General features: G+C 37.6%; 2 protein-coding genes across 2 annotated transcripts; both read right to left on the bottom strand.

The window, feature by feature from the left end:
- Positions 1-4,914: 4,914 nt before the first annotated feature.
- On the bottom strand, positions 4,915-35,169 carry LOC132132664 (endothelial cell-selective adhesion molecule-like). Its single transcript, XM_059545128.1, has 7 exons — positions 34,740-35,169; positions 10,702-10,844; positions 6,406-6,607; positions 6,086-6,241; positions 5,808-5,930; positions 5,599-5,728; positions 4,915-5,523 (listed from the first exon to the last, which is right to left on the bottom strand). The coding sequence occupies exons 1-7, from the start codon at positions 34,807-34,809 to the stop codon at positions 5,067-5,069; spliced, it is 1,281 nt and encodes a 426-aa protein (XP_059401111.1). The 5' UTR covers positions 34,810-35,169; the 3' UTR covers positions 4,915-5,066.
- A 3,938-nt stretch (positions 35,170-39,107) lies between these two features.
- Positions 39,108-43,536, bottom strand: LOC132132774 (myb/SANT-like DNA-binding domain-containing protein 2). Its single transcript, XM_059545298.1, has 4 exons — positions 43,009-43,536; positions 41,554-41,809; positions 40,602-40,665; positions 39,108-40,516 (listed from the first exon to the last, which is right to left on the bottom strand). Exons 1-4 carry the CDS (start codon positions 43,504-43,506, stop codon positions 39,652-39,654), a joined length of 1,683 nt encoding a protein of 560 aa, XP_059401281.1. The 5' UTR covers positions 43,507-43,536; the 3' UTR covers positions 39,108-39,651.
- Positions 43,537-62,365: the final 18,829 nt, after the last annotated feature.

Below are 62,365 nucleotides of genomic sequence, written 5' to 3'. Positions count from 1 at the left end.
CAAACATATGTGTTTGGTTGTGTGGGCCGCGAGTTGAAAAAGGTTGGGAACCACGGTGTTAAACATCATACAAAATATATGAATGATGACAAAAATATATGTGATGCTAAATTTCGGACTCTGCATTATATTACAACTATATTTCCTCGTAAATGAACATACTGCATTTTTACAGCCAGTTTCTTTTAATAAAAAATATGAATACAAAGTGTTTTCATGTCTATACAACAAATTACCTATAGAGAACAGTTTGAGGTTGTCCAGTCAGTAGATGACAAAAAGACTGACATGGGTATAGCCAATAAAACATTTTCCAATGAAATAAAGTAAAATAGATTGTGTTTGAAAAACAGTCAATAGCACTGTTGAATACATACAATACAACATACTTAAAAAAATACAGCAGTTGTTTATAAAGCATTTTTGAAAAAGGTGGTAAAAAAATACAACATGATTTGGAATACTTACAGATTGAGATTTATTTTATGGTCTGGTATACATAAAGTGGCCATCAACTGCCATTTGCAACCCATTTTACTTCTGTAATATGACACATTTCTGAGTAAAACCAGTGACGTGCATTAAGAAAATAAATCCATTTTGAGTTCATGTTTCCATGGTGCATTTCTTTCCTTGGTAACTTGATCTTTTACTCTTATGACCTACATCTGCAGCCTGTCTGCCTGTCATATTTCTTAAGAAACCATTCGTTTTGTTAGGAATTTGTCAGCTCTAACTGTAGTAGCATTAGCAGTACTCTGGAACAATGCTGATAGGAATGACAAGGAAAACTATTTTGCCCCACATCAACAATCATTGAACAGGAACTATTTGTTTTTGTGTATCCAGTGTTTCAGAAAAATCTTGAACTTATTTGCTGTGAAATTATGACCACACACCTTGAATGAGAAATAAATACCTTATTTACAGTAAGGTAAAGGAATGTTTATAATTATAGTTTACATGTTTAATACAACATATTTCAAATATCATCATTATTTGGTACAAAAACACCATATAAATTAAGCTACTGCCAAATTCACTTCTAAATTGAAAAGCTACCACACATCTCTAAGAGATAACAACACAGATTTCTAAATATTTAGCCAAAAAACATTTAAAGGCAAATATAGCAACTTGATGCCAGATTTTAATTCATGTCCTTGACATTCCCCTTAACAGATGCTTCTATGAAAACGTATGCGGTCCCCCTTCATTTTAACATAAGACTGGGTTGCAGCCATTCAAACAAAATATCTTACTTCCACATTGCAAAATAATGCCTGGAACACACCAAGCCGACGGTCGGCCGTCGGGCAGTTTTTGTTCCGCACCGTCGGCTGAAATTGGTCCTCGTCGGCTTTTCTTCTGCCGATTCGACATGTTGAATCGGCGTCGGGGTAGTGGGTGAAAGAGGGAACTCTGATTGGCTGTTCAGCTTAGTGAACGAGTCAGTGGACGAGAATAATAGCAAAACCGCGAGCAAAGTAAAAACGGTACAGATAGAGCCTGTTCTAATGATATGTCATCTTACCTGATTGTTCCTTGGCGAATATTTCAATATTAACACGAGAGGAGTGGAATAAAGAAAGTGTTTAGCAGGATTAATATTCAAAATAGTAAGCACGCGCTGCTTTGTTTACGGTCTGTATAACTTCAGCCGGCAGCGTCAGTTTCCCTTTATGAATGACAAATATAGACGAATATATCTGCAGAAATAGACAGTTGTCTCATTTACACGCAGGCGCAGAACGCGCATTCTACCTAACAGTCGGCAGTAGTTCTCTCGTGTGTTCAAGTGCAGCATTTTACCCCGACGCGAGGCGACAACACAGTTGGCTTTCATCAGCGCTAGTTCATCGGCGTCGGCTTGGTGTGTTCCAGGCTTAAGGTTGACTGATCGGACGTGCATTAGACATATGTAAACATTTATTCATGAGGAGTAGTGTGGAATAGACCTTTCATTTGTTTTGTTTTTTTTTTTATCAAGGAAAGTTAGCATCTTTAGATTGCAAAAGAACAATCAGTAAAGCAGTAACAACAAAAAAGAACAAATAAAATTAAGTGAAAAAAGTGAATAGCTCCAGCTCAGTGTCTTTTTGTCAACCATGTAACAAGTTCCACTTTAGAGAGATAAGGGGCTTTTCTGTAATACTTTGAATTGTAAATACTATAAAACAAACTGAGCATCTTTACATATATTTGCTAAAAAAATCATATTATATATAAACACATCCATACACATATATATATATACAGTCAGGTCCATAAATATTGGGACATCGACACAATTCTAATCTTTTTGGCTCTATACACCACCACAATGGATTTGAAATGAAACGAACAAGATGTGCTTTAACTGCAGACTTTCAGCTTTAATTTGAGGGTATTTACATCCAAATCAGGTGAACGGTGTAGGAATTACAACAGTTTGTATATGTGCCTCCCACTTTTTAAGGGACCAAAAGTAATGGGACAGATTAACAATCATAAAATCAAACTTTCACTTTTTAATACTTGATTGCAAATCCTTTGCAGTCAATTACAGCCTGAAGTCTGGAACGCATAGACATCACCAGACGTTGGGTTTCATCCCTGGTGATGCTCTGCCAGGCCTCTACTGCAACTGTCTTCAGTTCCTGCTTGTTCTTGGGGCATTTTCCCTTCAGTTTTGTCTTCAGCAAGTGAAATGCATGCTCAATCGGATTCAGGTCAGGTGATTGACTTGGCCATTGCATAACATTCCACTTCTTTCCCTTAAAAAACTCTTTGGTTGCTTTCACAGTATGCTTCGGGTCATTGTCCATCTGCACCGTGAAGCACCGTCCAATGAGTTCTGAAGCATTTGGCTGAATATGAGCAGATAATATTGCCCGAAACACTTCAGAATTCATCCTGCTGCTTTTGTCAGCAGTCACATCATCAATAAATACAAGAGAACCAGTTCCATTGGCAGCCATGCATGCCCACGCCATGACACTACCACCGCCATGCTTCACTGATGAGGTGGTATGCTTTGTATCATGAGCAGTTCCTTTCCTTCTCCATACTCTTCTCTTCCAATCACTCTGGTACAAGTTGATCTTTATCTCATCTGTCCATATGATGTTGTTCCAGAACTGTGAAGGCTTTTTTAGATGTTGTTTGGCAAACTATAATTTGGCTTTCTGCTAGGGAAGTCGTGGCCTAATGGTTAGAGAGTCGGACTCCCAATCGAAAGGTTGTGAGTTCGAGTCCCGGGCCGGCAGGAATTGTGGGTGGGGGGAGTGCATGTACAGTTCTCTCTCCACCCTCAATACCACGACTTAGGTGCCCTTGAGCAAGGCATCGAACCCCCAACTGCTCCCCGGGCGCCGCAGCATAAATGGCTGCCCACTGCTCCGGGTGTGTGCTCACAGTGTGTGTGTGTGTGTGTGTGTTCACTGCTCTGTGTGTGTGTGCATTTCGGATGGGTTAAATGCAGAGCACAAATTCTGAGTATGGGTCACCATACTTGGCTGAATGTCACTTCACTTCACTTTTTTTTTTTTTTTTTGAGCCTCACCAATGGTTTACATCTTGTGGTGAACCCTCTGTATTCACTCTGGTGAAGTCTTCTCTTGATTGTTGACTTTGACACACATACACCTACCTCCTGGAGAGTGTTCTTGATCTGGCCAAACTGTTGTGTAGGGTGTTTTCTTCACCAGGGAAAGAATTATTCAGTCATCCACCGCAGTTGTTTTCCGTGGTCTTCCAGGTATTTTGGTGTTGCTGAGCTCACCTGTGCGTTCTTTCTTTATAAGAATGTTCCAAACAGTTGATTTGGCCACACCTAATGTTTTAGCTATCTCTCTGATGGGTTTGTTTTGTTTTTTCAGCCTAATGATGGCTTGCTTCACTGCTAGTGACAGCTCTTTGGATCTCATATTGACAGTTGACAGCAACAGATTCCAAATGCAAATAGCACATTTGAAATGAACTCTGGACCTTTTATCTGCTCCTTGTAAATGGGATAATGAGGGAATAACACACACCTGGCCATGGAACAGCTGAGCAGCCAATTGTCCCATTACTTTTGGTCCCTTAAAAAGTGGGAGGCACATATACAAACTGTTGTAATTCCTACACCGTTCACCTGACTTGGATGTAAATACCCTCAAATTAAAGCTGAAAGTCTGCAGTTAAAGCACATCTTGTTCGTTTCATTTCAAATCCATTGTGGTGGTGTATAGAGCCAAAAATATTAGAATTGTGTCGATGTCCCAATATTTATGGACCTGACTGATATATATATATATATATATATATACAGTACAGACCAAAAGTTTGGACACACCTTCTCATTCAAAGATTTTTCTTTATTTTCATGACTATGAAAATTGTAGAGTCACACTGAAGGCATCAAGGGCTATTTGACCAAGAAGCAGAGTGATGGGGTGCTGCGCCAGATGACCTAGCCTCCACAGTCACCGGACCTGAACCCAATCGAGATGGTTTAGGGGTGAGCTGGACCGCAGACAGAAGGCAAAAGGGCCAACAAGTGCTAAGCATCTCTGGGATTTCCTTCAAGACTGTTGGAAGACCATTTCAGGTGACTACCTCTTGAAGCTCATCAAGAGAATGCCAAGAGTGTGCAAAGCAGTAATCAAAGCAAAAGGTGGCTACTTTGAAGAACCTAGAAAATGACATATTTTCAGTTGTTTCACACTTTTTTGTTATGTATATAATTCCATATATAATTATATACAATTATATACCATAAATATAATACAATTTTCATAGTCATGAAAATAAAGAAAACTCTTTGAATGAGAAGGTGTGTCCAAACTTTTGGTCTGTACTGTATATATAAATATATATATATATATATATATATATATATATATATATATATATATATATATATATATATATATATATATATATAAATAAAAAATGGAAAAATACATCATACGGTTTCCATACAGAGGCAATATGCTTATCGGTTCCATTCCATCCTTCCCAATGTGCTTCAGTTCGTGGGACCGCAGACGTGATGTCCTATTCTCTCTGTCCCTTCAGGGGTTGAGCAGAAATGTTTGGTTCTACACCAGAGAGCCAGCCTGGTTTTGCGCCGGCACCATAATGGGTACCCCTCCCATGCGGGAGATGTTGGCAGTAGTTACGGTGGTGGGCAGCATGGGCGGACGTGGAATCTGAGGCTGGGCGGAAGCTGGCCGTGGCATTGAGGAGTGCTGGGAGCCTCCACTGGTGCTGGGGGGTCTCGAAGGTCCACGAGGCAGGGTCTGGTTGGTGTTGTAGCCAGGCAATGTGCGCTCCAGTGTGGCGTCTGCTGGAGGCTGCGAGCGGTAGCCGCTTATGCTGCCCCCCGTGGCCGTGAGGATGGACGCGGTGTCAGAGTGAGGGTAATGGTGGTGGTTCTGAATGTCTCGTGGGTAAGAGCCGGTGTGAATGGAGGACAGGGTGCCGTTTTTAGAGATGATGTCAGATCCAGTGCCACTCTTGGCCCATGAGATGCGTTTGGGAGCCTGAGCATCCTCTCTGTAATACACAAAAAAACAATGTCTTCACAAGTTAGAAATCACTAAATCAATCAACAAATCTCAATGATCTTACTTGATTTCATTGGCCAAGTCCTCCTCTGTGTCTTTCCGTCTTGTCCACATGAAGACGAAGAAAAGAACGATCAGGATGAGAGCCACAATACAACCAACCGTAACACCAGCGATCATCCCTGCATAAGTCGCTGTACGAAAAGAACAGGAAAAGTTAATCTATGACCTTTAATTAACAACATTATGTTATCTTCAGATGACTTAAATTACATGTGATGACTTCCAGGTTGATATAGCACGTCTCCACTCCTGCAGAGTTGGATGCTGTGCACTTGTATTTGCCCGACATATTACTGCTCAGGTTGTTCAGTTTTAAAGTTCCAGCTGTTTCATCTACAACAACAACAGTAAAGTTAGATTTTCATGTTTACAAAAATAATATAGCCATTTTTGGAGAAACATGTTAATGCTAATGAGACACAAGATGCTAACAGAAAGGATAATTAAACATATTCTTGTGTCTTACTTGGATACAAAGATAGACTCACTTTGTGCGGGAGGAAAGAAGATCTCTGAGGTGGGGCTGGTCTTGGTCCACTTGTATCCTGGTGTCGGTTTACCATCTTTAGAGTTACAAGCCAGAGTGATGTTCCCTTTAAGAACAGGCTTTCCTTTAACTTGACAAACTGGCACTGAAGGAGGGACTGAAAGAGACAGGATGGGTCACTTGATGTTAAATCTGCATTTAAAGAGTGTTTCTGGAAAGGAATAATGTCCTGTGTCAGAGAACAAGCATCTGACATGTACACAGGCATGTGTGTTTTAGGACTATGCATGCGTGCATCACAGTGTGGCAGCAAGTACACACCTTTAACATTAAGGGTGAGCTCTCCAGTGAATCCTGGGCCTGCTGGTATGATGACCTGGCACATGTACTTCCCCGAGTCTGATGCTCTGGTGTTGTCAATGTACAGGGACAGGTTGGTGTTTGGCATTTTATGACTAAAACTTACTCTACCTGCAAACTGGGAAGTGCTATTACTAATGCTTCCATCTGCATATGAAATGACCTAAAGAAAGACAAAGAAGAGGGTGGCAGGCATCAAAATTACAAAAGAGGTATGAGCTGTTGAGAACAATTCAGGAGATTTAAAGTGAAACATGTTTCACAAAATACAGGTATATTTATTCATTACATTTTATTCACACACACACACAGTCTGGTGCACTATTTTTGCGGGGACTCTCCAAAGACGTAAAGGTTTTTATACATTACAAACTGTATTTTCTATTGTCCTAAACCTACCTTTCATAGAAAACTTTCTGAATTTTTACAATCTAAAAAAAGTCAGTCTATTGTTCGTTATCTGGCTCGGTTCAGTGTTCATCTTCAATTCTCTCTTCACAGCAGTTCAGTCAGTGTACTGTCTGAGTGCATGCATTACTCCCGGATATTGGTTTGTTTGAACTCAGAGGGAGTGTCAGCCACGTTAAAAAAGTTAACGGCTTAAGTCATTTGTGGATTAATGCGTATTGGAGAGGCGAACCGTTTAAAACGATTCAGTTCGATTTGGTGAACTGGTTCAAAAAGATCCGGTTACATCGAATGATTCGTTCGCGAACCGTATATCACAAACTGCTTTGTTTTGAACTCTCACACAACAGACACGGAAGAGAAGACAATGCTGAATAAAGTCGTAGTTTTTGCTATTTTTGAATCAAAATGTATTTTCAATGCTTCAAAAAATTCTAACTGACCCTCTAATGTCACATGGACTACTTTGATGATGTTTTTCTTACCTTTCTGGACATGGACAGTATACCGTACACACAGTTTGAATGGAGGGACTGAGAGCTCTCGGACTAAATCTAAAATTTCTCAGAGGACAGGTCTAAAGGATTCTTATCAGCCTATCCTTCAGTTTGCGGAGTTAATCTCAACTGAAAAAAATGCAATCTGCTGGTAATATGGTTTCTTACAGAGTAATGAGATGCCATGTAATGCAAAATGAAAGACAACTGCTGCCAAGAGTGGACATTTTAATCACAGTATTACTAGCTCTTAAGGTAAGGTGGTCTGAGTTTGCAGACAATATGAGATATGTAGAAATAACCCACATGATTTCTTGTACTTTCAATATGGTTAACACAAAAGACAAAGTGATCCTGTGATTGCAATATTTTGATATGATCATCCATCATACATGATTTAACTGAATTAAAACAGAAACAAAATATCTACATAAAACATGATGCCATTCATAATCCAAATCATAACATGCACAGATGGTGTAAAATTTTCTGGCATCCTATCCATAATACCACACCATTTCAAAATCTAATTTGGGCTGACATAACATTATAAGATTTCATTATAAATCTATGCTTAATCCCTTCACTGTACAGGGAATGTGTTCTGATGATTATTTGAGTGTGTGTGATAATGAGGAGTGGGATTTCGTCTGTGTGTACTCTTGACCTCTAGAACTCAAACCGAGGTGATCAGGGATTGACCATTATATTACATCAGCTGCATGTCATGTTATGTTCTGAGAAAAATCTCTCATTATGATCATTATAATGACTTTTAGAAAACTATGAAATCAAATTGAAACAGCCAATATATGCACCTGACCCAAGATAATGCACTCATTACATTATTCAGCAACCTAGTTTATGAACTATATTACTTTTAAAGTCTTTATAGTTATGTGATTATTAGTATTCAAATTCATGTCTCTCATTTATTCCAACAAAAAGTGCTTAAGATATCCCTTAATATTAATATGAATTATTAAGGGATTACAATTATTGCTTACCTTAATTTTTTATTAGTAACTAAAAGCACTAAACAGTATGTGGGCAAAATAGTAAGTTTTACTATGACAAGCCTAAATTATGCTATTATTATCATTACTACTACTACTATAGTCTATCTATGTACATCTGACTACTCATTGCCTCCGTATACTGTACACAGGGTGGGCTGAAAACTTTTAAACAGGATGAAGATGTCCACATTTTTCTTATTTTGTTGAAAATTTATTTTTTCCATTTAGTAAAGCCCTTTGGAAGCAACAGAACTAACATGTTTCCCGGAAGACAAATTAAGTACAATTTACCTTGATCTTCAAATTTAAAAAGTTTAACTGTTTAAATGCATTTTGTTTGATCTCGCTTATTTTGTTACAATTTTTCACAGATTCTGCAAGGAGTTCCCAAACTTTCGCATGCCACTTGTGTGTGCGCGTATATACATATGTGCAAATGTCTTAGGAATTATGAGCCTGTCATATTTAAATAGCAATAATAATTACCACATCTGCATTTTAATCCATGTATCATTCTTTCTTTTCATATTCAATTAAGAAAACAAATTTGGAAAATCGAAAAAAGGACTTGTTATTTCCTTATTCGTTTACGAATACATTGTTTGTTTTTAAAATAATGACTGCTTTTTTCTATTTTCGATTACATGCTCATATTGAAAATGGGAAATACGAAAAACCCATTTTCAATTTGAGCATGTAGGATCTACATGTAGAATTTGAGGATCCTTCTATTCAACAAAAAATACTGTAAATATTTAAATAATGATAATCAGCAAATTAGCATATTAGAATGAGTTCTGAAGTATGTGACACTGCAGACTGGAGTAATGATGCTGGAAATACACCTTTGATCACAGGAATATTAACATTTACATTTATGCATTTGGCAGATGCTTTTATCCAAAAAAACAAACAAACAATCAAACAAACAAACAAACAAAAACCTTACAGTGCATTCAGGCTAACATTTTGATATTTTTTTGCCTAACATGTGTTTCCTGGGATTTTAACCCACAACCTTTTGCGCTGCAAACTCAATGCTCTACCACAGGAACACTGTAATAAATCGTAATGATCACGAGAAAACATCTTTTGTTATGTCGAGATCACGAGAAAACAAGAAAAAAAAAATGCATGGCCGCTTAGAACTTCCATAGTAATAGAGTCCGCATCACCTGCCTTAAGATGTTTTACTCTTTGCACTCCAATTGAAGCACATAAACGAAAAGACAGTGCAAATCTACACATATTTACCTATTTGCCACCTAATCTTATTCTTATCTTATAATAAATCACTTGGATCAAGATCTTTCAGTCTGTTTACGCTGCAAATAATGCACGTGACAAAACAGTAAATGCTGCTACTTCTAGCTGTCTGCTCTAGATGAGACTTCACTTTACACCAATGATCTAGATGCAGCAGTCACAAAACATGCCGCAGCCAAGGTGAATTCATGTTAATATTCATGTGCATGCATTGGTGACTGTCCACAGTGAGAGATCTTGAGACTTACGCAACGCTTTTTATGCCACAGGATGCTTGCTCCATAACTGATTAAAACTGTTAAATTATGAAATAATATAAAATAAGGTGGGAAATGAGTTAATAAATATAGATTGGCACTGCTTTTTTTCCCAATACAATTTCCAATACATCTTCCAATACAAACACGCCCCCTAGTATTGTCCTGCCTCTCACATTGATTGACAGCTTTCCGTGTAGACGTCGGAAATTCAAAAAGGATTTGCGATTCCATTTGAGCTTTGGCGGATAACATGCATGACGCAGAGAGAGTGAAAATGCAGATGTGGTAATTAATATTGCTATTTAAATATGAAAGGCTCATAACTTGTAAGACATGGGAAATACAGTTGCAAATGGACTTTGATTTTTCATTTGAAATGTGGCAGTCACTGTGCTTTTGCGAAAGAGTAAATGAAAACGTTAATGCAAGGTTTGCAATTGCATTTGGATTATGTCACCCTTTATGCACCCACATGTGGAAAATGCAATTGAAAATACAATTTGCAATTGCTTTTGAAAAAAGTCCTGAATATTCTTCCATACACACAATTTAAAAGTCATTATTTAAAAATAATGGTTTAACTTTTTTGCAGTTCACTTAATTATTTCTACAGTGTGACAAATAAATATGTGTTAAGTATAAATATTCAATGCTGTCTTTCAATTAATAAAAATAAACATTTTTTTACAAGTTGATAAAATTAATAAAATCACATAATACTGATGGAGTATAGCATGTCACTCTGCAGGACACTGCTGTCTCTGTCAACAAAAACAAAGAGAAACAACATATAGAAAAGAGAGTCACCATTTCTGTGATGCCGGGCATGTAGCTCCAGATCACTGTACTTTTCTTAATCTCTGCACCAGTGTAAGAAGCCTGCAGCACTACCCTCTTCCCTTGGATTACTTCTACATTTTTCTGAGGCAGCTGAAGTTGGGCCAGGTCACCTGGAAAGATAAAGAGAGAAAGTGAAAATAATTTAATAATATAACCATTCAACCCAGCTGACAGCCTACATGTCCAAGTGCACTCATTTGAAACCCCAATAAAATCTAGAAACATTCAGGAGTGACATACACTCTCCAAAGTGGAGGTAAACAAGCTGAATCCAGCTGTCCTGGTTGTCTGTCTGATCCTCCAGCTCGGCCAGGAAGGTTCAGCTAGACACCCGGAGAAAAGAGCCTCATAAGAGAGAATCTGCTTCTTAAATGCTCATCACATATGATTTCAGATGAAAGTCCGTAGGGAGAAAAACTGGGTGAAGCTACTGCCGAGCATCTTGTTTCAGGCTTAGCAGAAGGTATGTGGAGGAGAGGGACATTCACAGGCCCACTGCAATGAGTCTCAATGACATGTGTATGCTGAATTCCCTTCCCTTAAGTGTAAACCCACTAATCCTCAACTAGAATCCTAGAACCTTTCTGACATTTTCTTCTGCTTTATGTTTGTCAAGGACCAGAGGTCATGCCAAATATAGAAGGAAAGTTATTACTACTTCTACTTCTTTCTATAAATTGAAATCTTACATATACGTTTAATAAAAGGACTATATATATATAAACTTTGACCCCAAACCTTTAAATGATAGCAAATATTAAATATTCTTGATGAGTATTCATGTCTTTCAAACTAGCATTCAACTTACTTACTTGTTTATTCTAGTGTATCCCATCAACTAGATTTGTAAATTAAACAAATAATCACCAGCCTTCTAACATGAACACTAGCATTTTAAATCAATTTACAGAGTTCATTCACAATAACACAAACTTCTAGAACACTTTCCATAATCTGTGTTATAGGGTACATATACAAAGCATGTAAAGCCCCAAGCAGCTTAGAAGTAAAGCTTAAAGACAGAGAGAAAAAAAATATTGTATATATTGTATATATAAACTGTATGACTGCCTACATACCAGCAGAGGGAAGCAAATGCCATGCAATAAAGTCATTATAAATAAGAACATAAAGGAACACCAAATAATATGATGTTTTGAGCACTTCATTCCTTCATTCAGGGCTTATGATATTTATTGCCTCATGCAACCAGTCTATGTTTTCAGTGCATCTATAATCACAGTGTTTATCAGCATCGACCAAAGCAGAGCTTCTCAATCTTTAGGTAAATTACCCAGCATTCCCAAGTCTTCTCCCCATCTCTTGATTGCTCTACTAAAGCCTCAATAAGAGATGAAACTAGTAGCTGTGACTCAGTAAGGAATCTGCGTTAGAGTCAGCCTCATTAATCAGAGCACTTTTGGGAGTGTTTTTCTCTCGCGAACACGGAGTCTCTCAGATCCACATGAGGATCTTAGCAGTCTATAAATTCTCCTATTAAACTCACTGATTTGGAGAGCAATTAACCTCAAACAAACATGAAGCTATGTACATGCCACAGGAGGAAAATAAATGTGCTGTGGATGTGATGTTAGAGTTTAGTGCACTAACCAGTGACGAATTCAAGTGACTATTGAGGATCAAATGCTTATTTCACTCACTGAAATGCAAACAAATTTCTAACCTTTACATACAGTAATGTGTTTTTTTTTTATTTTTTGGTTGATATTCTAATCTCTATCAGTTAAAATAAATCTATTATAAAAATTACAGACCCTCCATTTCTTTGCAAGTAGGCAAACTTACAAATTCAGCAGGGGATCAAATAAATATTTTCCCCACTGTAGTTGTTTATAATCATTTAACAATGATAAATGATTGTTCCAGGAAATATTTAAAGGGATTTTTCTGTATTACTGTGAGAATGACAGAGGGACAAAAGCGAAGAGCCCATTTCCTGACTCTTCAAGCATAATACCATCACATCATCTTCTGATTTAACCATAATGATATTTCAGTACTGTCCCAATACCATCAGCCTAATGAGCCTGCAAATGATTTCTGGCATTGTAGTCCTCCAAACAAACAAATGTTTTCGCTGATGCAACTGTGCCTTTGTTTGTTCAGTTGTGAACCCCAGAAAGTTTGAAGGAAAGCTCTGAGGACAGGTTTGGGCAATGAGAAGAACATACAGAGAGAACAGCTTTCACTACGTGAAAGTCATTTATTGAATACAGACTCTGTAAGACTAATGAGAAGAAGCAGCAGTGTTATAAATCTGAAGGAATGATGTGAGCAGGTCTGATCTGAATAATATATTCTACAGAGTGGCATGAAGTCAGAAAAGAGATGGAAAGATCATCAGTTAGAGCCATATTGATTAAAAATATCATTTAAATATCATTTAATAAAAAATAATATTTTTAATAAATCCTGTTCTTTTGAACTTTCTTTTTGAATCCTAAAATAAATAAAAATCACAAAATATTAAGCAGCAAAACTGTTTTCACCATTAATAATAATAAAAATGTTGATTGAGAACCAAATCAGCATATAAGAGTGATTTCTGAAGGACCATGTGACACTGAAAGCTGGAGTAATGCCTGCTGAAAATTCAGCTTTGCCATCACAGGAATAAATTACATTTTAAATTCTAAAAATAAAAAGAACATTTTAAATTGTAATAATATTTCACAATATTGCTTTTACTGCTTTTTTTCATCAAATAAACGAAGCCTTGATAAGCATAAAACAAAACTCATTAAACACAAACACTCAAAAATATATACATTTTTTAAATTATACCGCTCTTAAACATTTGAACAGTTAACTACATAAATCAACAAATACATAAAAAAATGTATTCCTAATCTAACAACTCACTTTGATTATATAAAGACAGAAAACATCACAATTCTAATCTTGCACTCTGAGACCCTTAAGCATATAATAGGACTGCATGCGATTTATCCCCTATATGCAAGTGCTATTAATTATTTTTATTTTTTTGCAGCGCACCGGTTTTTATATCAGTTGAGTATTAAGTTTCCATGTGGAATTTCTGGGATAACGGCATTCTTCTAAAGTGCTGCGCTAAAATAAATCAAGACTCTTGCCAATCATGCTGTGCACAGCTGAAGCAAAACAATGGGTTTAATGTCCTTCATTGTCACAGATATTAACCTTTAAGTGAAGAAGAAATTAAAAAACAAGCCTATTTTCCTTTCTTAATAAATGTTCTTGGTAATATCGTGAAAGATTCAGTGAGAAACAATGCAAACTGACTGTTCTTTGAGGGTGACAGGACCAATCCCTCTCAATTTTAAATCCCACCCCTCCAACAACCTGCTTTTCACAATCCTGCTCTATATTATTGTCTCACAGAACATCCTATTTCACTCTAAAGCATGTCACATTATGAACATTTTTATAATCATGTTGACTTTAATGTAACTTTCTCGAGGGATTCATGGATAAGATTTCCGAAGACATGAACATGGCAGTTCGAGCACTATGTGAACTCGCTCCCATGCACATGCTTATATGCATGACTGAGACATAGATGATGAAGCTTTTAATTGCAGGAAGAGCACTATTTATTTTTTGGGGGGTTGGCTTTAGGCTCTGATAAAGAGTTTAGGAAAGGCCTTTGATGTATCTGACAGTTTGCGTGGATGCCGAGCATTGGGCGGAGGCCAGAACTTCCTGTCCTAAATCTATCTACACTGCAAAGTTACTGTTAAAGCATTCCTGCTGTGGGCCTTCAGTCAGATCTGAGACAGAAGGCCTTTTCAAGACGAGCTAACACCCAAAATAATTACAGATGCTCTGGCAAAATAAGTCAACTGAAAATGACAAATCTAATCTAGACTATAAAGCCTTGATCAGATCAACCCGAGAACTGATGGCCGGGAGGAGACGCACACAAGTGCACTGCAGATCGGAGAGACTGACTGATGGTTTTCTTCATGTCAATGATAAAACCTTTATGAAGTGGTTTCATTATGAACACACTCGATGTGGTAGGGAGGATTTTATTTGTGTGCCTTCAGGGAAAATTACTATCTGAGGGACAGAATTTTAATATGCTAAGAAAAGGTTACCTGCTAAAACCCACCCACATTAAAAAACTCTACTTTTTAATAATAAAAAAAGAAATATAGACATAATATATTATAATGATCTCAGTGTTACAATTACAAGATATAATAAATAACAAACTATTATTGGTCTGGAGAATGGAAAAACATCTAGAATGGTATTACTGTATGTTTAAATATTAACTTGCATTTAATTTTTCTCCGACCTAGGACACTCTTTCATTGTCACTGGACATGAAACCCATTAAGCCTTTTACTTGGGTAGACCAATTTTTGTATATTTTCATTTTTTTGTTTGTTTTAAAAACCACAACTACAAAAGTTATATTTTTAAGAACTTGTGTAGTAAATGTGTAGATTTTTTAGAGACTTCTAGAAGCTTAAACATCTTCACGCGTGTATAGAGAAACCAGCCAAGTTTGCCCTCTGTCACCTCTTCTAAAAAACTCCTTATCTGACAAGAAATCCCTTATTCCCTTGTCTCTTTTTGACTTCTATCTCTCTCTCTACTGCCATTTCTCTTTCCAATCTCCTCTTCTCCTCTCTATTATCTCTCAGTAATTACAGACTTTGTTCGAGAGCGGATAGAGAGCATCAGTTTTATCAAACTGTGACTCTGTTTGGTTCATCTGAGAAATATTTGTAAGTCATTAGTTTAACTGCAGAAGTAAGATTGCGTGTCATAGGAGAGGGCTATCAGGGTGGATGTGATGATGAAAAGAGTGATAAGAGTCTCTGTGATGGATTTTAGTACAGCTGAGCACTTCAAGGTTAATTGAAACAGTAATGAGGACGCAGAGAGAAATCTGATTCATGTGGATGGTGAAAAATGGACAGAAATAAAATGGACACCATATTAAGACAACTGAAAAAATGCTTTCTACAAAGTCAAAATAGGTGAGAAATGGAGTGAGCAGAAAAAAAACCTGACAGGAACATGTCATATTTAAGCCACATTGCATAAGTCACATTTTTAGGTCACTTTTTATACATATATTAAAATAATATATTTATAAAACAATCTTTATTAAAAGATTATATAAATGTTACTTTTCTTTCTTTAATAGGGTGCAATGCGAACTGTATGTTTTCATTGGATTCACAAAATAAAAAGAAAAAAAAAAGAACATGCTATTCTGCAACCGGTTATGCTTGTTCTTTAAATTATGCCTGTTGCATTTTGGGTGAGAAACACTGGGCTAACATGAACATATAAGGGCAACGGTGGAAGTGAAGACAGAGTCTAAATCCAGTGTACTCCTGTTTCCTTCTTTCCTGTTTCCTTTGCATTGTGTTAAACAGGGATTCAGGAAAGAGAGCTGGGCCAGATAAGACAAAGACTGGGACACACTCCAACAACACAAAGAATGCAGGGTGACACACACACAAACACGCACCTGCATCACCATCTAAGATCCTAAATATCTTCAATATGAGCCCTTGTCGCTCCTGCATCAAAGGCTGCACTCTGGACGCTCCTCAGGCCCAGATCAGATCGCTTCAACATAGCTGAGAGTCAAATCTATACAATATTGAGACGGGACAGGTGCCCATCTTACATAAGTAAAATTCAGAAAATTATGCATTTGATAACTAAGCTGGATGCCGAGGATAAATTTCCAAAAACTAATTACCCATCTAGGAAGACAATGTAATTACCATAGAGCTCCAGACATCTAAATCTTATGGAAAACAGTGCAGATAAATCAATGAGACCAAAGCCTTATCTCTAGCTCTGCAGAGCTATTGTAACAGGAAAGAGATCCGGCTCAGTCTAGGATGAATGCAGTTTATCAGTTTGAGTAGCAGTATGGACTTTTCGATTAAGATGTGCATTTCAACGAGGTTCTTATATACATCAGAAGCTTGACCACAACAGTAGATAAAGCTTCTCTGGTAGGCTGAGTGAGGCACTGATCTTAATTTGACGTGAGAACCAATAAAACAAATGTTTGTTGAGCTGAATAAAGATTATCTCGGTCCAAATACCATCAGAAAGAAAAACATACAGCTTTCTTTATTCTGCCCTTTCTGTCATTTACATCATAACATAAAAACAAAGTAGCAACAGCAGTATTATGTAGTGGAAAATATCCGTTCTGAGCCAAAAACATTTGCAATAAAATTAGCAACACCATCAGAAAGGCCAAGCATCAAAAGGGACTGGATTACATTACATTCTCAGAAGACTTAACGTTCCCACACAGTGTCACTTCAGTTTAGCGATGCGGTCACAAAAACACATAGAAATCTGCCAGTGTTTCCCACACCTAGACTTTACCCAAGGTATATTAACGGCCGCTCAAGTATTTTTGAAGAAACATTTTCCTTTTATTACTTTTATCCTCTTATACTAGTGGAAAATCTCCCCTTGCCCTACACGCTTCATATATCTGCTCATTCTGTGTGCACAAGAACTGTTTACTTCCACTGGCTTTCCCTTGTGCACTGCAGAGATGCGGTGGATATTTCAGACAGTGCGCTTGCTTCAGACATATTTGCGACTAAAAGTAGATGTGTGCGAACTATAAAATGTATTTAGGAGCATGGGTGCGAATAAAGCTAAATCCCTCCGGGTGAGTTTTCTTAAATTTAATGTCATAAAAAGTGTTCAATACATGAAGTGGTAAAACAAACGTAAAAACATAAATCGTGATACAGCCTATTGATTATTAAACTTCAAAAAGCTATGACTTAATAAAATAAAAATAAAAAGTGCAACAGCGCTTCAGACTGCTTCAATGCAATTCTCATAGCGTACATCTATGCCAAGCGATTGATTATGACAATAATTTATTATGACCTTTATATAATAGGTTTTAGAAGGTTGTAAGAATGCATATTTTATCCCCCCTCTAAAGGATCAGCCTGCGATAGTATAGGCATTTCAAAATGAGAGTCCCGGCGTATTTAAGGCTTGTTTATAATTAAAAGTCACATGTTACTTTTTTTTTCTGGGCATTACTGATATTTGGTTACACAATAAATTGGATTTCATTAAATTGCCATTTATTTCATACTAAACTATTGCATTTCTGACTGGGAAAGTCAAAGAACATTATTTGACATATTATTCAATATATAGATTTTACTAGTATTAGTCAAATCTGTGTCTCATTCACTGAGAGAGAAACTATTTGACAAAGCAAGGAGAAGATACCATTTAAATGCTGTACTTTTGCATAATTACAATACAGTGCATAATAGGAGTATGTGATTAAATGCAATAGAAGCCTATATAATTAAAATGAATTTCAATTAATAAAAGTATTGTTAAAAAAAAAAATGTAGTAGACCATTTCTTGCTGTGGGTAATAGGAGGATTTTCCACCCGGCTTCCACCACCGCAAGTATATTTCAAACCTGCACTGTCTGCTACTGCAATTCCACAGTTAAACCTGTATTAAAACACACAAAGCCATAACTGAGTAAAGTTTATGATAGGGGAAGCTTGAAGGCCAAAAGAATGGGTATGAACATCAACAGCAGATCATGATGTTGTATTTGGCCGTAATTAATCATCTCTGTTTTGCATTTTTGCTTCTGAGGAGCTCTGATTAACCTGAGGATCAATGGAAACAAACAGAAGCAGAGAGGATGTGGATCCTGTGGCACATCTTGACACACAGATACACATGCATGCACATCCTGGGGCCGGTCACGTTTCCTTCTGCTGAGGTCACGCCTGTTATCAAACTCTCAAGCTGTGTATATAACAACATATTCCCAGCGTGAATGCTGGTGTCTGTGGAGGCCTCTTGAATACAGAGAAAAAAAAACAGCCAAGGAGAAGAGAGAAAATCCATTTCATCTGAAAACAAAGAGTTATGAAAACACAGTCCCAGAAAAAACTATGACGACCGGTTTATGGAAAAATACCAATTTACAGAACGTCACCACCCTTGACAAAACTCCTGCAGGGAACAATTTCAGCCACAGAAGATAAAACTCCCATAAGTCCTAGCAAAAAAAAACAATCACAACAGATAGCACTGTTTTTTATCAAAAGAAAAGGGATTTAATGTCTATGGACCAGCAAATACACTTACAGTATAACATGAACAAGCTGGATGGATTAAAAAAAAAAATATATATATACATTTAACTGATATACATATTAGTAATTTTCTATTATCCATAATTATCTATTATCCATAATTAATGTCAGTAAGCTAATAATAATTGTCTTGTTATGCCTGACAACTGATAAATGTCGTTAGATGGCAAAACTAATCTTTTTTAATAAGGAAAAGTGCATTGAATGAATCATTGAATGAATGAATGAAAAAAAATAAACAGTGAAATATGATACCTGTATGTATGTTTTCTGAAATACAGCAGCAAACAAAGCATGCCAAAATATGTCCATCTTGCAAAAGTAAAATGAAGAAAAAAGACTCTCTAAGCCAGTGATTCCCAACATTTTTCAACTCGCGGCCCACACAATCAAACACATATGTTTGCGCGGCCCATTGCAAAAAAATTAACTGACCCCGCTATTGTTGGGTTAATAACTTAGCACACAGAAGCTAGATTGTTAACTGTACGGTTAATTGAGAGTTCATGAATTACAGTTCATTTATTGAATGAACTAGGGCTGTGCGATATGGACAAAAAAAAAAAAAACTATCGCGATTTCTTTGATCAATTTAGCGATTTCGATCTTAAAAACAATTTTGACACACACATATATGCTTTACAGTCATAAATGCATTCAGGATGAATTTGAAACATATTTCCAAAAGAAAACCAATTAGTGCTTTATGAAAAACTTTTAATGTCTCTAGAACAGACATAAGTCAAAATAATCACTATAGTAAATATGTAAAATAATTTCTAGACTTATGGCAAAAAAATATATAAATAAATAAATCCCGTGTCTAGGGACTTTTTTGCATTTTTTGCCATGTTCATAGCTCATTAATTGTAGCGGTGCTTCAGGTGTTGAAATAGATTTGTTATACATTATACTGTACAGGTTCAGAGCTCGGCAGCGGGTAGACAGTCAGCGGAGCAAGCAGTCAGGAGGGAACATGTTGACAACCATTTATGGATGTTTGAATTTGTTGTTCTGTAGCATATGCAGCAAAAATATAAATTGGTGGTTTATTCTTAAATCAATCAGCGAGCTTGAATAGCGGAAGCATAGTTACAGTTTAATATTTTTTCGAGCTCGAGCAGCTGTAGCGAGTAGCGACAACAACTTCTCATAAGCAATGCAGGTGTTTTGTAGTTGGATGTAAAAGTGAACATAAGAGTCTTCATTTCCTCCCGACATCAGAGCCACAAAGGACACAGTGTATTAGTTTTGTTTCCGATGGTAATGCACCATGAAAACACCTAAATTTATGTCAGCGCACATCATTTGTGACCCTGGACCACAAAACCACAAAAAGCTAAATTGAGATTTATACATCATCTGAATAATTGATCTTTCCATTGATATTTGGTGTATTAGGACAATATATGGCTGAGAAACAACTATTTGAAAATCTGGAATCTGAGGGTGCAAAAAAATCTAAATATTGAGAAAATCGCCTTTAAAGTTGTCTAAAGAGTAAGAGTATTCATAGAACAGGTATTTCAACAATGTGCATTGTACTAGAAATAATACTATATACTTAATTTAATGCTTCACATACAGTAGTCTTTTTTGGTTATCAAAACCGTAGTTTAAATCAGGAAATACTAACAGAGCACACTGTTATTTTGACAACATGGCTAAATATTGACATCTTGTTTGTGAACAATGAGACAAGGACTTGTCTCTGATGGGACTGATACTTTCATTGACAAAAACTTCTGAGAGATGAGAACTCCCAATAACATTTTCCATTTAATTTACACAAATTATAAAAAATAAAAAAATAAAAAATGTTCTTTATATTTAGACATTTGATTAAAAAAAAAAAACTGGAATATTCTTTGAAATATAACAGCTGAAAGGAGTGACTCAATTAAAAATATCCTGGCTTTTAGATCAATTTTTACATCATTAATCCACCTGATGTCATAAAAGCAAGCTTTAGTTCACAGCTGATGCCATATAGGAGTAACAGCAGTGATGTCATCTTCATTTCATGTTACTGACAGGTGGTCCGACTCAAAATGTAATATCTACTGTCGAGCTGCTCATGGGTTAATCAAGATCTAGACTCACACGGCCCAGATAAAGCTAAACCACCGCTATGGGCTTGATAATCAAATCTCATTAGAGGCCCGCTGATCTAGGATCATATCTGTGATGTTTATACCCATTCAGGTGATTGCATTATGACACATGGACGTTACCTGTGTCATAATCATTTTACTTGTTTTGTCAGAGAAATCTGATCCAGGCCATAGGCTGGAGCTGTTATTGAGATAAATATGCCTCTCAGTCAGGGATTTTTACTCATCAAGAGTTACCCAGCAGGTTTTGAATTAGCCCCTCAGCCAGCGCGGATCTCATAAAAGCAAATTTAAAGCAAAAGCAAAACCAAATCCAGCCCTGCCTTCAAACTGTTTTTCAAAATAATTTCTGACACTGACTGAAATCTGTGTTCCCCAGTGCTGATGTAACAAATCCAGATTTTTAAAGAACGACTTCAAGAACATTCAAATCTTTCTATAATTTATTTAAAATATTTTTTTTAGAATAAAAATACAAAACGCAAAATATCTATAAAAAATTATAAAATATAAAGATAAATCAAAATATATATATATAAATCTTACTCTTCAGGCAAATTGGAAAATCTGAAAATTGGTTGCATCGTGTGATATTTGTCAAGGGCTGTCTGGTGTAAGGCTTCCATAGAAAAGTAATTTGCTCTTGAGTTCAAAGTTTTTAAACAAAAAAAAATGTACTACCCAATGGTGATTAATTTGCCAAGGTGTCCGTAAAGAAACAGACAAGCACAGCAGACCACGAAGACCATCTAAGCATTTATCTGCCTCCTGTTAAGAATAAGTGCTAAGAGAGAGTGGATCTGTGTAGTACAAGTACTAGGGCTGCACGATAAATCGCATGTGATATTTAATGCGCATCTTGTCAGTAGCCGATTTTGTAATCGGCGGTAAATCTCCACACTAATACGTTTTCGTTTGAAAACTTATATTTTTCTCTCTGTTTTGGCCTTCCGTCCACACAGAGACAGCGTTTTAAGTCAACGAAAACATAGCTTTTGGAAAATGCTCTCCAAAGTGGATAAATTTGAAAACGCCGTCTTCGCGTCGTAGTGTGGACTGTGAAAATGGAGGCTTTTGAATACGATGACGCATTTTTTGTCATGTGATGCAGTCATATGACCAATTCAGTCAAGATGGTGAACGACATTGTACAGCAGTTGTTTTGTTTACTCCTATGTTACTCGCAGCAACAACTCCACCTCACTGTCGTTCCATTTAAAAAACTCGACATTGCCGCAAAGTTTCATAGAGCCGGAAAGTAAATAAACGCCTAGCGGAAATGACGCAGGTCGAAGCTTCACTTATGCACAGTAGTGGGATGTAAGTGTTTTCATACGTTTTATTGTGGATGAGCAACTTCTGGAAAACATTTGAAAATGATATTGTGGACGCGGAGCTTTTTTAAAACGAAAACTCAGTTTTCAAATATATCCGGATTAGTGTAGACGTAGCCAGAGCTGTTGTTCACTGACAAGCTGCGCAAAATATGATCGTTTTTTTTGCACAGCTTGTCAGTGAACAACGGCTCTGTGTAGTTAATGCTGCTCCATGTGAAATCGTGCAGGTGATTTACCGCTGATTACAGAACCGGCTTTACTGACAAGATGCGCATTAAATATCGCATGCAATTTTATCATGCAGCCCTAACAAGTACACTCCTCTGAAGGCACAGAAATGGAGCAGGACAAGCCTCATGGTTGCATCTTAGCATGTCTTCTTCACACTACCACACAGCAAGCTAGTTTGCAATTCTCATTTGGGGTAACTGCTAGAGATTGTGTGTTTGTCCACTAGACCTAAAATAAGCTCTGACTTGTCTTAGCTATTGAATTTCAGAGTTTATTAGTGTTTGGTCAACATTTCCTTCAATTTCCAGAGCAAATATTAAACCCAATAAGATGTTCGATCCACAGGAAGACAGGAGTAGATTTTGAAGGATACCCAAAAATGGCATCCCAGGTTGGATTATGATTTGCAATGGTGCTATGCAGATTTTCCTCTATGTAAAGTATTTGCAAAGTTGCATATTTGCCTTTAAAGCATTTATTTCGATTTATGCCAATATAGTTCAAATAAATGATGGGAAATAATATCTAAAATGATCAGAGAGTGCTCATCATAAAATGATTAGGCTATCTGTCTTCTACTATGGTCGTTACTCATTATGACATAGATGAGAGAATCTAAAGCTTCTCAGATTAAGGTGTGCCAAATAAACTAATTACTCAATGTGTGAATTAAGATGATGGCAAGATAAGCCACAAGGCTTACTGCTGACTGCTCAAGGTTAATGATCCGTCTGATCTAGAAATCCCAACAGGCAGTCCATTCCTAAAATCCTAAATCCAAAAATTCACAAACCCCCACATACAATAAAAGATCAAATAAAATAAAATTGATTTATGGGAAAAACATTTAATCTGAGCTTCTACAGTCATTGGTGACATTTGCTTCAACAACCAGCTTGCTATTTATCTACAAGAATAGCAAACGAGTAGGAATACAAACATTCCTCAGATGCCCACATTATGGCTACAGCACCAAAACACAATAATGCCCAGAGGTCAACAAAGACCTCTCAAATACACAGGGCAAAAAATAAATCAGTGCACAGCTCTGAAATCCTGTATGAATAAGAAGGGCATCACTTTTAACAACTATTGATATAATAAATAGCAATGGACAGCCAGGCCAAATATTCAGATGATATTTTGCCATTTTTACATTATTCTATCAGAAAAAATTAAGTTTTCAGTTTTAAAACATACTGAAGGTCTTAACAAACGGAAAACATACTGAAAACACAATAGTTTGGATGTCTTTTGAGTAAAAGCAACGTTAATTTGAATTTAAGAAAGTGAAAAAAAGTGAAGTGACATGACATACGGCCAAGTATGGTGACCCATACTCAGAATTCGTGCTCTGCTTTTAACCCATCCAAAGTGCACACACACAGCAGTGAACACACACACACACACTGTGAGCACACACCCGGAGCAGTGGGCAGTCATTTATGCTGCAGCGCCCGGGGAGCAGTTGGGGGTTCGATGCCTTGCTCAAGGGCATCTAAGTCGTGGTATTGAAGGTGGAGAGAGAACTGTACATGCACTCCCCCCACCTACAATTCCTGCCGGCCCGGGACTCGAACTCACAACCTTTCGATTGAGAGTCCGACTCTCTAACCATTAGGCCACAACTTCCCCATGTGTGTGCACATCCTTTATACGATAAATGTAATTATCTTTGGACATTTTATATAATGATAATAATAATAAAAAAAAAATAAAGCTTAATACTCAAACCATCTATAGCATATGTGAGACTACGTTTTTAAGGACCAACCCTTCAGACAGAATGTGAAGCCAGTTTCAGATCTGCTCTGTCAGACGGGTCACACTGCCCATCTGTCTTCAAAAACTGCCTTCCCGAAATCTGTATGCCCTTTAGAGAATGACCTCTAAGAAATGACACAAGATGATGACATCTTTGAGAGTGTTCTCTCATGCAACCTAGAAAACAGGTGTACCTTCTGTGTTTTGTTAAAGAGGATTAACTGTAGGTGAGACAAGTCTATAGACTTACACCTACAGCTACACAAACACCCAACACCTTCCTGTTGCACTTTCCGTGATTGGGCTCATCTTCTCTGGCAGTGTCTAAGCCTCGTCTCGTCCCTTTAATCTTCTCACAGCTCAAAGCTGTCTTTAACAGCTCCACACACACACATATACACACTCAAACACATTCATCTGGAGCATTAAACGCAAAGAAATGAGATACCTTCAGGCCAAACAAACTTCACAAATATCTGAGATTAACGCCATAAAGGCAATGACCAAACAAATGAACAAAACAATTTAGCAATCTGAATCAGAATAAGTAATAGTCAAGTGTCCCAAGCAGGTAGCGATGGGCAGTATTACAGATACATGTATTTTAGAATACGTATTGGAAAAAAAATACTATTTAGTGTTTTAAAGTGTTTGGAAAAAATTAAAATGTAATTTGTATTTAAATATATTTAAGATTAGTATTTTGTATTTTTTTTTAAATACTTAATGCCAGTCCTCCTCTTTTTCAGGGTGCATTATTTATTATAATATATATATATTTTTAATTCAGAATAGGTCCAGAAAGATTCGACACAGTATTTTGTATTTTTATTTGAATTACATTTTTTATGTATTTATGCCCATCACTGCTCTCTACCAACAAAACACATTCAGTGCATTTCTGGAAAATGACGCTTTATGGTAGCGAATCCCGAGGGGAAATAAACAATAGCGCTAGCTACCAAATCCCAACAAAGCAGTCCTTTACAAGCATAGTTTTCTAACAGGGGTCTGTTTTTCAGGAAGGATGGGTGGAGGCCTGAGTAACAGAGTCACATTTCCCGATTGCAGACCTTTCAAACAGTGACTGTGATAATCTGCAGCCACTTCTTCTCAAATGAAAAATCATTTTAACTGCAGAATGACTTACTGAAATTCTATTTTCAAATAAAACCGAGAGAAAAGTTATTCTACACACCACTGCTGTGCAAGCCAACTTTTTAAAACTGCAATCGTTCAGACTCGTGACAGCATTTTCTCCATCGCTGAACGTTGGAGAAGTTTGTGTTATCTCAAGTTTAGTCATTGCATTAATTTTTGAGGACAGGACATTGAATGTGTTTATTTATTTGGTGGAGTTATCGAGGTGATCTGGAATCAGTGGAATTGCCAGTTGAGGGAATGCTGGAGCTTATCAGGGAGTGCCAGGCGGTCAGACAGGAAGTGGAGAGTCAGAAAAAGGAAAGGCCTAAATGCTGTCTCTTCCTCAATTTATTGCTCCCCCTCCCCGCCTCTCCCTCTTTCTCCCACCCTCCTTCTACTTTTCCATTCTTCCTTTCTGCATTTTAAAGGAAAACATGCTACTAAGATGATACAATGGTTTTTTGTACAGAACATTGAAGTAATTGCTTTGTTTTTTAAAAAGATAACTCTGCTATATTATGGTAGATTGAACTCTAATACTACCCAAAAGGCCTGAAAATACCCACAAACTATGATACAAAACATAATCTGTCAGTCACCAGTAAGTTATATATTGAATTTTATTTATATAAACTAAATGGTGGTCATAAAGAATGAGAAACAATAACAGGTTTACCACAGGCACTATATAGGACATTTAATTTTGAACTAACACATCTATTATATTGATTGACTGTTATTTTGTTATTTGTGAGACGTTCGACCACAAAATAAAATAAAAAAATGTAGTAAACAGTTTAACTGTGAAGAACCACAGAGGCCATCCAGTATAAAAATTGATCGCCTATAGCTTTTTTAATTACACACGAGACATTTACGCTTACAATTTAAGCATTATGTTATAACAGATTCTCTTTTGGTAAACAAACTTGCTACTAATGGGACTGCAATGATGCATATCAAATGCAAATGCAAATTAGTACTTCATATAATTACTTTAGGAAGGAAGAACAGAAGCTAGCGTTCAATTCATAAATCAGGGCATCTGAGAAACAAGTGCAAATGGTCATTGTGTAGATATGCAGAGACTAATATGGCTGTAATACTGCTAATATTGGTGTATGTATGTATGTATGTATATGTGCCTGCTGTCACAAATAAAAAAGTATTTATTTTAAATGTGTAATTTAGTATTAGTATTTAGTCAGGGAATATGTTTATACTTTATAGCTTCATTTTCAAGAAGAGTGGTATTTTTATCTTTGAAAGAATCCCATAAATGTCACAGAAAAATTCTTGAGTTTCAATCATTTCCAATCTCATTAGTATTCAGAATATCCAAAGCTGTCATCGTGAGAGGAAGCAGGTCAAAGGTGAAACAATTGAAATTGATATTCACAGGTTTTCATCAAATCCTTTATAATGAATCACACAGTAATTAGGAGCCTGAATTATCAATTATGGAGGGAAAAAGCAGACCTGCTCCTAACAGCTCTGGCTATTTTTACACTGATGGAGAGAAGATGAACACCCTGATGTGCCTCCTGTACTGATGTCTGAGTTGTGAGTGGGAATGAATGGCTAATGACAGTAATGCCAAGTAATGGATTGGGCATGGAGTAAGAACAGGACATCTTAATGTGTTTTTGGGAGCAACACTCTGTTGGGGAAATCTAGGCTATTATTTTAATAAGTGTTTCCACAAATGTCAAGAGCAAACGGGGAATGGAGGGATACATGGAGTTAAGTGCTGCCTGAATAAATTAGGAACGAAATAGATAGGGAAAGATAAAGTGGGAAAACATTTTACTCCAGAGATTGCGGTGACAGAACATCAAGAAAATTATCTGTGGTTCAACTCAGAGAAACACATTACAGCATACAGGAGAAATAAAAAAAAGTGTATTTGATTCAAAGCTGGGGTGGGTGACAATCGAAAACCAGGACTTGACTGAAAGATGTAGGGACTCTCAGTAGATCTGAGAATTTGATTGGGATGAAATATCGATGGCCTCAGGTGTGCTGTAATTTACAGACTGTGACACTCTAAAAAACGCTGGGTTATTTTTTCAACCCAAATGCTGGGTTGAGACCGTTGGGTAGGACTTTAGGAGTTTGGGTTGAAAATCGTGCTCGATTTTAACCCAGCGGGGCTGGGTTGGGAACAGGCGGGAAGGAAGTCGACCGGAAGTTGAAGTCGGCCGCGTGCTGCCATCTTGTAGCAGAACTTCACTTGCGTTAGCATCCCATTGACTCCCATTCATTTTGGCGTCACTTTGACAGCGAATAACTTTACATCTGAGGCGTTTAAAGACTCCATTTGTTCATTATTTATTTCTAAAGATACACGACAATGTATAAAGGGCTCCATTACCTTCTATGTTACATTATGGCCCTGTAGAAACAGTTTTTGTAAAAATAGGCTAACGATTGCGTCATAACCATTCGACTCTCTGTCGCACAGTAGAGAAATTACCGTACAGGAGGAGAAGCTCGCAGGCAATCGGGGAGACGTCAAGAGAAAAGCCCATAGATACAAGCCCTGGCGTTACATTTTAAAATACTATACAAAATAATTAATCAGAATACTTACTCCTGCTCACTCACGCCAAAGAACTCCCCGCTCAAGCTCCCCGTCTCTACAAGATTAACGATGGCAGTTTGCACGCACAGCTAATAGAAGATTTACATCTGTCAGACAGGTTGCTGACGTCATCAAGCTTAGTTTGAGTCTGCGCGTCAGAAACGCACTCAAATGTTCAATTTTTTTTCCTCTCTCCCCTCTCAAGTCTCGGTCTCTCCTCATCCTTCCATCTCCTTTTTCTCGAGACTCGTCTGTCTGTCCTTACCCCCAGGTACACCGCGACCGTGTGGGGTGGGGGGATGGGGGAGTAGAGCGCAGTCTCGTGAGCACCCCCTGGCCTGCGAGGGGGATGAGGGAATGTGACTAGAGGGGGCAGGGATGAGAGCCGTGGGAACGGAGCGAGGCCGGTGAAGTAAGATTGATAATGAGCTACACCTGCGCCACTCACTGGTCTCGAGAGCCATGGAGGAGCTCCGGAAGGATAAAAGTGAGAGTTACGACAGTGAAAGTTTTTGTTTGAATGTTCGCTAGGTTCCTGCTTCCTTCTTCCTGACTTTTAACTGCGTTACACATACACTACACCTTCTACAATTGAGAGCCAAAAATAACCCTATAAAGAGCCAACGAGGATCCATCTTAATGACTAAAGGATTTAAGTGAGGAAATCAGTGACAGTAATTATAAATCACTAATGAGGAATAAAACACACCAAAAGTCAATGAGGGTCACAGAGAGCAGAGCGGCAACAACCGGAAGTTTAATCACAATACCAAAATATAAATTAAAATAGGGCTGTGCAATTAATCGCAAGCATCATGCGCATCTAGTCAGTAAAGCCAGTTCCATGATTGGTAGTAAATCGCCATCACCTGCATACATAGAGCCATAGTTAACTGACAAGTTAGGCAATATCGCGTTCATAATCGAATGAAATTCATCTGCAATTATGAATGTGATATTGCCTTGTCAGTGAACTATGACTCTGTGTAGTAAATGATGCCACTCCACATGAAAGAAGGTGATGGCGATTTACTACCAAACACAGAACCGGCCTTACTGACGAGATGCGCATGACAATCGCATGTGATTAATTGCACAGCTCTAAATTAAAATGTTACTGTTGGTCTCTTTATAAAAGATTTTCCACTGAATAAAATGCAGGTTAGCATTAAAGAAAGGCATAAAGTGAGTGTCCAACAAAGTAATTCCTCCTTTCCCTTTGTGTTTGTTCAAAATTGGCATAAGCTGCACAGCTGCTAAACAATAGGGTTTAAATCTAAACATAGTAAGCTCATTTTGGAGCATTTAATCCTTAACACTGTTAATGAAAGAGCCTGAAACAAGACGTCAGTGCCTGTAGCTTGGACAACTGAATCAATCCCCTCCCTGTTTAGAGTGTTTCTACTCGTGTGGGGCAATGGCCATTTGGTCAGTGTGACTTTGGAGGCCAAATCTGATGTTTTCTTTGGATTCATGGAAATCACATTGGACTGAACTAAATGTGTTGTTCAACCCACCCTTCTGGCACACTTGATTGAATTACAGTAATATCTTTCCTGTAAATTAAGTCAAAGTGGGAACAAATGGAATGGAGAATAAAAACAAAAACAATATAATAAGCATGGAAATTAAATCACTGATCATTCATTTTAGTTGATGTTGAGAACAGCTCTGTCTGTGTGTCTTTGAAAGCCAGAGGGAGGATAAAACCAGTCGGTTTTCACCTCTGAGTTGTTATTAACATAATGAAATCTTAGATCTCCAAAACACTGGTTTGCGCCAATGATCCTAACACTCCCTCTGAGAGTATATAATAACGGCTTATAATGAGAGCCCAAAATTATTGTTATAGTCACCAGAATGTAAACACAGGTTCAGGACCCTTCAGTTCAAGTCTGAGGTATGAGAGTGTGTAATTATGTGAAGATGACTGTTCTCGGTCTTCTCTGTGTTATAAATGACTGTGTGTGCAGGTGTTCTTTTCTTGTTTTAATGAGGTTTTGAGGCTTTACCCGGCCACAGGAGCTGAAATTGTGCTGATGAGCTGTAAAAGTAAAGCTTTCTGTCCTCTAATGGCTGTGAGATGACAGGTGGGCATAACCTCAGTGACAGCTCACTTGTGATTTTCACTCCTTTCGTTCTCTCTCTCTAGAACAAGCCGTATATATATATTTTTTTGTCTTGCCCATATTTGTGTCTCTGGCTATTCCTCTGAAGAAAGAGGTGATCTTTCAGGGACAGGAGAGCTATACAACACACAGTGACCCCCAAGGTCACCCATTTTACCCAAAGAAACACTTAATCTTAACAAATACAGACCCCTCAGTATTCCAACAGACATCAAAATGCTCAACAAGACAGCAGTATGAGCATTCTAGTCAAATATGATCGTTATAATGGTCATTCCTTGAAGAACTGGAGTTTTTTTTTTTAACAATAAATAAATATTAATGAATACAAGTTTAACATTAACCTATAATTTGAATAGATTTTAGATTTACTTTATTTCAAGCTATACTGTGGCAATTTTAGTCTCATCCAGAACCATTTTGCTCTTCCAAATCCTAGTGAGGGAGCATTTTAAGGCATCATAGACATGCTCATAACTAAAATACATTATTTTGGACAAATTTTAATGCAGCACTAAACATACCATTTATGGTCAAGCGAATCCCAGAATGCACAGCAATCAGCCTAGCCTAATAGGTGCAGTCCCATTAGCAAAAATTATACTTTGTCAACAGCATAGAGCACTGCTCACACAGAAGTCAGTTTCAAATTGATAAGCTAACTGGTTAGCGTGGAAAATTCACATGACCAACTTGAACATGAGCAAAATCTGCATAGTGAACTTTTTCACCCTCATGTGCTCTCCTATTGGAATGACTGGATTTTGCTGTTGAAATTTCACAGTACAATGGCAAATTTGACCGAACATGCAGTTTAGTGAATTTTAATATGGACAATTTGAACCAAAATTTGTGAGTGTTTTTATACTTCTTACAGTATCTTTCTATTGAAACCATTTGATCCTTCAAATCATCTGCAGACTCCCAATTCTGTAAATTTTTTTCACTAGAATAAAATAAATAATAATAAAAATGCTACCACAAATAAAGATGCTATCATATGAAGCCAAAATTTTAAAACATTTCTTACAGTGCAAAGAGAGAACTCCGTATAATGGAACAATCTGACAGACCGACGGTCAGAAAGTTGCTGTCACTGCATTTGAGCACTAAATGATTCCTGACCGGCCATATGAGATTACACTGGATTTCAGCAGTAATTAATCTGTCACCTCCTCTATAGAAGCTCAGCTAACTCATCAAGATTACTCTTCTCCTGAGTTGCATTACCTGGATTTTCAGTATTCATTTTCATGTCAACAGTTTTGATGCTCTGTTATAAAAAAATAAAAAAATTAAATATGTATGTAAATATGTAATTTAAATATGTTGGATTGCAAGGTAAGGAGAATCAACATTATTATGGTAAAAGGAATGAGGTATGCAAAATATAATTTTAATTGATTTTAATTGGTTTCAAGTCTGCTTCACAAAAAAACAATGGTAATTCACTAAAAAATGTATAGCACCCACAGACATTCATTTGGCCATGCTGTCTGCATTGTTTAAGCATTCATTAAAGTAATTATGCAAATTAGGAAATGGTGCAAAGATGCCCCAAAAATTGCAATTCACCTTAATTTAAATATGCATGGATTGGTTAAACTGGACTGTAGTTTGTTAGTGAAAAATAGGTGTTTGCTCTGAAATACATCATGCTAAACTCTGCCCTTCTGTTTCTCCCTCTGAGATATTCTTAGTGAGAATCTGGGTGTACCCTCAAGAGTTGACAGGAAGGCGTTTCTGCATCTGACCTCAGAGTCTCTTTAACTGTTACACAGGTTCCATTAAGACCAGATAGAGTGCAGAGTAAAAGCATCAACAATGTCACCCTGCATGAGCTCAGTATAGACAAAAATGACACATCAGCATGAAAACTTGCCACTACACCATATCAAGTTAAATTAAATGACAAATGGATGGAAACACACTGGTGTTCTAAATTGCTCTAGGACTCAAATTGATCATAATCTTATCCAATAAATTTATTTTTATGCTTGGAAAATCTGACAACACAAAGGCACAATGGCACATCAAAAGACAATTGGCTCTTCAAGCCATGTGATGTAAAAACCTCTCAAAGAGCAAATGGTACGTCTTTTTAAAATAGATTATGATGTCATTATGCATATGTGTGTGTGTATTTGCAAGAATGCAATAAGCCAGAAGAGAGTTGGGAAAGTCGCCCACTAGTTTTCTCATGACCCCAGACCGCACTAAGCATGTTCCTCTGGGGGCACAGCACTGAGAGAGGGACTCCTCTCACGTCCGTATATGGGACATCCTGACACACAACACACCCCACACTTTAAACCCTAACAAATATGGCATAAATAGAAAAAAACTCCAGTTCTTGCAATTCTGAAGAATCTGCAATTCCTCCAAAAAGTATTTGGAGACTTAAGTCATACTTGAAAATGTCTAAATGTCATTGCATTAGACAAAATATCAAATCAAAGGTCATTGCAAATATATGATGCTGATATTTCCAAATATTTGCAATTATTTCTCAATGAGAGTTCTAGAGGATTTATACAGTGAGTTGCCCTCAGGTTCACACAGATGTACTTCATCACATTAAATACGCACATGAAACTTTCCAAATACATTTTCTCTTTAAGGAATAGTCCCCCCCCCCAAAAGTTTTCATTAAGGCATTTTAACTTTAAACTATTCATTTTGGCCAAAATATAAGTCTATAGTCCATAATAAAGTTTTTCTTTCCTGATTCAGATTAGATGACTTTTTGATTGAATATTATGGACAGAGGGTGGATTTTTTTTTTTTTTTTTTACAAACAGAGCTTTTCACTTCACAAGACATTAATTGATGGACTGGATCACCCTCATTCACTGCTGAGGATCCATTGGTGAGGAAGTGATGTAATGGTAAATTTCTCCATATTTGTTCTGATAAAGAAAAACATATGGGTATACATCATGGATGACCTGATGACCTGAGGTTCAGTAGATTTTGAAGAAATGTAAATTTTGGGGTGAACTATTCTTTTCATCTTAAAGAATAAATATATTATTTTAGCACTGAAAAATCCTCAAAACTTTAGATTTTCTTGATAGTTGATCTTGATTTTTTTTATATAGAAATACCATGTGATCTGATAGTTTGTAATCTAATACAAAAGACATTCAGACATTTTAAGCACAGCTTAAGTATCCTTTTAACACTTTTTGGGACACTGTAAATCTGTCATGATTTGTTCAATCGGTTTCTAGTGCAGCAGTCTTAGTTGGAGTTCTTTCTATGTTCTTCTATCTAAATATAAAGACAGGGCAAACAAGCATTTGGCCTGAAATTACTTTGTTCTTATCGGTGTCACCAAATGGCCAACAAGGGCTTTTATCAAAAGCCTTGCTTTGACTTTTACAAGCTACCAGAGCAATGCAGGATTACAGGAATTTATGATGTTCTTCTGAACTAATTTTATCCCTGGCACCTGGGCTTAACACTGAAACCTGTGATGTTATTGTTCTGCGCCATTTCCTTCCAGCGGGCTTAGTAAATCCTTGGTTTGCACTACAAACGTCTGACCTGGAGCTTGCGATTTCACATTTGGTAAACACTTTTTCTGTGCTTACAAAATTACAAACAATTAATTTGTAAGCCATTTCACTATTTCTCACTCACTCCATAAACAACACAGATCAAGTTCTGTCCATTTTTATAAAATCTAATTTACTCAAGGAAATACCCGCTGTCATTTTCACTCACTTCGGTCTTTTCTAGACACTGCAGAGTACAGGAAGCACCTGCAAAATGTGCGTCGCTTGTGCAATTTATGCATGAGAATACAAAGATCATTAATCTCTGTACCCCAATAAGTCATATCCAGTTACTTACAAACAATACAATGTTGTAATGTCACTTAGATCCCAAAAATATCAATTGTTCATACTTTACATTTAGGATATTTCAAGGAAAATTACATTATTGCCTAGAAAAGCAGCTTTTCAAATGACTCCATGAGCAGATGACCACACCCAACTTAAACAAGTCTACTCACAGACGTGTTTAGATAACAGAGTTTTATAAGGGTATGTGACTCAAGGGTTTATGCTGGACACCATGTAGCACTAATCTCATATTTAACTAAAATATAAAATAAAAGTCAAAGCATATATATATATATACACACCTAGTCGAAGGAGAAAAAAATATTTATTAGATTTTTTTTCTTCCACTTTTCTATTTATTTCCACATGTTAAACTATAATCTACATTCCTGTTTACTTTTATGATGTTCTTATTCTGTCTGGTCTTATTCATGTAAACAACCGACAAAAGCAATAAATATTAAATGAATCATTTTGTTACCATTTTAAATATATACAGTATTATTCAACACTGTTGACCTGTAAAAAGTGTTTTGTTTTGTTTAGCTTTTTACTTTAAAAACTGACTGAATCGAACTGAACTCAAGTAGCTAAGCATCCATATCTATCCAGTATGAACACATTAAGTATTTACAAACCGCGCGCACACAGTCACAGTTCGTGTAGTCAAGCACATCCGTGTTGAGGCAGCCTACCTGAGATAGAGCACAGAAATGTGAATATTGAAAGGCAGCAGTGAAGTTTTGCTGAAGTCAACGTCTCCATGGCTCAGCATGTGAAGAGTGTCCGCTCTGCGCGCGCTCGTCCGTATTAACACTGCGCGTGAAGTAGATAACAGTTATCTACAAACAAATCTTTTTCAAGTGTCCCAAAACTTTGTTCTCCTCCAAACAAGCGACGTTCACCGTGGGAAGACCGCCGCTACATCCAAGCTGGAAATCAATGTTGACTCCTCAGAATAAAGCGGAATGAATTTTAACAAGTGTCCTTTTGTTTGGCCGTGAATATCCAACCAGATTCTCTCAGCGCTGTAGTTTCTTTACGCACTACACAAGACAGCGAGAGGATTGGGAACTCTAATAGGTACTTCAGTCCGTGCATAATGACTGCTCGGCGAGCTGATGCACCTGCACTCGCGGGGAACGCCCCGCCCCCGCGTGCACTGACACGTCATCCCTTCAGTTACAGGTGAATTCTTCTTGAAAACCACTGAGCCATAGATAGATAGATAGATAGATAGATAGATAGATAGATAGATAGATAGATAGATAGATAGATAGATAGATAGATAGATATTTTGACATATATTTATTTAATAATTAACCAGTTAGTTTATGATAATAGTTATATAAACTAATAAATAGGTAACAGTAAGTCTTTGAGAAGGGGTTTATCAAGCTAGGTGGTGCATTAGAAAAGGGGCTCATCTTTCCAAAATGCATCACAAAGTGCTTGAAAAAGCTGTAAACTAATTCCACAAATAACCTTACGCCTGTTTCACACATACTCCGTCTGCAGTGCGTATGCGTTGCATATTTTTTTACGCACCCATGTTAACGGATTCCAGTTGCGTTCCAGGAGCGTTGCGTCTGCAGAAGTGCAGCGATCGTTTACTTACCGAGTAGCTAACTGCAAACGCGTCCTGTGTGAAAGCACATCGAGTCCGTGCTGCACCACATACGCAACGCACACGGACTGCATACGCACTGCAGACGGAGTATGTGTGAAACAGGCGTCAGCAGGGCCGTAGCTGGGGTCAGCGGGGACCCGGTGAAGGTTGTACCAGTGGGCCCTGTTTGAAATTGTTTAATTTGTATGTTCGTTTATTTTTATTTATTTGTGCTATTTACACAATGTTTAAGTTTTTTCAAGTTCGTAGGTGTCAAGGTACAGAAACCAAATAATTAAGTGTAAAATAGCACTGGATAGTCTTCAATGTAAAAATGAAATATACAATCAAACCTACAATTTTATTCAGACACCTTCAACATTTCTCACATTATTACAGTTTTGCTATATATATCAAAAATTATATCTGGTGTCTGAATAATTTTTGGTTTGACTGTTAAAACTACTGTACAAAGTAATTCAGTCAAGAGCAGTGAGTGATTTTCATTTTCATTTTCTTGGATTAACCATAGACTGTATAAAAATATGGACATAGTGTCCGTGACGTCACCCGTAGACTACTGAAGAGAGTTTTTGAAGCCTAAAGTGTGTAGAGCGGGCCGTCGACATCTTGGCAGCGCGTCACCGCGCGACTCTCCCGGACAATCAAAAATGGGCAAAAAGGCGGGAGCTAGTTGCTGTAGCCACGCCCACCTAGCGCGACGGCAGTGTCAGCAGCGGCAATCTCCCTGTCACTCAAGTGGCCACGCCCTTAATTATGCAGAACTTTAAGTCTTAAAATAATTAAAACGGATGAGTTATAAAAAAATTCACCCCCCTCACAGTTGTCATGAAAGGCAAAATTAGCTATTTAGACCAAAAAAATTTTTTGAACCAGGCTGTAAACATGTTTTTTCCTGCTGTAAAGTTGGGCATTTTAACATGGGGAGTCTATGGGACTGACTCCCTTTTGCAGCCAGCCTCAAGCGGCCAGTCGATGAATTGCAGTTTTAGTCACTTCCTTATTGGCCTCACGAGAGAGAGCGGGAGGTTGGCGCTCGGGATTAACATAACAGCAGCTAGTAGCTAAATTAGGCGCGGTCACTTTAAGAGACGATGAACGCATCCAATATAATACATTTCCCATTTTTTTCCTCAACTGTTTACTTTCACTTAAGAAATAACTGACAGTTTTTTCGAGCATAATTTCCAAGGTGGATATTTTGACATATTTTGTATGTATTTGTCGGCACAAGAGCAAAAATAAGCAAATTCGATTGTTCAAGTGTTTTGAGACGCCTTTCTCTGCTGAGCCCTGAACACCAGAGCACCGCGGTGCTGAATTGGGCTCTTTCACATATTTTTGTTTGTTCAAACCGCGATTTGTATTTGTTCGTATTTGTATTTGTTGTTATATAAAATATCTAGGTGAAAGTCATCATAGCTTGCTTAGTATAGACCCAGCTCTCAACCCAACTTTGAGAATAGATTAACTGCAATATTTTTTTATCACCTGATAAGAGTCTCACGTTAACGCAGCACGTTAACGCCGATAACGGCCCACCACTACTATATATATAAAATGCTTTACAGATCAGAAGTTCATATACATACTTATGTGACTCAAGTGGCATTGCGTTAGCAGCGCAAGGTTGTGGGTTCGATTCCCAGGGAACACGTTTGGAAAAAGTGTAAGCCTGAATGAACTGTAAGTCACTTTGGATAAAAGCATCTGCTAAATGCATAAATGTATATGACCATAACTGTAGTCACAGGTCATTGTATATAGGCATTAATTACCCAGGTTGACTTTCCAAGTTTCATTTAACTCTTTAAAAGTCTGAGGACCAATAAAAATACAGCCAGGCTGCTCTTGTGTTGTTCAGTTATACGGGACAGCAGCATTATTAATGTTGTGTAGTTCCTTTTATCTCTTGAAGTGATAATGTAACAGGACAGAGTGTGGGGCTTGTCGTGTCAGTAGAGTGGTCTCAGCCCTCCGAGGTGAATACCTCCTCACTCCTGTGGATGGCATGTTGCCATGGAAACAGGGCTGAGGTGGATGCTGTCGGACTGCTGGATTATTGGGGCAGATGAGCTCAGTTCTGTGATTACACCCTGGGCTGCTTGGAAACAATCATGTGGTTTTGCAGTCAAAGCTAATATCTTAAACATACTCGAGCACCTCGGGCAAACTGCATCCACAAAACATTCAGAGGACAGGGTGAGCTGGGGTGAGTGGAATAAAATAAACAGATGTAGTAGTATCCACTCTGACACAGAAGGTCATTTTTACTTTTTAAACCATGATAAAAATGACACAACACATTAAAAACACACTCTGGAGGCCAGAGGCAAAACTGACCGATTCAGAGCTTAAACAGCAACGACCAAAGGGCAGTCACACAGGAGAGCCACAATCATCTCACAGTTCCCAGACCAGCAAACAGAAAAGCTAATGACGTGAACACGAGCAGCAGTGTAATTTAGGTCCATCATTTATGACCACACACAACTCAACCATAAACAACCAGGAGATTAAGAAAAATGATAATATAATAATGGAAAATACATCAAAAACAAATTATTATTATTATGTTGTCATACACACGCAATAATAAAAAATAATGAAATAATAATTATGATTACTTAATTGTAAATCAGTTTTTGTCTGATTTATATCATTGTTGGTTTAACAGTATAAAAAAACTATCAATTGCGTTATAGATGTATTTCTTATGTACGACATTCTTGACTTCTGTACCTTTAGTATTCACAGGACACATGTAATATTAGAGCTTTTAGAAAAGCTAGATAAAGGTTAAAAAAAAACAACAACAACACAATGACTGAATAAATACCCATGAGGTGCTATGAATAAAGAGAACACTTATGTTCAATAACAATAAATGTTATATATTTAAGTCACCCCGTAGAAATCAATCACTAATGCAAATAATAAATGTTTGGGGTTAGAAAAAGTGTAGCAACCTCCACTGGGAGTGTTTTTTTATTTATTTATTTTTGTATTTTTTTTTTCCTGGCAGAGGAATACTAAAACACTATAGCCTACAGTCTTCTGATTTGGGGCATAATTAACTGCAAATCAGGGTCAAACTGAACTAAAGTATTGGATGTTTTAAGAATTACAAAACGCACTTTAATCTAATACTTAATTTACTATTCTATAATCGTGACGTTAATGGATACATCTTTCAGCCACTCACAGATATTTACCGCCACCTGCTGGTTACATAATCGACCGTGTGTTTCTGAAGGTTTTATTAAGGTAAATTTATAAAAGACCTTTTTAAATTTAAATTTAAATCTTGTATTAGCAACATTTCAAAGTTTCAAATAGAATTCCAACACATCTCCATTACTCCATTTATTAATTAAAAAAAGCTTGTTTTGAATACCTCTGTTCCCAACAACTAGAATATGGAAATAACGTATTACATGTTCTGACAACACTTCATCTCATCCGGTTTATTTTTTTGTCCTTCCAAACATGTAAACAAGACTGTGACCTGGAAACAATCATACATAAAGACACCGTGTGAACTGACAAATAAAAAAACAAACGTTAACAAACGGTTTATGAAAAACATTCTTTGAATGCTATAATTGAAAATGCTGGAATGCCTGACAATATCAATATATACTCTTAAATATATATATATATATATATATATATATATATATATATATATATATATATATATATATATATATATAGATAGACTTTATACTTCGATTCATTAAAAGTTCTCATTAAGGATTCTTTTTTTTTTGACAGTTCCTGCATTTGGATCTTGAGAGATTTAAATAAGGGCAGTTTGTTCCAATTTACGCTCCCTGATAAAGACAATTACTGCAAAGGGGATTATTCGGCCCCTTTCGGAACAGACTGTGCCTGACATACCACATAAATACTTTGAGTTCAAGTCTATATTTCAAAGTCCTGGCTTTAAAGAGCATCATTGGCAAATGTAACCACTACAGTGCATCCTTCTTGTTGAGCTTTAATGAATAACCAATCGCAGTCTCTAAACATTCCACTAACGATCCGGCAGAGAGAAAGTCCAGCTCCACCTCGATAAACTTAATGTAGATGTGTAATCCAGAGAGGACGCCCTCCTTGGCCTGGCTCGTGCAGTTGTCCTTCAGGAACCTGGTTACGGCCGAAGGCTCCCCTCGGCTGTAGTGTTTGCCTGATGTCTGAAAGTGCTGGAACAGGCATTGCTGTAGCGTCCTTTCCTCTGCAATCCCAAGGTAACAGTAAGTGACTATGGATGATGTCCTCTTGTCCTTCTCCAAGCTCTCACAATGGTCCGTCTCCTCCTCTTCCTGTGACGGGGAGCATTTGTCATCTATGCTAGATAATGAATTGGACCTCGTCTCCTCGTGGCCTATTGCATACAGGCCATATGTTTTTGGGATGCCCCCTGGCAGAAGGTACTGGGAGCCATCACTGCACCCTGCTGCTCTCGTCTGTGCGATCGGGATCCAGTCCACTTCCATGTGCAGCTCCAAACAGCGAGCTTCACTAATAGTGATGTCTAGGAATTTATAATACACATTTTTCCAGTTCATTTTCTGCACCTTGGTCATGATAACCCTGCCCTCTGCCTTCTCAGGGTTGAAGTATTCCCGCAGTCGTTTTCCAAGAGGGACCTGTGAGCTGATTTCTGCGTAGTGGTAGCGGATCTCCTCTCTCCACCGCGTGTTGTAGCCTACTCCGAAGATAGCCAGTTTATTGGACAGGTGGAGGCGGGAGAAGTCTGTCCATGTCTGGAAGTGCTCCCATTTGATCTCCACTGACTCCAGGATACGCATCACGTTCTCCATCACTTCCTGGCGTCTAAAGAGAGCATGAGGAGAGAAGGAAGTGAGTGGAAATTCTGTATTTAAAAGGACTGGGAAACAGGACACTGGTACAAACTTACTGAGTGTGCTCAGATGGCTCCAGCCGTATCTGAAGAACTCTGGGTTTTGAAAGCTGGTTGTCCTCTGTGAAAGACAAGATTGCTTTATTTGAGATACTAGAAAATATGTATGTGGCATAAGGGTCCGAATTGAAATGTGCAGAATTTTCATAGACTGTGGATGATAACTAGGGCCACACCGAATATGAATATAACAAATTTTAGCAGATGATTGGAAATTTTGAGAATTCTGCCAATTATTAAAATACAATTATTCATTGCAGAAAAACTTAAAACAAAAGTAAAAAAAAAAAAAAATCATATTATACATAAACACATACTACTTATTTAGGGTTGAAAGTATCCAATGCTGCATTTATTTGATCAAAAATACAGTAACATTGTGAAATATTATTATAATCATAACTGTTAATATAATTTTATTATTTTTATTTCTGTGACGACAAAGCTGAATTTTCATCATCCATTACTCCAGTCTTCAGTGTCACATGATCATTCTAATATCCTGATTTGGTGCGCAAGAAAACAGCTGAAAACAGTTGTTACTATTTTTGTGGAAATATATACCGTATTTTCTGGACTATAAGTCGCACCTTTTTTCATAGTTTGGCTGGTCCTGCGATTTATAGTCAGGTGCGACTTATTTATCAAAATCAATTTGACATGAACCAAGAGAAATGAATTCTTTTGAAAATAATTGTTTAACACTGTAAAAGCCTTTTCTGTCATTTTGATAAATTTAATGTGTCTTTGCTAAATAAAAAAAAATAAAAAATTACTGTAAGTTAAAAAAATGAAACTAAACTCTCTCTCAACTGTAGACTGGTGAGGTATGAACCTAAAATCTTTCAGATGCTTGCCAAAAATTTGCACCACTCTTTTTTTAAAGGAGGAGGATACTGCAATTATGACTTTACATTTATTTACACTGCAAGGATATTCTTGCACTCACCTGTTTCTATGTCTCCCTCATTGAAGGCAGCAGAAAGGTCCTGATTACACCAGTCTTCCTGAGAGTAGTCCTCCATTGTACTGCCATCTGACTCCATCTCCTGGTAGAGCCCGCTGCTGTTGATTAGCACAGGCTGACAGCTTTGAGAATCCCAGCCGCCCTGCCCGAACACCTTCTCCAGCTGCTCGATGGAGTAACTGCTCTTCCTCTTCCCAATGCCGTGCTCTTTCACCCGGCTATAGCAACGTCTCAGTGTCTGCAGACGAGAGTCATGTTTATAGATACAACAAAACATGCACTCTGTATTTGAAACAATTAAGACTGAGACATATATCGCAAATAATCAGCTGCTCATCAGAAACCATGAAGAACAACTATCTTAGTACCTACAGCACTTACACTTAAAAATAGACGCTCAATTTTTATCATCTTTTTACATCTGACGATGCATGGCCTTATGAAATAGCAATGCACACACAAGAGACTTATTCGGGTATCCAACAAATTTGACATGCTGCTTTTTACGTATTATATAACACTATATAACGCAAATTCAGACGCAGTTGAAAGCAGTGCAAAAATTGGGTGGTGTGGTGCACCAGTTAAAGATCTGGGGTGGTTATCAAAAGGGTGTAGGTTTGAACCCTGCTATAACTCTGGTAATATTGGTTTAAATGTAATATTTGAAACCAATTATATATATATATATAATAATTAATATATAATATCACTCATGTTGTGTGTGGCATAAGAGATTCACATGTAAATGTTGAAGTAAATAAATAAATAAAAATAAGTATACATGCTTGATATGTAAAATATGAAAATTTGTCAAACATCAATGGACATGCAAAATAATCAAAAAAATTGTATAATTACATGAATTAGATGACAGCTATAGAATTCATAATAGAAACATCAAGTACTTTAATGTTTCTAATGACTTTTGTGAAAATAAAATTCAAAATATGCACAAAATAATTTTTCTTTGTCATTCAGTGTAACAAATATATTAATGTAAAAATGGTTTTAGGGATAGGGATTAACTAATTACAGTTAATTAGTTTTGGGGGGCTGCACTGTGGTCCTTAAATAGAGTCTTTTAATGTCACCTAATGATTCTGGTTCTGAATATGGACATTGAAGCCTTTATATTTTATGTTAATTTGTGGTATCTAAACTTCAATGCCCCAATCAAAACATTTTTTTTTTGTTGCCATTTTACCAAAGCTACGTGGAGATAATCTACCATAAACATCATAACAGCTCTATGATCATAACGGACGGCAATCATTCCAATAAGCTTGAGACGAGACAGATCGATGCTTGTGTTTTGATTTTGACAGCTTCACCAAAGCTCTGTGTAACAAAAACAAACAGCCAAATAAAAACAACAACGAGCCTTGAAGCAAATCTGAGTGACAGCCATGTGTTTGGATGTCTTATTCACAGTACCTTCATCCTCTCTCGGCACTGGGATGGGGTCCGTTCGTAACCCAGCTCTGACAGCGCTCTGGACACCCGCTCGTACATCGCGGGTCCCGGCGCCTTGCCAGAGAACACCGTCCCGGCCACCTCCAGCTGCTGCATCCGCGCCTCCGCCAGCCTCTCGTTGCCCCACACGGCGATCAGCGCGTTTGTCTCGGACGGTGTCCACGACATGCCTCGGCAAGCGGTGAAGCTGTTGGAGGCAGAGGCCGATCCACTCCGGCCTGCGCCCCCGGATAGCGAAACACCGACGTTCAGAGGAGAGAATCTGTTAGGGGTGGACGGGTTGGAATGGTACTGGTTGCTGTCACTCAGATCCTCGGATTCTGGAGAAGGAACCTCGGTTTTGGGAATCTTCAGCCGCACTGATAGATCAGGAGAACGCTCGGCGTTACTGGGGGCCGCCATCTTGCCTCTGTTGCTAAGGGGAGGGGGCAGAGAGGAAGCGCGCATTGACAGCTTCATAATATCGAGTTATCATTTTTTTGCAGCCAATGTCTATTAATATAAAGCTACATATTATAAATAATAACGTTATAAATAAACATATTACATACAAAATAATAGGTAATTATTATATAAAATGCAATGTTACCGTTTTGAATCATTATAATAATATATTTAAATATAATAATGAAGTGCAATTGACAGCTTCATGCTGACAGTTGTCGATTTATCGCTAAAAAGTCTCTCTTATAATAATATTAGGCGAAATATTAGAATTAATTTAAAGGCAATAATATTATACAATATGACTATATTTTTGTACAACTGCATATAAGCAATATCTAAGGTAATCAAGGATGTCATGCAAAAATGTGATATTATGTAAATAAAGAAATATAGGTTATGAGAGTTCACTCCTATTCTATCATGTATGTACAGATAATACTACTATATTAAAACATGATCGAATACGACTATTATTAATATTAATATTTTATCAAAATATTATCCTTTTTCGAGAAAGGTATTTTCTTGATTTTCCTCTGCAATACATGTGTATTTTTCCAGTACTTTACAAGGGGAAACTGCTGTCCACTAGGCGGGGTTGCTTATCCTCGTTACATTCTGCTTTGTGTCTGTTCGTTTGTTAAAGTGGCAACAGACTTGGCATATTTTACTTGCATGTGTTCTATCCACAAGAAATACAATTTTACAAATTTCATTCTGTTTGTGTTTCTCTTAAAATAATGCATATAATCATGCCATTTTCTTGCCCTGTTATTTTATAGACATACATAAGTTAATTAATGTTTTGCATAAAATAACAGCTTTAGATGTTCCATTATTCTTCTTTCTTTTTTTTTTTTTACCGCGGTATAATACAGATTGTCAGAGATGTAACCAGTTTTGATTATTTAGTCAGCTGTCTGGCTGCCAAAAATGTGCATTGAAAAAGAAGCAGCCCAGATATCTGTATGATATCATGTTTGAATCAAGCTTTAACAATGCTGTCAAATTATTTATTTTTGTTGAAAACAAAAATCTCTCACCATTCTAAATGGAATCCAGCTTAACTAAGCTGCAGCTTTACAGCTGTTCACAAGATTAAAACAGAGAGTCAAAGGTTATGGGCTAAAGGGCTATAAGAATAGTGAACTGTCCTAACTGACACCATTTTCTGTCTATATCTGGGTGTTTTCTGACAACCTCATTGTGTCTGCGTAGTTTATAAAAGTAACTGTAGATTAATGCAAACACTTTCACGACCATATGTTGATGGATCCTGAATCCTAAACTGTAGCTGCACAGCACACATGCTGATAAACACATCAATGTGTTTTTCATATAACTTTATAGTACAAAAATATAATAATAGCTCAAATTTGCTATTAGTTTACCAAATAGGAGCAAACCCATACGGATGATTCAATTGTGTATGAAGTTAGCCTAAGGTGTTCTTTTCTCAGATGCGTTATAAAGAATCCCTCGATCATGATGAATATGAACAATAAAGAGCGACAACCCCGTATTGAAAAACTGACTTTTTACTACAACACTGGACATTGTATTTGTGAATGCAAATCTAAAATGGGAATCTCTTAGCATATTATACCCCACAGACATGCATTTCAATACCTTCAGCTTAATGAGGAAATGGATATGTTTGCTCATGATCAGAAGCATGGCCTTCTGATTAGACTCGCTCTAGAGGCATTTCTGAACACCTTGCTGACATTAAGAGGAGCACTTCTTAGTCAGATCACATAGTAACTCGCGTCTTCGTGAAATCAAGCCAGCATTTTTTTAATTTATTTTATTTTTTTATCATCAGCGAAGTCACGAAAGCCCTTTAAAGTGCTGAATGTGAGAGAAATTCTAATGACCCTCTGAAACATTAAGGAGCGGTGAGAAAGTGAAGATAATTACTATTATTAATTCATAATTATATAATTATTATTTCTTAATTTAGCATTTTAGCAAAGATGCTGGAAGCATATAAGTGAATTTGTGTATGAGAGATTGCTTTAAGGATCGGCCGTCAAAATTCCTTTGCATTTTATAAAGCCCAAAGTGCTTATTTGCATGTCTAATGGGCACAGATATTTCTGTTTCTGTTTTTCTACAAGCAAAAATACACAAATGCATTAACAGTCAATTAGACCAAATTTGCCCATTTGGATTAAGGATATATTGATAAACCTGCCATGCTGGTTGCAAGGCAGCATTTTTTTATATTTAGGGTGTCCGCGATGACTGACCCCTACAGGGTCACAGATGTGCTACTTGTCTAACAAAATGTCCTCTACCAAGATTCCTCCTGCGATGCCCTTCCTTATTTTATTTTTTAACTCTAAGACATATACCAACCCTAAAACCCCAAAGCTTTTACTTGACATGAAGGGAGTTGATTCTGGATTTTGGAGCAAAATGGAGATACGAAGTACAAATTCTACCTGTAATACTGATGGATGCTTTGCTCTTTTTTGGTATGAGTGAGTCGTCAATGATGGGAGCTTTTTACAACCATCTTTACACTTATCTCACTCGACTGGCTTTATATCAGATCATTATCACAGTGGTGTGAATGATCATTAGATTCACTCAGGAGTGCAGCTGATTGCAGCACCTGCAGACACCAGTTCAGAGAAAAAGCACATTTTGGTTTGGAGGCTTTCATTATCAGCCATCTCTCTTTTATCACCTAAAGCATCATGAAATCACATGGAAATACTATAATATGTGCATTTTTGTAAAGACAGAGAAACAGGTTAACAGGTTGGTGAGTTGTCATGTTTAAGTTAACATGTCTGAAAGAGAGATTTTTTGGTTCATTGTATTGATGAGTTGACTCAAACCACTTGAAGTGATTCAGTCGTAACTCGTGAACTAATATGTTTCCCGTACAACTAACTTATGCTTAATTACCATAACGTCATTTGTCGAGAACAAGCTAGTAACTAGCCGGCCGAAATAGTAATAACTTTAATTCACATCCGTCATTTGAATCATGTTGGTTCAGCAATATAGAATTTACGTTATACAAAGTTCTGTCAACTCTAGGCTGTTAGGTCCTTAAAGCAATCAGCTAGTAATCACATTGTTATTTAAACGGCACAGCTTATTTGTTTATTACTTGCTGCTCAACATTAAAATACTTGGCCAGTGTTTGCTGTAGCAGTTTACATTTCGCTTTCAGAACCCCTCCACCTTCCCCAGCTCCACCTGTATAGATCTGCTACAGGTAATTTCACATATGTACAGGGTAAATTCATGTATGTTACATGTACACAATGTTGCTTTAGAAATGTAGTAGGCTACAGATTACAAGTTACCCTATCTAAAATGTGACAAGTTGTTTAACTAGTTCAATTACTTTGTTAAAGTAAAGTGACTTATAACATTAGATTACTTTTTACCTTTTCTAAATTTCTACATTTCTAAATGATCCTTACTGTAGTACTCAACACTGATTACTGTCAGACTTTCAGAATCCTTCTTTACTTGATTTAAGATTATAATAATTTAATTTTAAAGAACAGCCACCACAAAGTCAGACTTTAGCACCTCTTTTTGCTTTGAGATCATTGTGAGGTTAAATACAGATTTAAAATCATAAGATATTGATTAATAGTTATGAAACTGTTTTTGAAATCAAATCTTTGCACAGCTATGGCATACAACAGTGCTCTGGAATAAACAGTTAATCTTAAAAAATAAAGCATACACAAACCCAGAAAAGAAAACAACTATTCTGTGTCATACAGTCCTGAAAAATTGATATCTCATATTTTAAAGTAGTCAATGCCATTTGGGAAATAAAACAATCAAATCTGCATGTGTGTGAAAATATTCAGATGTAACCCCCTTTGTAATCTTTAACATGTTCATAAGTAACTGTAATTTAATTACACTTTTGTCCCCCCTCAGTAACAGATGTATTTTGCAATTCAATTAACATAATTCGATTACTTGTAAACCTCTATGTAAGCAGCGGTATGTGTCACAATCTCACAGTAGCATAGCAGATCAAGTCCAAATATGACTTTGTGAGGGTGGTAATGTAATAACTTCTGTTAATTAATTGGTTTAAATATGTCAGATTATTGCCATAAATTATTAACATAACATCTTAGGGCATTTTTGCGTTTGTTTTTCAATGTTTTGTTTAATTTACAGATGTTTGATTAAAATATGGGTTCCCTTATGTCACACTCTTGATTCGTAGTGCTAGAGCGCATTCATAAACCAAACTTGATGGTTTTGCTGACAATATTAGGCTTATTAGCGTTTGTCATAGACAATATTAGAAAGACTTGAAAGACTTTAAAAGATTGTGAGCTTTTAAAAAGCATTTATTTTATATTTTTATATTATTTACATAACAGTTCAGAGCTGTAGTGGTGATGGCACACTGTTTGCAAAAGTTCACTGGAACTATGGTTTTGGGAAACACTGAATAGCTGAACCATGAACAATGGAACTTATATAACAATGCTTCTGGGAAATTCAGAGAGTGGTTTTGTGGATCACCTCAAACGTTTCTTTGAAAAGATCTCACTCAATGATTTATATACAGTACAAATCATTACATGCAAAAAGCCATTTTCCTTACAGTGTTTTTAATTATTGTTGTCTGTCCATATTAGACCATTTAAACATTAAAATGATAAATCTTCAACTTAATATACAGTGTTTACAAACCTTTTGATTTATGTAAATAGATGATAATTCGCTACCTTGAGTGGAAAACCACTCCGACAACTTCACTGTTCCAAATGAATACCTAAACAGACAAATGAAAATGACACCACATGCCAGAGAGATTCATATGGGCAGCACCCTTTAGTTCATTATGTTATTCCATCATCTCAAATTCTCCTGCATGTCTACAAACAAAAGCCTCTCATTGCCCATCAGACATATAAAGATGAGGTCTCTTGCGCAGCCACCCGCCGTCCCGATGAGAATTTACCTCAGCACCTCTCGCAGATGGGACCTGGCCTCATGGGAGCACTGTAGCCATGGCTAACCCCCCTCCGGCGGCAAGGCCCAGGTGTTTCCCCTCAGTCAGACACCAAGGTAATTCAGTGGCGACTCCAAAACACACATGCTCCCTCATCAGCAGACTCTCACCCGAGAGCAACTTTACATTAAAGACTTGTCTCATTAGAGCGCAGCGGACACGGCCGAGGCTAATGAGAGAGGCTGTGATGACGGCAGGCTCTGATATTCAAGTGCAATAACAGACCATGGTCAGGGCCAAAGCCATGTCACGCCTGGGTGACGGTGAATGGGAACGGCACTGTGATGTTGGCATTGACAGCATCCAAGTTCAAGGCTCAGTAAGATTGTATTGGTATTGGCTATCTCGTGCGTGTTGAGGGAGTTGCTGTTTACAGAAGGAGTCTTGTAATGATCCAGGTCAGGGACAGATACCAACGTCTCTGAGTCGAGGTTGAGCATGATATCATGTTGGTAAACATTTCATCAGATCATTTGAGATTCAGCTTGCTGTTGTTCAGTGTATAGTGCAGGGATTTCCAAACAAAAATAACAACAAGGATGTGCTGTTTCTACGTGTATTTAGCTTTGATTTGAAATAAAACAGTGCATCCTTGTGGCGCGGAGGACATAGAAAAGCATACGCAGCACGGTGATATGGAGTGACACAGAGGAGACTGTTGACAAAGGAATTATTGAATAAAGTCATTATTTTTGTTTTCTTTGCTTACAAAAAGTGTTCCTGTCGCTTCATATAACCCAGATTGCACTTCTGATGGCAGATGGAGTATTCTGACGACGAATTTTCATACCTTTTATGGACCTTGACCCTGTTATTTACTTGGTAGTCCATTGGACAATCTCAAGCCTCCAGGTTTTCATCCAAAATATCTTAAATTGTGTTTCCGAAGACGAACAAATCTTTTACGGGTTTGGAAAGACATGGAGGTAAGTGATTAATGACAAAATGTTTATTTTAGGGTGGAGTATCCCTTTAATTATTTCAAATAAATGCAATCTTACTGCATGCATCTCTGTGTCTGTTTAAATGAGGCTGAATCTGCTTTAAATCAGACACAGAGATGCAGTGCGGTAAGATCACATTTACTTGAATTAATTAATGATATAATTTATTTGAATTAATTTTACCCCCTCTTTGCAGAGAAATATTATGTTGCGAGTCTTTAGCCTGTCAAAGCTATTTTAATAGTTTCCATAAAAGTTTAATAAAAGTTTCCATGCTATGTTGTTGTTGTCGTGTGCAAGTGTGTAGCCAAGATTCAAGATTTTTATTGGGTACGGGTTGGGTTGGGTTGGGTAGCAGACCTCTAGTGCTCTCAGAAAACCATATATCAAAAGTTTAAAATCAAATGGTTTAAAATGCATGATTTCAGCATCAGCACGATAAACATGATAATCAGAACCAAAACAGATGTTTTTAGCAGGTCCGAGCTGTAATTCTAGAAGCTCTTTTCTAGAAAAGAGGGTGGTCAACAGCAGCTCATTTGCATTTAAAGACACAGGTCCTAAAAAACAGCTTCCACTCAAAATAGGCATTTTCAAAATGATATTATAAATGATCTGTGGAGTATTTTGAGCTGAAACTTCATAGACACATTCTGGGGACACCAGAGACTTATATTATACATTGTAAAAAGGGGCATAATATGTCTCCTCTAAGAGTATTCACATCCGCGTTTTGCAAATCAAACACTTCTCTGTACAAATATGTCAGGTTTAAGAAAAGTTGTACATTGGCAATAGAGTAGTGATGTATGAGCAAGGCGAATTTGCATGACAAGCTTGAGTAAAAATGAAGTCTGCAAGCTTTGTGGTTAGTTATTTGAGTCTTTGTTAGATTAGAAAATATTTTGAGATAAGCCGATATGTATGTCTCTGTTTAGCAAAACACTTCCAATCTCCTCCGTGGGACCACTCGTCAAATTCACATGACCAACTTGAAGACAAATGAAATTTCCCTTACTTGAAATTCCCATTTTCCCCAAATATTTTTCTTGAAAATACTGTATTTCACCTGCAAAATATAACCACTTAAATGTAAATAAGACGGTGTCTCTAACTCTTCAGATACAATTGCGTGGTTCAACATGAAATCTGTAAGGGGAATATTTGGCCTCTTGCAAAACTCCTACAGTATTTGCACAGATTCCTATTGTGGACAGCATCTTTAACTCTTTAGATAAAACTGACATTGTTCAAAATTGTTGTAGAAGTCTTATTTGTAGACATCAAAGTGTCGTGCTTTTTTGGAAAACCATTATCATTTAAATAATAAACCTCTTTGCTTAACTAATCCTGTACTGTTTGTGCATGACATGAATGCTACATTAAAACTTTGTGCCATGTTGAGGTGATTTGTACTTTCCTAAGCATTTAGACTAGCTGATTTCAACCTGGCAACTGATAAAAATTGCCAAAAAGCCTCACTGGTCTATAAGGAGGGACCCAAGTCATGCTTAGAGATTTGTTTGTGGGCTTTTTGACTTGTGCTAGTAAACAATCTCATAGCAACTAGTAAGAATGCAATAACAACCACCTAGAGACCATATGAAACTACTCAAATCACCCTATAGCAACCACATAGCAACACAGCTCATGTCATCCTAGCATAGCTTTACATTGTTTTGTTTTGTTTCATGCTCATGCTTTCTTGTGTCTAATAATGTGTTGGACAACTGGGAGCCTCAGAGAACCACTGTGGTAGTGCCATTGTAAACACAGCTATGTTGTTCTTATGTCTGTGCTGGAATCACAAGCATAACATAAAAGTAGACAAATAAAATCAACTTTCATCTGCACTTTATACAGATTTTTAGGTGGCTTTGTTATGTTAAAGTGTTGTGTGAGGGGTCAGAGATGGCCGCTGTTGCCCTCATTATCCTGTTATCCCCTCACCTCAGTGGACCTCTTCATTTGCAAATAAAATAAGATTGAGTGAAAACATTGAGGAGAAAATCACCTCATCTCCATTGATTTCTCTATGACCAGCACTTCAAAAGCTGGGGGATTTACAAGGCAGCTTTTCATGCACAAGTAGTCTCATAAAAGCAAATTAAGGACCCTGAAGCAAACAAAAACATTTTTAAATTAGTTTTGGAGGTTTTGAAGCCCAAATGAGCACTTAGTGAAGCATATCCATTTTTTCAGATTAATTATTAATTTCATTACTCTCTCTTTGATGCACAATCAGTGCTGATAACTTTCAGTCAGAATGAATAACTGTGAAGGGAGACTCAATAAAGGCATCAAGATGGTGATGAGTTTGATAAATGAGGCGAATGAGTAGTCTACTCTAGTTTGTATCGATGTAGTTGGTGAGTGATGAACCGGACTGATGGTGGCGTGGGCTGGAGGAGTGCCAAGGATGGTCAGTTCTCTGGTCCTCTGTGGCCCAGGTGTGGAGCAGCTGCTTCCTTTGGATGGATCCGCCAGGTCCAGCCCCTGACCCCAGCACTGTCCATCTTTCAATACACCATTACCCCCAGCAGCTGCACTGACCTCTGGTCTCTCACATGCCTCGGTCACTTCTTATTGCGGCAGGGGGTTTGCAGGACACATGGCAGATTTGACAACGCATGCAAGCAGATTGTGGTTTATTTGGCTATAATTTAATTTACTGGAAAGTAGCAATTGATTGGGCTGATTAATCATTTCTTATTGGCCACTTTAAGATCATTGTGTAATGAATATTTGACAATAGCATGCACATTCTGCCGTAAATATTATCATAAAAAAATATTATATTATATTATATTACATTTTATTATAGTTCATTTGAAATAATGAACTATAATAAAATAATAAAATACATAGAATTGTATGTATATTTCATCATTTATAATTGTGTACAATGTAATTTCAAGTAAGGGAAATTTCATTTGTCTTCAAGTTGGTCATGTGAATTTGACGAGTGGGGCGTGGCAGAGAGCCGTGGGAACGGAGCGAGGCCAGTGGAGTGATTGGGAAATGAGCGACACCTGCTCCACTCACCGGTCTCGCATCCCACGGAGGAGATTGGAAGGATACAAAAGAGGAGCGACGACAGTGGAGGACGAGAGAGCACCAGATTTTCAATAACTAGTGCAGTTCTGTTATCTAGAGAGTACACGGGCAAAATGGTTGCTAAAATACAAACATACACATTCAATACAAACTTATTAGAACAAATAAAAGTATAGATTTTAAAATTAATTGTATTTTAAATAAATACTGTATCAAATCATTAATTATACACATTATATAATTTTTACTTAAAAGAATTACAAATAAATAATTTGATACAGCTATAAAATGTATGTATATAATTGTGTACAATTAATTATTTTTATTTATTCAGAATGAACTACAATAAAAAAATATCATTTTTTATAACATTTTAAAATATTTAATTAAATAATTGTATTTTGAACATTGTATAATTGTATAGTAATAATTTTACACATTACATTAATTTAAAATAATATTCATTTGAATAAAAAACATTGTACACAATTATAAATGATGAAATATACATACAATTCTATGTATTTTATTATTACATTATATAACATTATTTCAAATGAACTATAATAAAATGTTTGTAGAATATTTTTTTACAATGTTTTTTATTCAAATGAATATTATTTTAAATTCGTGCTGTTTTGAATAACTATAGGCCTATCTCTAATTTGCCTTTTATTTAAAAAATTCTAGAAAAAATTCAAATCAACTACATTCTTATTTAAATTTACATGCTATATATGAAAGTTTCAATCCGGCTTTCGAGCACTCCACAGTACCGAATCAGCACTACTGAAGGTTTTTAATGACATCTATCTGACAACAGATGCTGGAGATTCTATAATTTTAATGCTCTTAGATCTTAGCTCTGCTTTTGATATGGTGGACCATGATATTCTTTTGTTGAGACTCGAATATGATGTGGGGCTGAAAGGAACAGGAACAGTATTAAATTGGTTTAGTTCATATTTAAGCGATCGAAGATTCTCTGTCCGTTTTGGCTCCTTTATTGCTCACCTTCGATGGGGGGTCCCCCAGGGCTCAATCCTGGTCCCTATGCTCTTTTCCCTATATATGCTCCCTCTGGGCTCCATATTAAAAAAATATGATTTAAATATGACATTCAGATTTATGTCCCTATTAAACGGGCAGGAAAAAATTCATTTGAGCACCTGTTGGCTTGCCTAGACTAAATAAAGAAGTGGATGTCTGCAAATTTCCTAAAATTAAATGAAAATAAAACCGAACTTATACTCTTTGGTCCTTCTAAAAGTAGTTTAAACCACCTCCCTGAAGCATATACACTTTCTTTGCCGGTAAATACCTGTGTGAAAAATCTTGGTGTTTCATTAGATAGTTTGTTGAAACTGGATAAGCAAGTGAATTCTGTTGTCAGATCTTGTTTTTTCCATCTACGTATGCTGACTAAAGTTAAACCTTTTCTATGTCCCCAAGCTTTTGAATGGGTGATACATGCATTCCTGTCATCTCGACTGGACTACTGTAATTCTCTATACTATGGAATAAATTCAACAACTCTAACATGTCTTCAAATAGTCCAAAATGCAGCAGCGAAACTTTTAAAAGGCATTCGCAAACGTGAACATATTACCCCGATCTTAGCTTCCCTTCACTGGTTGCCGGTTCGCTTTAGGGTCAATTTTAAAATTCTTTTATTTGTCTATAAATGCCTAAATAACCTAGCTCCCCTCTATCTATCTGAGCTCCTGGAGCATTACAATCCTTCCAGAGATCTTAGGTCAGGTACACAGAAACTTTTGTCTATACCACGGTACAGGTTAAAACACAGAGGTTATCGTGCCTTTGCCATTGCGGGCCCGACACTATGGAATAGCTTGCCTAATCATGTTCGCTCTGCACCTGACTTGTCAGTTTTCAAATCACGCTTGAAAACACACTTTTATTCAATTGCTTTTAATAATTTGTAACTTGTCTTTTAATTTTTATGGCTCTGTCTGTCGTGTGATATTTTATTGTTTTGTAAAGCACATTATCAGCTTGTCTGTATAAATGGTGCTATATAAATAAATTTTGACTTGACTTGACTTCTTGTCTATGAGGTCAGAGTCTTTACAGGACTGATCCAGTTCACTTTCACAAACAGTAAGTCAAGTTTGCGTGAAATCCAAATACACAAGCACAGGTATCATTGTTGTTTTCAATAAGAATTTCAACCTCTGAATTTTCCACCAAGGCCGTAGCATGTGATTGAAGCGAATGAAATCCATCACAGCATGCCGTGTCAGACATTGGCCCTCTAAATCTCTGCACAGTGATTCATTCAGTCGACACCTTTCAGCTGTCTCATAATGAGAACGCTCTTCATGAGGAAATTGGCTCACTTGCTGTCCCGTGACTTTGTGCGCCCTTGATTGATTACCACAATAGAAGCTCAAGAGGATACGTGGTGAATGTGTGTCTTATCTCTCCCTGCTGAAGGTGTTCAGTTTGTGTCTATTGCTGGACGCAGTTGGAGCAGTTAGGATTAATTTATTACTAGGCTTGATTCAAGTTTATGTTGTGAGGGTACAGACATTCAGTGTAGCGGCTTCATAAAGTCTGTGATCCGGAATCAAAGTTAACCTAGATAATGTTATTGTTCATAGGTTGCTGTTTCAAAGCTCAGGAGACTTAAAGTTATTGCAAGAAACATAACTCAGTTACAACTCTGTCTCAAATGTGTCTCAAATTAAAATTATACCATTTTTATGAATGATAAAATTTTTGACATTCAGTAAGAGCGTGGAGCTGTAAAATCAAAATACCAAATGTGGATGGTAGGGAATCCGGATGCATAATCATTTTGGTTATAGACATATGATCAAAAGTTGCCATTTAACAGGCGAAAATGAGCTCAGTTGAGTCTGAGTCAAGTTGAGATGCTTCAGTCTTAAGATATCAAAAGTTGCTCATTGTTTTCTTGAAAATCATAATTAATGAATCACATTGTATTGCAGGTGTCATTTTGAGGGGTCGTTCTCCTGGGGTGAAAACTATGTGGCATGACATTTTCCAGCAGGGTTAAAGGTCTGCAGCCAAATGTCAGCACGCAGGGGACTGGGCAGATGGCCAGCAACACTTTCTATCCACCTCTTTGGTAATAGGCATCCCTTTATCCCAAAACGGACAGGTATTCTTTAAGATTCACTTAACTGGGGCATTTTGAGTCCAGTACAAACTATTTAAATCCTCGTATAATCCTCTTAGATGACAAATAAGATGAAATTCAGATGGTCTGTCACACTTTTTCTTATTTAATATTGTTTACTGACAGACCGTGGCATGGAAACGGTCTTTCGAGCACATGACTATGATTATGTCCTGGCCCCACTGGGGCTTGCAGACACTAACTCATATACAGGGTTGAGAGGATGAGCGGATGATAGAGTGATGAGAGAGAGCGAGACAGAGAGGCACGTGTTTGGGTACGGTAGCCCTGCTGTGAGTTTAATTAAAAGGGGCTGGAAAAAGAGGGGCTGCAGTGGGGCCCACCGGGGCTCTTCTTTTCCCCCTGCCTTTGATTAATGACACGCACTAATGACCCTTCAGAATATAAACTGAATTTTCTGTAAACACTACATCCAACGTAACTTTTCTTTGTTATTCCTTTATTTTCCCCTTTTATAAGTCACGCACCACTGTTCCTTTTGAACTATGCTGCATGAATCATCCTCCTAACTAATTTAAAGGCTCAAATAGTGCAGCTTGTAAAGAAAGACGGCCTTATGATTTTGGCAATTAAAAGGCTAAAAATGCATCGAAATAGGACCAGAATAATATAGAGACTTAAGCCAGTAAAATAATACCTAGCAACCACTTGGCAATGCCCTAGCAATGACAGCATCGTTGATGATAGGTAAGCATCACACATTTTAGATGCATGTTTCTTTTGGAGATTTAAAATGTACTTTTGTCACCATATTGATTTTAGAACCTTAGACTTATGTTCTGTTGTTATTTTCACAACAATTTTATCTGTAGTCGTGTTATCGGCTGCTGATGTGTAAAGTGGCATGTGGACCTGCTTTGGAGGGCTTGCTCACATTTGCAAAGAAAGGTCAGAGAGCACTTGACTGGCATTGCTGTCTCATTCACAGTCTAATCCTGCCCTGGTTCAAAAGGATCTAATTGCATTCATCAGATATGATGGTGTTTTTGTTGATTAGAAAAGTCAATGTTTGTTTGGGTTGAAATAATTTAGCAAGCAAGGCAGCCATATCTAGGAATAATATCAAGGGATTGCATTATTAAGCCTTTTGTTTAGCTTTGAATTTTGAAATGAGAAACTGACTAGTGGCACCAGGTGGAATTGCAACAGTATTTCTTCCCTAAAGGTTTGTCCAGCACTTTCACCACATGTCACCATTAAGAGGAATGACTTTTCTGTTCATGTGTATGTGTTTTTCAAAGCAGGGTTTTTAAAATGTGAAAATCTTTCCAAATTTTTAAAATGTCTTTACTGTCCCTTCTGATCAATTTAATGCATCCACGCTAAATAAAAGTATTAATTTCTTTCATAAAAAATAAAGAAATACTTATAGTGTATATCAAGTGCACATTGACTTTGAAAGCCCTAAAAATACTTTTGTTTGTAAAAAATCTTGTATACTTTACTTTTTTTTAACCTCTAGCATTGCTTTGTTGGTCTTTTGTTGTTCCCTGGACCCAAATTTGAAACTCTTGCTCCAGAGTTTACACTATTTGTCTGAATATGTGCTTATTGAGTGTGTGTGTGTCTGTGTGTGTGTAATGGGTGGAGTTCGAATGAGAATGAGAGTGAGAAAAACAAAAGAGTCTATGCGCCTTACAGCAACAAAACCTGAATGCCGTTTTGAATTCAAAATCAGCTAATTAATTTCCAAGAGACTCATCACACGCTGCCACTTACAACAGTAAGCGTCCATGTATACTGCATAACTTTCAGTCTTCACTCCCAACCTCTAGTGCATGGAACTTAAAGGTAAACTTTTTACCATCTTACCAAGTCAAAACACTCGACCTTCGAGCACTTAACCAACTAAATTATGTATTCATCTCGAGGAATTCTCCTGGAATGTCATCTTCCAGAAAGAGTCACAGAATTCCATCTTTTGCTTCTGGAACTTTTCCCCAGTGTTGGCATGTCCCTCATTAGCATGGCCCCTTCATTAGTCTGGGGGTCTGGGCTGCTCTTTGTTCTTTGGTCCCCACTCTGGATGATGCCAAGCAACCTCGTCCATTAGTCTGTCATTGGTTGATGCTCTTGGGGACCAGACCTTACCAGCCCATGCATATTCAACTGATACCCCACAAGCCCCCTAAAGCAGGACAAATGTGCCCCAGGTAAAGAAAACGGTGCCATATCAACCCCCCAGATATTAAAATGCACTAATAAAGACCACATGGACTCCCTCAGTAATGTGTCCCATGAGAACAACCGGGTAATTAAAGACCTTGCGCCTTATACGAACACATATCATTCATCTCCAGAGTGGACATGCTCATACATAGAAATTACATGGTGTTTTTTTTTTGAGTACTGTTGTAAGTTTAACTAACTACACACAAATTTCCAGTGAGAGAACATTGTAGTTGCTGTTTTTGAAGCACTAATTCACCCTGCGCTCCAAGGACAATCTGAATTGGTTTTGTCCTTTTGGAGATCTGACTATATGGAGGGATATGTTTTTATATGAAATGCAAGGAGTGCAAATGAAGGGCAAGATCTTAATAAAGCCTCTTATTAGAAAAAAAGAATGGCAGTAATGAATTGGATAAGGTAGAGCCCTCTCTACATTTGGTATTCCAGCACTGCTTTTGTTATTGTTAGACAGGAGCAAATTGATACAAATAGAGGACAAAGGAAATGCACAGAGCATCGTGACTGAAATACAATTTAGCTTTTTCCAAGTGTTTGAAAATGGCCAGCGGCAAAACTGAAAGATAACACTGGAGGAGGGAGCAAACACAATATGTGTTTCAAGGAAACTTTTAATTGTGTTTGGCAAATGTAACCTTCTTTGTGTATGCAGGAGCACATAGGTCGGCTCTGTACACTTCAGGCCTCTTCAGAAAGTTGACTGTGCGTCTAATTGTGACAAGGGTGTGATGATTATGTGAATGAAAAGATATGAACCTAATTACAAGGCTCTCTTCCTTTTGTGAGAGTGGGTTTGGGAATAAGCTTTGTGTTTGGAGGACAACAAGGTCCTCTGGGATGCAGCACTCACCCTTGTTGTGTTCTTATTCTGTAATCAGTTTGTCAGCCTTTGTGTGTGTATTTGTGTGTGTGTCTGTGTGTGTGTGTGTGTGTTGTGAAAAGAAGACTGTAATAATAAAAACTCCATAATCATCGGGAAGAAGGAGGCGGGAACCGGCGGACAATCAAAATGAAACTTTAATAATCAAAATAAACACAAAACAGCGCATCAGCCCCTCACGGACGACTGATGCGCACAAATAAAAACCAAAACATAAAATAAAATCCAGGCCTGGTCCTTTCTCGTCCTTCACTGTCGTCGCTCCAGTTTTATATCCTTCCATCTCCTCTGTGGGACTCGAGACCAGTGGTGGGTCGCAGGTGTCGCTCATTTCCCAATCACTCCACCAGCCTCGCTCGTTCCCACATCCTTCGGCCCCCGCCCCACTCGTCACATACCCCCATCGCCCCTCGCAGGCCGGAGGGGTACTCCCGAGACTGCGCTTTACGGGGGGGGGGGACCGCTCACGGGGACCTGCGGGAACCTGGGGGTAGGACAGACAAGGCGAGAGAAAAGGAGATGGAAGGAGGAGCGACAGAGACGAGAGAGGGGAGAGAGGAAAAAATAAAAATAAATAAAATTCCGGTTCCCAGACGCACTGCTGCTCGGCCCTCCACCAGCTGGGTGATCTCCTCCGCGGTGCCTGGCGGTGGAACTGGACGGCCCTCGGCAGACGGCACGACACTCCTCCGCTGCCCGGTGGACGGCGACGGCTCCTCTGGTTTTGGGCAGCCGGCAGGAGTCCCCCGTTCCCTGCTCCTCCCCGTTCCGGCAGATGGCAGCAGGCTCCGGCCCCCTGACGAACGGCGCCGACTCCTCCGCTCCCTCACGGACGGCAGCCGCCCCTCCACATCACAGGCGGCCGGCAGCGAGCTCGCCTGTCCCCGGCAACTCACTCCAGTCCACCGCCTCGAGCGTCCATGGCGGCACACTTCCACGCCTGCTCGATGGTACCGCGGATTCACCACAGCGGCGAGGGAATCTTCAGCAGCACGTCCCTCCTTCTCCCGGGCTTCGGCACCACTATAATAATAAAAACTCCATAATCATCGGGAAGAAGGAGGCGGGAACCGGCGGACAATCAAAATGAAACTTTAATAATCAAAATAAACACAAAACAGCGCATCAGCCCCTCGCGGACGACTGATGCGCACAAATAAAAACCAAAAAATAAAATAAAATCCAGGCCTGGTCCTTTCTCGTCCTTCACTGTCGTCGCTCCAGTTTTATATCCTTCCATCTCCTCTGTGGGACTCGAGACCGGTGGTGGGTCGCAGGTGTCACTCATTTCCCAATCACTCCACTGGCCTCTCTCGTTCACATCCCTCGGCCCCGCCCCACTCGTCACAAAGAAATTAAACATAATGTTTTTGGCATGTGGTGCTATTTATCAGATTAAAACTTACAAAAGAGACGTGTGAAGTTCCAAGGACGATAACTGTAAGTGTAAATTTAGAAAAATCTTTATATATACAGTACAGACCAAAAGTTTGGACACACCTTCTCATTCAAAGAGTTTTCTTTATTTTCATGACTATGAAAATTGTAGATTCACACTGAAGGCATCAAAACTATGAATTAACACATGTGGAATTATATATGGAATTATATACATAACAAAAAGTGTGAAACAACTGAAAATATATCATATTCTAGGTTCTTCAAAGTAGCCACCTTTGATTTTTGCTTTGCACACTCTTGGCATTCTCTTGATGAGCTTCAAGAGGTAGTCACCTGAAATGGTCTTCCAACGGTCTTGAAGGAGTTCCCCGAGAGATGCTTAGCACTTGTTGGCCCTTTTGCCTTCTGTCTGCGGTCCAGCTCACCCCTAAACCATCTCGATTGGGTTCAGGTCCGGTGACTGTGGAGGCCAGGTCATCTGGCGCAGCACCCCATCACTCTCCTTCTTGGTCAAATAGCCCTTGATGCCTTCAGTGTGACTCTACAATTTTCATAGTCATGAAAATAAAGAAAACTCTTTGAATGAGAAGGTGTGTCCAAACTTTTGGTCTGTACTGTATATATATATTTGTGAATAGGCCTTAAAGCTATTTTTTTGTCCTGCCTGTTAATTCATTAAACAAGAATATATTAAAATGCGATAATGACACAGGAATGATTTCTTTTTCCAGCTGATGAATGGTAAAAAATTATAAAGGCCAGTCCAATTCCATGTGACTTTAAAGAGCTTGAATATATATATTTTTTCCCGTTGATAAACTTAATTTCAAAATTTTTTAAAAAAGGCAGTTCTTCTATGATGAGAATTAAAATGTCATTTCGATATTCTTTGCAGGGGAAATTGTACAAGTCCAAGTTGTCTGGGTCATTTAACTGTCCGTTAAACAGGAAATGATGTCATAGGATCCCTCATAACTGTGAATTAAAGTCAGTAATATTCTCAAAATATCAGATAATTGGAGCTTTTATGACAAGGTATATATATATAAAAACTAAAATATTAAAATATCATAAATTATACTTATCACTGGGAGGAGACCCCGGGGAAGACCTAGGACACGCTGGAGAGACTATGTCTCCCGGCTGGCCTGGGAACGCCTCGGTGTCCCCCCAGAAGAGCTGGAGGAAGTGTCTAGGGAGAGGGAAAGTCTGGGGTTCTCTGCTTAGACTGCTGCCCCCGCGACCCGGCCCCGGATAAGCGGAAGAAGATGGATAGATGGATGGATACTTATCACTCGTGATACTTAAGTACTTTTTCCCTTGAAAAACAACTGAAAGTGTGTATACATTCTTAATGTCTTTTTGTATAATATGAAAATGTGTATACATTTTCATTTTATGCATATAAGATGTAGGGAAAATATGCAAAAAAAAATTCCCCCTGATGGTTACAGCAATTGAAATTTTGCTGAAAATAGTATAAAGTGTTTTAAACCATATGAAACTGAATATAAAGTGTACTTGGCACAGAATTTTAAAAAGATGTTCCCTTTTCTTGATAATAGACACTCTTATATGCCATTGACCTGTAAATTGGATTTGAAATCATTTTTGTCTGCCTTTGATGCTTGACCTCAGAACCAAATTTTACCCTAGAACCTAGATTTTTCCTGTTCTCTTGCAGTAAAGCAGTCTTCAACAAAACAGTTCCTCATATCTGTAAGAAATATCATTATAGCCCTGTCATTTCCTCTGAAAGTCGTTAGCCTCTTCCTTGGCGCTGTTTCCTAATAGCTTCAATGTGAGAGATCTGAGGGAAGAGCCATGGCAGGTCTCAGTCTGTACCTGGAGGATGTCAGCAGGTGATGGAGCCCTACCAGGCGGTCTCTTCATTTGTTTAACTAATAAAAGAGCCTCTTGCTTCCCCTATAATTGCCCCCAAACATCAGCAGGCTGGGGTCCAGAGGGGTCGGTGGGTTTGAGGAGGATAAGCCACATTCGAGAGGTTTGTTAAGCATCTTGTACCCTTAGGAGACTGCGAGTGGACAGAGAGAGAGAGAGAGAGTGAGCTGAAACAAAAAAGGGAAGCCTGGCTAGACAGCATGCACTAAATATGCTTTTATTTGGTCAATGTTTTTCATTTAAAGGTAATTTTTAATTTGATTTTTGTTTTTTATTAAGAAATTGAAAAATTA

This window comes from Carassius carassius, chromosome 49 (assembly GCF_963082965.1).
Source record: "Carassius carassius chromosome 49, fCarCar2.1, whole genome shotgun sequence".
Lineage (NCBI taxonomy): Eukaryota > Metazoa > Chordata > Actinopteri > Cypriniformes > Cyprinidae > Carassius > Carassius carassius.
This window is presented reverse-complemented; position numbering and strand designations above follow the sequence as displayed.

What these genes read in the sequence shown, in the direction of transcription:
- LOC132132664 (XM_059545128.1), bottom strand. Translation starts at nt 34,809, where the DNA reads ATGGAGACGTTGACTTCAGCAAAACTTCACTGCTGCCTTTCAATATTC. An exon ending in ATTTCTGTGCTCTATCTCAG is followed by an intron (nt 10,845 to 34,739) that starts GTAGGCTGCCTC and finishes TTATCTTTCCAG; the next exon opens with GTGACCTGGCCCAACTTCAG. An exon ending in CTTCTTTCCTCCCGCACAAA is followed by an intron (nt 5,931 to 6,085) that starts GTGAGTCTATCT and finishes TTGTTGTTGTAG; the next exon opens with ATGAAACAGCTGGAACTTTA.
- LOC132132774 (XM_059545298.1), bottom strand. Translation starts at nt 43,506, where the DNA reads ATGAAGCTGTCAATGCGCGCTTCCTCTCTGCCCCCTCCCCTTAGCAAC. An exon ending in AGTGCCGAGAGAGGATGAAG is followed by an intron (nt 41,810 to 43,008) that starts GTACTGTGAATA and finishes TCTCGTCTGCAG; the next exon opens with ACACTGAGACGTTGCTATAG. An exon ending in TGAGGGAGACATAGAAACAG is followed by an intron (nt 40,666 to 41,553) that starts GTGAGTGCAAGA and finishes TGTCTTTCACAG; the next exon opens with AGGACAACCAGCTTTCAAAA.